Genomic DNA, 72,089 nt, shown 5'->3' on the forward strand with positions numbered 1-72,089 from the left:
AGAGCACAATTACAGTTGGAGTATTTTAAGTCATTAAGTCAAACCTGAGTGTTCTGTTCCATATCAGACCTGACCCATATGCAGTTTCAATTGGCTTTTATCTATTCCTGTGACTAAATTATAATAATTTCCTTAAACACAATTCCACTAATTGTTGGCCCTCATCCAATCCGCACAAGGATGCTGTGACATACACAAACACCTACAAAATCTTGCACATGGTTAAGCATAAACACGAGGAGCAAATCATTTTACATAGGGGCAGCTGAATAGGTGTAATAGATTGGCCGCACAGGCAGTGAAGACGCAGAAGCTTTCGAAAATACAGGAAGGAGCTGAATAAATCATCAGCAGTAAATGTTTGAGTGCAAGGGTTAGGATATGTGTAGTATCTTCCCAGCCATTTAGCTGGGCCAGATGGAATATATTGGCCCTTTCGTATATTGCAACCTTTGGGACTGGCCAGATGGACTGTGATGAACTATTCCGGCCGTATGCTGCTCCGTTGGGCAACCTTTAGATGGCAATCTCATGCATTTTGTCTAAGGAGCAACTTGGTGCACAGTGGGTTAGATTACTGCCCTGGTATTTCTGTGATTGATATTTGTGGGCCTGTCTCTGGTGACTGTATATATTCTGAAGTGAAATGAGCTTATGAAGTCTTAAAATAGCTCTCAGCATGAATTACATTGTACAACAAAGACTTGTATTTATGTACCAGCTTTTATGGATTGAAAACTCTCAAGTGTTTCACAGGAATGTTACAAGCAGTTTATGGTACTAATTCACCAAGACCAAGGAGAAATCAGTGCAGGTGAATGAAAGCATGGTCATAGAGGAAGGATTTAAAGAATGCTAAAAGGGAAGAATAGATGGATGGATGGACGGATGGATGGACAGATGGACGGACAAGGCCATTGCCCACTAATGCTGTTGGGAGAGGGCAGAAGGGTGAGTCACAGTGCTGGAGGGGAAAAATACATGGAGGGATGTGAAAACTAGGATGAGAATGTTAAGGTCGAGGCATTGCTTCAGCAGGAGTCAATGCAGATTAGCGATCACAGGGGAATGTGATTTGGTGTTAATAAGGACAGGGGCAGCAGAGTGTTGGATGAATTCAAATTCATGCATGGAAGTAAAGTCGCCATAGTCCCAGCTGACCAAAGGCTGCTCTCCCCTTTGATGGAGGAGAGCTGATTGGTGGTGATTTAACCTGAGGGTCACTGCACCTAAGGCAAAGGGGCAAGGTTGAGAAGGCAGGGCCTTCATGACTAACCAGAGCCTGTATGGGAATTGAACCCACGCTGCTGGCCTCGCTCTGCATCACAAACCAGCTGTCCAGCCAACTGAGCTAAACCACCCCTCCCCAATAATTTTAAATAACTGCCGTTGTCCAATTTTGCCCAAAGTAATTTCATGAGTGAATGAATGAATACCAATGAAGAGTCATATAGGATTCAAAACATTGACGTTATTTCTCTCTCCACAGATGCTGCCAGACCTGCTGAGTTTTTCCAGCATTTTCTGTTTTTATTTCAGATTTCGAGCGTCCGCAGTATTTTGCTTTTATTCAAGGGTGAATATTCAGGCGATTTTTAAAACAATGTTTTTGGATGGGATGTGGGCGCAGCCGGCACGGTTGGCATTTGTTGTCCATCTTTAATTGCCCCTGAACTGAGTGGCTTGCCAGGCCATTTCGGAGGGCAGTTGAGAGTCAGCCACTTTGCTGTGGGTCTGGAGTCACATGGAGGCCAGACCAGGCAAGGGTGGCAGATTTCCTTCCCTCAAGGACACGAGTGAACCAGGACCAGATGAGTCCTACAATCGACAATCATAACCGTTAACGAGTCAAGCATTATATTCCAGGTTGTATTAATTCAATTTAAATTCCACCAGCTGCTATGATGAGATTTGAACCCACTTGTGGTAATTTTTAAATAAAGGCTGGCAGACCACAAAGGCGCAAAACAATCAATAGATAAAAGCAAATTACTGCGGATGCTGGAATCTGAAACAAGAACACAAGAACTAGGAGCAGGAGTCGGCCATCTGGCCCCTCGAGCCTGCTCCGCCATTCAATGAGATCATGGCTGACCTTTTGTGGACTCAGCTCCACTTTCCGGCCCGAACACCATAACCCTTAATCCCTTTATTCTTCACTGGGGAACCGTCTCCCACAGTTGTTTCAGTTATTGTCAGGTTCTCAGGAAGGTTGAGGTCTTCACTTGGCACAGTTTGTTGTGGACCCACGGCCGCCTGTATCTGTGGCAAACTAGTCCTAGGAGGCGATCAAACGGCCTCGTCGCACCCGACTTGGGTGACGGGACGAGGCCGTTAAATCTCACGAGAGGCCTCTTGCGAGATTTATGATGTAGAGAAAGCGTTGGATCTTGCGAGTCATCGTGATATGGATAGGATGAGGTCCAAAGAACAAAGAACAAAGAACAATTACAGCACAGGAACAGGCCCTTTGGCCCTCCCAGCCTGCGCCAATCCAGATCCTCTGTCTAAAATTGTCCAGATTAACATATCTAAGTGAGCAAGAGTGTCATTTAGAAATGTCACTGTGCAATTCTCCTCAGGCCCCAGAATGAACGCCCGTGCCGGGGAGACCTTGCCACGGAGCTGTTGAACACCGGTCCGCTTAAACGTGGACCAGCGTAACAGCACCTGGGAGGGGGGCCTCCCAGGCCATCGGAGGCCCCCCGGCTCTGAGCAGGGTGGTACTCTGGTACTCCAGCCTCCACCTGGGCACCTTGGCACTGCCAGCCTGACATCTTGGCACCACCACCCGGGAACCCTGGCAATGTCACAGTAGGACGGCCAGGGTGCCCAGGTGGCACAACCAGGCTGACAGGGTAACTGCCAAGGTGTCTGAGTGCTAGTTACCCATTCCAGAGATTGAGCCCGGTGGTGCCCTGCCCTTAAGAGGTGGGTATGATGGGTGCTTGAGGACGCCCTACGAGGTAGGTTGGGGCAGTAGGGCTCCACACCCCCCACACCCCCCCACACCCCCAAATCTGGAGGCCACAGTGTGGTGTCTGAGGGGAGGTTAAAGATCGGGGCGGCATTTAAAAATGCTTATCAATGCAGGAAGTGAGAAAAATGCGGCCTCTCGGCGAGACGTCCCTCGCCAAGGCCAAAACAAAAGAGTCCCGTTTGATTGGGGGGTCATTCTTGCCGCTGCAGACGCTCAGAAAGTCCCGGCTGTAGGCGCCCAAACAGGACCCTGCTAAAGGTTGATCAAAGTGCCTTTTCCAGACCGCACCATCCTGAATTTGAACAGTGCAGAGACCAATCCTCTCTGTGGCCAGGCGATGCCAGGTATCCACTTCTCACAGGTGGTGTAGTTCCTTACCAACACTTGCTGACCTTTTCTGGCACGGTGTTTAGCCCTGTTCTCACATCACAAAACCGGATCTGATTTTGCTGTTTCCTCCCAACACCCTCTCTCGTTTTCGGCAGCTTCGACCAGTGAAATGCTGTGCCTGATTGACATTTCATCATGAGTAATCCGGAGAACTTTGGGTTGTCAAGTGTGTTGTATTCCTGTTTGTCATCCGGAATTGGCTTAGTCATTTTGACAGTGAACCTTGCTCATGAGTCATCTTCAATCAGCGCTTCATTGTCTGAACAAGTCTTCCAGACCAGCCTATTTGTGGTAGGATTAGAAAGAGTGGATCGGATGTGCTGGATGGTGTGCTGCCTCCCTGGTGCGAGGGCCATGGATGTCTCAGAGCGGCTGCAGGACATTCTGGCGGGGGAGGTTGAATAGCCATTGGTCAAGGTACACATCGGTACCAATGACAAAGGTAAAAAAAAGTGTTGCGGTCCTAAAAGCGGATAATAAAGGGTGCGATTCTCCGAAATGCAGACAAAGTCCCGACGCCGGAGTGAAAACCGGAGTGTTTCACTCCGGCGTCGGAGCCCGCTCCCAGCCCCCTATTCTCCCGCCCCCGGGGGGCTAGGAGCGGGGTCGCGCCTTTTACGCACACTGGGCCTTGGTGCCACGTAAAAAGCGGCGCTGTGTAAATGACGCGGCCGGCATTGCGTAAATGACGTCACCCATGCATGCGCGGTTGCCGTCCTCCCTGAGTCTGCCCCCCAAGAAGATGGCGGATGGATCTTGCGGGGCGGCGGAGGAAAGGATGTTCTCCTTTAGAGAGGCCGGCCCGCCAATCGGTACCCCGGTGAAGGAACCCCCCCCCCCACAGGCCACCCCCCACAGAGTTCCCGCACTGTTCCCGTCGGCAGCGACCAGGTGTGGACGGCGCCGACGGGAACCTGTCGTTCGGGCCGGAGAATCGCCGCAAACGGCGCGTGCCGTTTCTCCGAGTGGCCCGGCGCAATTCTCGCGCGCCGGTTTGGGGGGGTGGGAGAATCACGTGTGGGTGTCAGGGCAGCGTGGCGCGACTCACACGGCGCCCCGCCGATTTTCCCACCCGGTGTGGGGGAGGGGGAGCATTCCACCCAGGAAGTTAGGAAGTAAGTTGAAAAATAGGACCTCAAAGGTAATGGTCTCAGAAAAATTCCCAGTGGCACCTGTTAATCAGATCATATTATTACATGACTGGAACGCTGGTGTAAGGGGGAGGGTTTCAGATTCTGGGGGATTGGAACAGTGTCTGGGGCAGGTGGGACCAGTACAAAGTGGATGGGTAACACTTGGGCAGGACTCTGACGGATGGCCAAGGGTGACTGTCTGCTAGTGCGGCTGGGGAGGGTTTAAACCAGAATGTCGGGGGGGGGGGGGGGAGTGGGAACCTAAGCTGGGTGACAAGGGAAAGAGAAATAAGGACAGCAATAAAAGAAAGAACAGTAAAATGCAAAAAAATGTAGACGGGATAATCAAGGACGAGAGGGCCACAGTACAAAGAAAAGTTAGGATGATTAAAAATGGCAGAAAGACAAGCCTAATGGCTTTGTACTTTAATGCGCAAAGCATTCGGAATAAGGTAGATGAGCTGACGGCCAAATCAAGGTAAATGGATATGATCTCATAGTCATTACGGAAACATGGTTACAAGGCACTTAATAGTCAGGGATATTGGACCTTTCAGAAAGACAGGAGGGAAGGAAAAGTTGGGGAAATAGCACTGTTATGAGAGATTAAATTAGGACAGTTGTGAGAGACAGTCTAGACTCAGATGACGTGGAGTCCATTTGGGTGGAGGTAAAAAACAGGAAGGGAAAGAAGACATTGGTCGGAGTGATGTGTAGACTCCCAAACAGTAGCCACACTGTAGGAAAAGGTATAAGTCAACAAATAATAGGAGACTAAAAAGATTTGAGCAATAATTATGGGTGACTTTAAGCTTCATGTTGATTGGGTTAATCAAGGTGGAAAGGCTAGACAACAAATTCATAGAGTGCATTAGGGATAGTTTCCTAGAGCAATATGTCATGGAGCCGATCCGGCAACAGACTACCTTGGATCTGATAATGGGTAATGAGGCAGGTTTAATAAATGACCTCAGAATGAAAGGTGCACTAGGAAGTAGTGATTATAAATGATAGAATTTAATATTCAGTTTGAGAGTGAGAAACTGGGGTCGGATGTGTTTAACTTAAATTAAGGGAATTATAATGGAATGGGGATAGAGTTAGGTAAAGTGGACTGGTCAGATTGATTAGCAGCAAAGGCAGTAAACAATGTACGGTTCCTTTCTGTTTATTCCCTCATTTCCACTTGCTTTTATTTTACCGTTTTATTTTTGAACCATGGATGATTAATGGACATCTGCCTTGAATTCAAGCAGACAAATTCAGAAATTACAGAGAGAACATTTTGCTAGTCTCATGTTATTTGAACAGGAGGCAGCAGACTTGTCAGCACCAGAGAGAGAGAGATGGGCTGGGACTCGGTTTGATTTATTGGCTGGTGGCTAATGAATTGGCCCAAAAGGCCAAACTCTGCCCAGTAATAGGTGGTGATTGGATCTTATCATTCTTGTTTGAAATCTGTTGTTTCTTTCTCCAAAATGTACATTGGATGCGCCCTTGTTTCCCATATTTCTTGCATTTTTAATTTTTACTCCAGCAATCAGTTGCTGTGTGCCCAGGTTTTGCACATTGATGGCAATTTTGAACCTGTGTCTGTGTTCGGATCTCAAGCGATATTTTATGGATTTTAGTGCTCGAGTTTAATCGTTGTCCTTCCTTAGCTGCTAGTTTCATTGCGATTGTGACTTCTAAAGCCTTATTTAGGTTTAAATTGTTGACAGCCTATTTTGGATAACTTTGCTTCTTAGCCCACACACTGGTCTGTCTCTAATGGTGTCGTTCAAGATGCCTCCAAATTCACAGTATTCAACTAATTTCTTCAAAGTAGCCACGAGTTGTGTGATTAGTCCATCATGTTGTTGGCTACAATTAGAGAACCTGAACCTCTCGGCCATGCCCAAAGTTTTAGGTGAGATGTGGCCCTATAATATCTCCAGTATTTTATCATATGTGTTTGAAACTGGTTTTTCTGGCTGCACCAGGTTCCACAGGAGGCTGAAGGTCCCCGCCTCCCCCATATTGTACTCAGGAAACTGGGACCACAATGTCTGCTGCAATTTTGGTCACTTGGACAACTATTCAAATCTTCCCAGTGCTCACCATATGGTCCCGTGGGGCAACAATTGTTGCCATTTTTACTGTGTGAAGGGCTTGCACAAGCACAAACGTGCCTCTAAGTTATGAGCACTACTTTGCTTCTGAAAATGACTTTGTTCCATGTGAATACATAACACCATGTCCCTGGTCCTCTGGATTACTGATCCATTGACATCATGACTACATCACTGTCTCTCCCTGAATTTGGGCAAATTGTTGGTGTACGAAAATATATTCTGAGAGGATTGGAGTGTGACGCACCCATACTCAACAGGAGCATTGGTTGGAGCATTAGACGTAGTGGTCAGTATGCCGAATTCACTGCCCACCTGATATTCCAGACCACAAACTATTTCTACAGAGTGTGTTGCTGTTCGAACAAAGTTCTACACCAAGAGCGAGTTTTCATGTTATCGTACTAGTGCGCAACGGGTTGTATCAATGTAGCCCATTGGTGAAAGTTGAACACAAGGGATTGTAATAGAATCCATGCCAACTCCCATCCATTTTCATTAATGGTTGGAAATGTGGAAAAACTTCCTTGTGAAACCTATCCCGCCCAGTTCCCCTCCACGTGCTAGACCCAAATAATCCATTATATTCAACTGGAAAAGCCATTCTTCCACTCTGGTCAATGTGCAAGTGTTCAAATGAAAAGTCACATTAAACTCAAAACGTTAACTCTGTTTCTCTATCCACAGGTGGTGCCAAATCTGTTGGGCTTTTCCCGCATTTCTTGTTTTTGCCCCCAGCGTTTCATTGGGATCTCCACTGTTCTTTCCCTTTTATGGAAGGTGATCAGCACGACCCCCGCGGCAACGCTACCCCTTAAGGATTACACTGGGACGGTGGAAATGTTCCATAATCCGTATTGAAACCATGCTCTGCCTACAGGAAGTAGCCTAAACAATTACTCAATATGATTGCGTTGGCTATTGCCTAGAGACAGAAAAAATGTAGCACAAAAAAAAAATACAAGTAAAAGGATAAATGCAATCCGTGGCTGTCACAGGCTCAGCCAGGGTTTGTGGTCCTTTTTCCCTTGTGTGTCACTTGGCTTGTCACTTGCCTTTTGCTCTCTGCTCGACCTGGGTCATTAACGGACCTTTTGATTGGCACCTCTTCTGGGCACAGCAGACCATTAGTAACTCTCCTGAGGGGGCACAGCAATTGGATAAAGTAGACCATTAGTGAGCATATTGAATAATGGTATGAACAGTTCTGTCTCATAAAGGCACTGCTGCTCATCTCTTCCTTTCACACACTGCATTGTCCAGATGGAGTATCACTCAAGAGGCTCTCTAATTGCCTGGCTGGGACAGCACATTAATTAACTGTGTTTCTTTGGTTATCCTTCACATTATTTCAGTAACTTTGAGGTAAGGAATACATGAGGTAGTTGGCAAGTATGAAAAATGATAAACATACAGAGAGGCAAATTTACCAGGGCAGGACTATAAAACAAAATGGGCGAGAACTGAGACAGGCTGAAAGAGAAAGAAAAAATAGCTAAAGGCGCAAAGAAGAATACAGAGAAAATGAAGCAATAAAACAGATTAGAAGAGAAAAGCAATGAATATGAATGCAATTTTCTGCTGCTTGAGTTATTTATTGCTGTCTTCTTCCTTTTTAACTGTTTTGATTTTTTGTCTTTTGTTACCATATTGTTTTTTCCCCCCCTCTCTTTCAACCCTCTCTCATTTCTCATGGAGTTTTATTTTGCTTCAATGTCTGTTTATTGCACTCTCAGCAAGAAAAGACGGTTTTACAACTTTGCAACCTGAATTTAAGCAACAAAAATATCACGGACAAAGCAGGAAACAATTAACTGGTTTCAAATCCGGGCGGGGAGCAGGTGAGTGACCAACGCGCCAACTGCTCATTATTATTCGACCCAAGTCCCGAGTCATTTGGGGTTTCCCCTGACAACCGTGCTCAGATAACTATCCCCGATCCCGCTCAGTTGCCAGAAGTGGAGCAGAATCCCAAAGCACTGGCGATCTTTGCTCTGAAACCTCTCAGGTTTATTACCAACCCCTTTGATATAGTGAGATGTTCGAGGTGCATCGCAGACATGTTATGAAACAAAGTCTGATGCCTGGCCGGCCTCATTGGGGCATGTCAGGACAGGCCATAGAGTCCTAGATGTTGATAGCATGGAAACAGGCCCTTCGGCCCAGCTTGTCCATGCCACCCAGTTTCTATCACTGAGCTAGTCCTACTTGCCTGCATTTGGCCAATATCCCTCTCTACCCACTGTAAGTTATGGCAACTCTCCATCCGTGCCAGTTAGGGCAACATTGCTACAGAAATGGCAAGACTTACAGACATGTTAAAATAAGAAAGCTTTCCTGCAAAAAGCCTGCAACAAAATGGTTAGGAGCAGCCAGACAGAGATATACACATCACAGAGAAGAACAAAGGGGACAATGGGCCAGGGCAGGGCCAACAGAAAAATTATGCCAGGTATGTGGATGGCTTAGAGTGAGCTGAGGAAGACAATGACGATGGAAATCTGTTTCTGCCCAAACCAGACAGAAACCTATTCCACTAATGGCAAACCAATTCAAACTGTCCCAGTATCATAGAACATAGAACATAGAACAGTACAGCACAGAACAGGCCCTTCGGCCCTCGATGTTGTGCCGAGCACTGATCACCCTACTCAAACCCACGTATCCACCCTAAACCCGTAACCCAACAACTCCCCCAACCTTACTTTTAAGGACACTACGGGCAATTTAGCATGGCCAATCCACCTAACCCGCACATCTTTGGACTGTGGGAGGAAACCGGAGCACCCGGAGGAAACCCACGCACACACGAGGAGGACGTGCAGACTCCGCACAGACAGTGACCCAGCCGGGAATCGAACCTGGGACCCTGGAGCTGTGAAGCATTTATGCTAACCACCATGCTACCGTGCTGCCAGTGGCGGACTGGCCAGGGTGTCAGCTTGCCCGATGGCAAGTGGGCCCCCTATATCAAATAAAAATGCAATAAAGAAACAAACACAGACATCTGTTTTAGTAATAAAAAGGAATAAGAAAAAAAAGAGAACAGGACACAAATAAACAGTGCATGAAAAGGAACGAAGCAGGGGAGGTAGTGGAAGGATGTGGAATAGGAGGGCCCGGGTCGGGCATAATTAAGGAAATTCCATGTTTTCAGCAAGAGTGTGTGAATTTAAAGATAAAGTTACAATTCGTGATTTGAGATGGTCGGCAACTTCGAAGGATATCAAGCAGTAGTCTTGGTTCAGCCGGTACATCGGTCCAGGGCCCGGAGAGCCAAGAAGGGGCCCTTGAATCTCTGAAGGGCCCTTAAAAATTATAATTAATTAGATAAATAAATCTGCAACCACTTTGCTGAGATTTGTATTCTAACTTAATAAAATATAATTATTTTTAAAAAGTGCAATACCAAATAAAAATGCAATAAAGAAATAAACAAATAATCACTCAGTGTATGAAGGAACGAAGCAGTGTTAAATGGATAAGGAGTGGAGGGGGGGTGCGGGGGGAGGGTGTGTGTGTGTGGGGGGGGGGGGGGGGCTGCTTCACCCGGGTCGGACATAGTTGGAAATCCACGTTTTCAGCAAGAGTGTGTGAATTTAAAGATAAAGTTTCAGTTCGTGATTTGAGATGGTCAGCAACTTGAAAGGATATCAAGCAGTACATAGGGTCGTGAGGTCACCAAAAAGGAGAAGCGGTACCTTTGACCGTGAATCATGAGGTCAAAGATATTGAAGTGCTAAGCCATGATCGGTAAACTTAAAGGGTTGCGACTTGTAACACTACACTGGTATCAAACTGGACATGTTAACTTTGGCCGTGGGACCATTCTTAATGTCTTACTATAGTCGGACCAAACTTCTAAGTTTCAACAGTTGGCTCAGTTGCTTGCTGGTGTGAACACAGGACAGTGGATTGTCTCCTCTTCTGAAGCTGCATCGGCCACAGTAGTATTGACTAATGAACATAGCCTATTGAAGTGTAAGTAAGTTATTTTATATTTTTTATCAAGTAGGGGTTTATCTGGCGTTCCTTCAAGTTATTCTTGCAATCATCAATATTCATTTTTCCCAATGTGGGCTATTTTTAATTAAGTTTTTATTTCAGGAATATTACCCCTACCATCATGGAAAAGAAAAAGCATAAATCTGGGTCCCTAAAATGCAAAGAACAAAAAGAAGCAGAAAGGAAGGAATCAGCTAAGTGATGCAGGCCTATTACAGAGTTTATAATACTACAAGCACAATTCACATCAATATCCAGTTCTGCAACAAATAATCAAGAAGCAAGAAACAATGCTCATTGTGATGATGCAATGACATGCGAGTTACAAGAACAGAGATGAGCTACTTTCAATGTAGAGACAAATACAAGTGCATCCATTACTAATCAACCCAGGCCCAATATTTCTTCTGGCATCTTTGTTCCGGTATCTGTACTGCCTGTAGTTGCAACATCTGAACACATAGCTTCAACTAGTGACAGGGAATCAGATGTTCCCTCAAGCATAAATGACTTGGTTTCTGAAGCACATCCTGTAAATGAACTTACGCAAGAAAATGAAAGATCAATAACTGGAATCTTCCAATATCCATCACGAGCAAAGCTAAAACAGTTTTTTGCTGAACATCCACTTCAGCCACTTGATGATCTGCCATTTGATGCTCGTTTGTATGAGAGGAAAATTATGAATGACTCAGTCCCAAGAAAATGGCTAACATATAACAAAGAAAATAGATGCTTATATTGTTCATACTGCTTAGCCTTTGAGTTTCCCAACACTTGTAATCCATCACCCTTTGTACGTGGCTTTAGTGACTGCAGGCGTATTAGCCAGAACTTGACTTTACATGAATTGACAACAACATTTGTCAGAAATGCTCAGCAATATATCAGTGTGGTTAATGATGGCACCTTAGATAAAAAAATGTGCAGCATCACTAATTAAAAGGAAAGAAGAAGTATTGAAGCAGAGAAGTATTGTCATGAGGATTATAGACATCATAAAGATGTTAGGCAAGCAAGCACTTCCTTTTCGAGGTCACAGAAATGAATTGGCCTACACTCTAGATAATGAGGTTCTGAATCATGGCAATTTTTTAGCTACAGTGCAGTTGATGGCAAAATATGACCCCATTATGGCAGCTCACGTTTCTGCAGTGCAAAACAAGTCTAAACAAAGAATCAAACGATTAGAGCAACAAGGAAAGGCTCAAAGTAAAGGCCGTGGTGGACTTCTTACATACCTGAGTAAAACAACTATAAACATGTTCATCAAAATTATGAAGAATATGATACAAGAAAGAATTAGTCATGAAGTTTCTCAAGCAAAATATTATTCTATTCAGGTTGATTCAACACAAGATAATTCATCCATCGATCAGTTTAGCATTATTATTCGGTATGTGCTTAAAGGTTTTATCTGTGTGCGACTACTTTCAGTTGTGCCAAGTAATGATGGTACAGGACAGGGACTTTTTGATCTATTGATTGAAACATTACAGCATCTTAAAATTGACCCCCAAAAATGTTTATCTGATAGCATAGGTGGTGCTGCAAGCTACCATGGACAGTATAATGGTTTACAAAGTAAAATTGCTGATGTGGCTGATCAACATGTTCATATATGGTGCAATGCCCATGTCTTGAATTTGGTGATAGCTGAAACAACAAAATGTTGTGTGCCTGCAGTTTCTTTTTTCAATTTGCTCCAGAATATAGCAACTTTTGTGAAAGCATCATACAAGAGAATGGCTGTATGGATAGAAGTTGTTGGAAAACCTCTGGGACAAGAAAAAATGAAACGATTAAAGCTAATTGGTGAGACCAGATGGTCAGAAAAATCCAATGCAGCAACAACTATATTTGGACGTTTTGATGATGCCGCTGCCAGTACTTTCGTAAATCTATTGACATGCTTATCAATGATACAAGATTCAGAAAAGTTTGATGCAAAAACAAAACATGAAGCAAATGTTTTACTTCAAAGTCTTCTAAAGTTTGAAACCACATTGACAGCATTTACTTACTTGTATATATTTTGAAACTACAACCCCGTTATCAAGTTATCTACAGACAAGTGGTTTAGATATGTTTACTGCATGGAGTTTGGTAGATTTAGCTACAACAAAGTTGAAGGAACAGACAAGAACATTTGATAACGTTCACAGCAAGGCTTTGGAATTTGTAAATAAATGTAATGACAGGATTTCACAGATGAATATGGATGAAAATCAAACATTGGAAATTGATGTGTTGGAAACAGCATTGCCAGTTAAGAGGCAGAGGAAGAAGAAAATAATGGCAGATGAGCTTATTGATGATGAAAGAAATTCCTCACATTCTCTAGCTGATTTTCGAGTAAATGTGTTTAACCTAATAATGGATCGCATTGTCCAGTCACTAGAATCACGCTTTGTACAACACAAACAGTTGTATAAAGATTTGTCCTGCTTGGACCCAGCAAAGTTTAAAACTATTGCAGAGAAGGGCCTTGAAGATGAAGCATTGGAAGGTATTATTAAGCTGTTTCCACAAATCAGCAAAGATCAAGTAATATTGGAATTGTTTTCTTTTGCTTCAAACTTTGATGTATTAAAGCTATTGCTTAATGATGGTGAGAATATGGATTCCAGTTGCAACAATTGTAAAATTTGCAGCACTTGCCCATCGTGTGTACTAAAAATTCTGGCATCCAACAGACTTCATGACAAGGCATATGATAACCTTTATGAACTTTGTAAAGTCATCTGCACACTATCAGTTACTCAAGTCCAATGTGAGAGGACATTTTCAAAGCTAAAGATCATAAAGACAAGGTTAAGAAATTCGCTGTCTGAGGAGAGTTTGGAATCATACATGTTGCTATCCATTGAAAAGGAATTGTTAGATGAATTGGATGCAGAAGCAATTATTGGCAGATTCGCACAATCATCTAGCGAACACAAACGATTGCTCTTAATATAGTGGACTGCATGCAATGCTCTATTGTGCTTTTGAACTATCTGTTAATGTGTAAATTGTGCAGTAAACTATTTAAAAATATCAACCAATTACTTAAAATTTAAAAAATAAATAAAAAATTCAATTATAACATTCTGTTTTTATATTTGGTATCTACTGCCAGTAATATGTTCAGTACATGTACACTGTAATTACTAAGAAATACACATTTTTTCCACAAAAATTTTAATTGTACCCTTTTTTCCATATGTATTTTTTGAAAATTTTATTTATTCGTTATGAAAATTAAATGATAGCATTGTAGTTGTGGGTGGGCCCCCTTTGTCTCCTGGCAACCAATATTTTTAGACCCAGTCCGCCACTGCTCGGAGCCATTTGTGAGCAATCAGGTATGCTCTGGAGTCATCAGCTTTCGTGAAGAAACTGATCAGATTAACTTCTTCCTGAGAGTGATTAGCGTGCCTTTTGTCTTTGAAATCGATCAGTGGGAGGACCCAGTCGGCTCCATTGAAACATGTCCGCTTAAAGATAAAGATACAAGTGAGAGAGCGATCTTGGGTCGATTTTACTCAGAGGTTCCGATTGAGAAGTTTTGCACAGAAATTTGGGCTGGTGGACATTTGGGAAATAAGAAGAAAAAACTTTTAAAACCTACGAATGGACCACCACGAGGTAGAACTACGGGCCCAATAGGAGAAGCAAGTCTCCATGAACCAGGTGCAGAGGTAGACTGTAACGAACTAGGACCAAAGAAGCCAGAGGGGAGCCTGAAGATTTTGTATGCTTTTAAACAGCGAGGAAGTGGTGAGTATATTTTGTCAGCTTACAGAAACCCCCAATTGGGCTAGGCTTAGTGAGGAGGGGTGGTAAGGGACAGCATATAACAACCTCTTGTAAAACATTGCCAAAACTGTTTAAAGTAAGGATTTTTGTTGTGCCGTTAGTCCTAGTTCTCACAGACATAATTGCAAGTGTGTATGTGTAGATTTAAATTTGGGTTGTGGATTTCAGAAACTGGACTTCCTTTTTCTTGAACAAATAACTTAATTCTAATTTAGCTTGTTTGTGGTCTCACCTGTTCCTTTATCGTTCGCCCTGGCCAAGTCACACTCAAGTGCCAGGACATAATTCCGCGGTCGAGAATCTTTGAGGGGGTCTGGGCGTCTCGAAATGCTCACCCAGGAGGAACCAGCTGGTTAGGGATAAACAGGGATTCCTCCTTCTCTCTCTCTCTTGTGAAGCAGCCCTAGCGAGGCACTTACAGGATGGTAGTTTTCGCCACTGACAAGAGAGAGAGTCACACAGGTGTAAGTGGCGGTCAGGCTAGCTGGTGTGGCATAAGGACAGGGTCATCGGTCAGGTATAAACGGTGAGCCTTGCTCACACTCCCTTGCCAAGCGGTCCCAGTGTGACGCTTCCGGGTCTTTGATTTCAAAGCCTGCAGGGGAGAGACACCCACAGCTATCTGTGACACCCAATTCCAGCCTGTTGTGGGCTAAAAAGAACACCCTTCTACACCACCCTGCCCATGTAACTGTACCTGACTCTACCACTGCCTCTGGCAGCCCGTTCCAGATGCTCACCACCCTCTGTGTGAAGAAATTCCCCCTCTGGTCTCATTTGTATCTCTCTCCTCTCACCTTAAACCTGTGCGCTCTACTTCCAGACTCCTCTACCTTTGAGAAAAGATGTTGCCTATCTACCTTATCTATGCTCCTCATTATTTTATATCTGTAAGATCACCCCTAAGCCTCCTACGCTTCAGGGAAAAAAGTCCCAGCCTATCCAGCCTCTCCTTATAACTCAGACCATCAGGTCCTGGCCAGGGGCTAGTTTAGCACACTGGGATAAATTGCTGGCTTTGAAAGCAGACCAACGCAGGCCAGCAGCACGGTTTGATTCCCGTAACAGCCTCCCCGAACAGGTGCCAGAATGTGGCGACTAGGGGCTTTTCACAGTAACTTCATTGAAGCCTACTCGTGACAATAAGTGATTTTCATTCATCCTCGTAAATCTCTTCTGCACTTTTTCTAGTTTAACAGTATCCTTCCTATAATAGGGTGCCCAGAACTGAACACAGCATTCCATGTGTGGTCTGACCAATGTCTTGTACAACTTCAACAAGATGTCCCAACTCCTGTATTCAATATTCTCAATATTCTGACCAATGAAACCCAGCATGCTGAATGCCTTCTTCACCACCCTGTCCACCTGCGACTCCACTCTCAATGAGCTATGAACCTGTACCCCTAGATCTCTTTGTTCTGTAACTCTCCCCAACTCCCTACCATTAACTGAGTATGTGCTGCCCTGATTTGATCAACCAAAATGCATCATCTCATATTTATCCAAATTAAACTCCATCTGCCATTCATCGGCCCACTGGCCCAATTGGTCAAGATCCTGTTGCAACCTTATCTAACCTTCTTCACTATCCACTATGCCACCAATCTAGGTGTCATCTGCAAACTTACTAACCATGCCTCCTACATTCTCATCCTAATCATTTATATATATAACAAATAACAGTGGACCCAGCACCGACCCCTGATCACAGGCCAGTCTGAAAAACACAACCACCCTTGGCTTTGGTCTCCAAGCCAATTTTGTATTCAATTGGCTACCTCACCCTGGATTCTGAGAGATTTAACCTTTTGCAACAACCTACCATGCGGTACCTTGTCAAAGACCTTGCTAAAGTCCATGTAAACAATGTCGACTGCACTGCCCTCATCTACCTTCTTGGTTACCCCTTCAAAAAACTCAATCAAATTTGTGAGACACGACTTTCCCTTACAAAACCATGCTGACTTTCCCTTGCCTGTCTAAATACCTGTAGATCCTGCCCCTCAGAATACCTTCCAACAATTTACCCACTGCAGAAGTAAGGCTGACCGGTCTTTAGTTCCCAGGCTTATCCCTAAAGCCCTTCTTAAACAAGGGTGCAACATTTGCCATCCTCCAATCTTCAGGCACCTCTCCTGTGGCTGTCGATAATTCAAATATCTCAACTGGGGTGGCAGCCTTGTGGCGCAGTGGTTAGCATTGCTGCCTCATGCCACCGAAGTCCCAGGTTCTATCCCGACTCTGGGTCACTGTCCGTGTGGAGTTTGCACACTCTCCCCGTGTTTGTGTGGAGGCTGGTGGATTGGCCACGCTAAATTGCTCCTTAATTGAAACAAAAATTGAAGTGGGTGCTCTAAATTTATATATTTTTTAAAATCTCAGCTACGGGGCTGGCAATTTCCTCCCCAGCCTCCCACAACGTCTGAGATATCATCAGGTCCCGGGGGTTTATCTATCTTGATGCACTTTAATACCTCCAGCACCATCTTCTCTGTAATATGTACACTCCTCAAGCCATCACTTTTTATTTCCGCAATTTCCCTAACATTCCTGCCTTTCTCAACAGTAAATACTGACGAGAAATATTCATTTAGGATCTCTCCCAACCCTTGTAGATCTGTACATAGATCACCTTGTTTATCCTGAAGCAGCCCTACCCTCTCCCTCGTCACCCTTTTACCCTTTATGTATCTGTAAAAGCTCTTTGGATTTTCCTTTGCCTTATCTGCCAAGGCAATCTCATGTCCCCTTTTTGCCATCCTGGCATCTCTCTCAACTCGACTCCGACAAGCCCGACACTCTTCAAGGGATCCATTTGATCCCAGCTGCCTATGCATGTCATATGCCTCCTTCTTCCTTTTGATAATGGCCTCAATATCCCGAGTCATCCAAGGTTCCCTCCTTCTACCAGCCTTCCCCTTCATTCTAAGAGGAATGTGCTCGCTCTGAACTCGAGTTAACACCTTTTTGAAAGACTCCCACTTACCAGCTTGCCTGCAAATAGGCACCCCCAATCAACTTTTCAAAGTTCCTGTCTAATGCCCTCGAAATTGGCCTTGCCCCAATTTAGAATTTTGGACCGTATTCAAGGAGCAGAGAGTGGGGGAAATGTGAGGGAATTCTAAAGCTTAAGGGCCAGGTATCTGAAGGCGCAGTGGCCAACGATGGAGTCATTATAACCAGGGATGCTCCAGTGGCCAGCATTGGAAGAGCACAGATATTTCAGAGGATTGTGGGGCTGGGGAGAGTTTACAGAGATAAGAAAGGGTGAGACCATGGATGCATTTGAAAGTAAGGATGGGAATAATTACAAAAGAACCAGGAACAAATGTAGGTCAGCCAGCAGTGAAGGGCATTGAGAGAAGGTGACTTGGTGTCAGTTGGGCACAGTAAGAAGTCTTCCAACACCAGGTTAAAGTCCAACAGGTTTATTTGGAATCACTAGCTTTCATAGCCTAGCCCCTTCATTAGGTGAGTCACCTGATGAAGGAGCTACGCTCCGAAAGCTAGTGATTCTAAATATACCTGTTGGACTTTAACCTGGTGTTGGAAGATTTCTTACTGTGCTCACCCCAGTCCAACGCCAGCATCTCCACATCGTGGGGCGAATTGGGATACAAGCACGGGGGTTCTGGGTAAGCTCCTGTATCTGGGATCATGGTGGTGCCAGGCAATTGGAATAATTCTGGATGTTCCTCCGAACCTCACAGAAATACCAGATAAACAACAAAAGAAGCATGCCGAAAGGGAAAATGCTGGAAAATCTCAGCAAGTCTGGCAGCATCTGTAGGGAGAGAAAAGAGCTAACGTTTCGAGTCCGATGACTCTTTGTCAAAGCTAACAGACAGAGAGAGAGTGGGAAATATTTATACTGTGGAGTGAGAATGAAAGATGAGTCATAGCCACAGAAACCCAGGGAAACCGGGTGCTAATGGCTACAGATACCAAGGAGAAAGAGTGCTGATGGTAGTCCCCAGGGAGGACAAAAGATGTGAAAGGTCAAGCAGCAGGGAAACTAACATCAGAGGATGAACTGTAGGTGTGGGGGGGAGGGAAAGGGGGAAGCAAAGAGGAGAAAGGTGCAGGAAAGGTGGATAAGATTTGGGGGGAAAAATTAAATGTATATTAAGAAAGAAATGGTAAAAGACAGTTAAAATGAAATGAAAACAAATGGGTCCAAAAGAAGCAGACCTTTTGGGACTGTTCCCTCCCACTAATCCACCCAACCAACAGCTTTCCAGGTGGCCTCTGACTGCCGAGAAAAATATATTTCAATCCTTTGCACGCCACTCCTTTCACCCGTTTCTCCCTTGCAAGTTGCAATCAGGGGTCCCAAATATACAACTCCTCAGTTAGCAGTTAAAATACCCAAATTGGTGTTCAAGTTTCTCACTGGCTTTTCGATTGTCCATTGCGCATTTATTTTAGGCAAGACGCAGAGAGTGAAAACGCTAGAATGTCTCCCCATGCTTCTCCAGCCAGAGGTTACACTTCTAAATGCAGGGAGCCCAAAATCAAAACAAATAATTCCATAGCCAAATGGAGCAGAAACAGAAGAGACAATGAGTGATGCAGGTCGCAGCAAAGCCAATGACCATCGCAGCCAAAACAATGGCTGTCGGGCTGGGAATATCTACAGCAATGCCAAGGGGCAGTTCCAGTACTTTACTGATTTGCTAAAGGGCTTATTTAATTGACATATCTCTTTGAATCATTGAAGTTGCAATTCTCCCATAAAGTTAAATGTGTTTGAACATGGACTCTTTCCCAACTCTGGCAAGTTCTTCAGCTCCACGCTGAATTCTTAGTAGCAGTAGCTCAGGCATTGACAGTTATTTATCTTCATAATTTTTAACCTTTCTAGAGAGTCATGGAATTACACGTTTAAAGCGAATGCATGGAAATCAATTAAAAAGGAGATTTGGAAGGATTTTCGATCTTAATCCAGCAGCGGCTCTCATGTCAGATGACAGAAAAACTCAACTCAGCTAAAAGGCTTTGAGGGCATATTCAAGAAACCATCTTCCTCGCCACTGCCCCATTGCGATCTTGGGGAGCCATTTGTCATTGTTTTGACACCTCAAGGTGTTTGAGATGGTGGTGGGGCAACATTCAACTTCTGGCCCGGGGCAGAGAGGGCAAGCTTGTGACCATTAAACAGTCGTACTGTCCTATTCAGGGATTGAGTGGGAAAAGAATTCAGATGGCCCGCGTAATGAGAAACAGGACACAAGCTTCCATTTTTCTACCCCTGCTGCAAGTGAAAATAACCCAGGCAGAGTTTCATACCACATATCTTCCAAAATAATCACCAATATTTAATTTCCCATCAAAACCATATTTAAAGTCGGACTTCCGTTGTGGCATCTGGCGGACCTGGCATGGAAATTGATTCCGATAGTCCTTAAAACACTGTGCTACCGTGCTAGGCAGCACGGTAGCACAATGGTCAGCACTGTTGCTTCACAGCGCCAGGGTCCCTGGTCCGATTCCTGGCTTGGATCACTGTCTGTGCGGAGTCTGCACTTCTCCCCATGTCTGTGTGGATTTCCTCCAGGTGCTCAGGTTACCTCCTACAGTCCAAAGATGTGCATATTAAGTGAATTGGCCATGATAAATTGCCCTTTAATGTCCAAAACGTTAGGTGGGGTTACGTAGAGTGGAATTGTGGAGATAGGTGGAGCTGTGGGGATAGGGTGGAGGTATGGGCTTGGGTAGGGTACTCTTTCTAAAAGCCGGTGCAGACTCGATGGCCGAATGGCCTCCTTCTGTACTGTAGATTCTATGATTCTACGATTCTATGATAAATCTGATGTTATAGGTATCCCAGAGCAAAGTGATGCGAAATAGGCAACCAAAAAAGCAAGACACAGCTTCAAAGGCAGAGTCGACCTGCACCCTAAGGGTGGGGGGATAAAATGGCAGCTGAGGTAATCTCAGTGCTGGGGTCACTCCCCTAACCATCGAAGTTCTGGCTGCGGAGTTGCAGAAACTGCGGAGTGAGGTTTCTGAAGATCGCGAGAAAGCAATCGAAGCGGTGATTTCTTCGATCAGAACAGCCCTGGCTAAGGTGGACAAGGTGGTGAAGCAGCATGATGCAGAGCAGCAGGACGTAGGGGTTGCACTTGCTGGGGCAGAGTGGCCAGATTGTTTGTTTAGAAGTGGAAGTGGAGAAGATGGTGACCGATAATAGGGGTTTGAGGGCAAGGATAGACGACGTTGAAAATTGTCGAAAAGACTTGAAGGTTGTTGGATTGCTGGAGGGGTTAGAGCGCCCAAACCCGATGAAATTCATGATGTAGTTGCTCTGGACGATGGTGGGGGAGGAGGTAATGGTGGCCCCTCCTGAGCTGGATCACTGAGGTAGAAGGCTCGTTCTGGGGCGCCGCCTCGGGCGTTTGTGGGGTTCTACAGTTACCAAGAAAAGGAAAACATTTTAAGATGGGCAAAGGAGCATCGGAACAGCAGATGGGAGGGCCACGGGGAGCGAATATATCAAGATGCTGGTCAGAGCTTGCCAGAAGGCGCACGGTTTTTAACAAGGCTAAGACGGTTCTTTATCGTAAGAAAGTTTGGTTTGGCTTGATTTACCTCGCACGTCTTTGGGTCACCTACTTCGAGACTTCCGAAGTGCCTGGCACTGAGATTGCCTCTGCTGCCATTTGGTTAACCCCGCCCCCGGTGAGGTGCGTAAAGCCTCCGCCTTTGAAGCTGTTTCTTGCTCTTTTGGTTGCCTGGATCCTCATATCAGAGAAGCAAATGGGAATGATCAAAGGGAGACAGTAGTCGGCCAATCATGATCTCTGATCACATTATGTGGATGCGATAGTTGGGTCTGGGTCCACTCAGCGCCCCCTCTGGAGGGTTGATACATGGCTTTTGATGGATAAGAATTTTGGTGAAAGTGTCTCCTCCGTCATCGGGGCACATTTGAGATTTAACAGGAGTGAAGGGATTTGCCCTTCCATATTACGGGAGGCGTTGAAGGTAGTTGTTGGAGGGTAGATTACCTCTTTTGATGCGCATAAGGAGAAGAGCCAAAGAGCTGAGTGGCGGAGGTTGGCAGTTGCCATCTTGGACCATCAATACTCGAACAATCAGACACAGGGATTGCTGGGTACTAGAAGGAAGCTACAGTTGGGGTTTGGGACTTTATCCACGGATAGGGAAATGTGCCTGCTACAACGTTCAAGGGGGGGGGGGTTCTTTATGAACATAGGGAGAAGGCTAGTAACATCAGCTGAGGTGCCAGGCCGCCTCTTGGGACACTGAGCAAGTTAGGGATGTGGCGGGATAGAATGTTTTCCACCCCGACCAAGGTTAATAGGGCGTTTGAGGCGTTTTATTGGAACCTTTATGAGTCGTAACCCCCGGAGGACGAGTCATCAATATGAGAGCTCTTGGACGGTTTGGCGTTCCCGGCAGTGGGGCAAGAGAAGAGGGAGGAGCTGGAGCTTCCTCTGACTTTGGAGGGGATTAAGGAGGCTATGGGTTTGATGCAATCGGGGAAGGTACCTGGACCGGATGGGTTCCCAATTGAATTTTACAAAACGTTTGCTGGGTTGATGGCCCCAGTACGGCTCAAGATGTTTTGAGGATTCTCTGAGTCAGGGTGTGTTGCCAGCCTCTTTGCTGCAGGCGACGATCTCCTTGATAATGAAGAAAGATACGGCCCCGGTGGCATGTGGGTCCTACCGCCCTTTTTTTTAATTGAATGCGGATGGAAAGTTGTTGGCGAAGACCTTGGCGAGGCGCATGGAACCCTACCTCACAGGGATCATGTCGGAGGAGCAAACGGTAATTATCAGAGAGAGACAGTTGTCGTCCAATGTCTGAAGGCTGCTGAATGTAGTTCTGTCCCCCTCTCCATGCCCTGAAAGGGTGGTGATTATCTCCCTAAATGCAGAGAAGGTGTTTGATAGGGTGAAGTGGGGCTATTTATTTGAGGTCTTAAGTACGTTTGGCTTTGGGCAGAGATTTATTCCCGGAACCGTCTTCTGTGTAGAGCCCCCACTGCAAGTGTCCGTAAAGTTGCTTTAAATTCAAAATACTTCCAAGTGGGAAGAGGGCCAAGACCGGGGTGTCCACCGTCCCCGCTATGCTTTCCCTGGCTTTTGAACCTCTGGCCAATGCGTTGAGGTCATCCACGGAGTCGAGGGGTGTAAATAGAGGGGGAAATGAGCGTAAGGTATTCTTGTATGCGGACGACCTGTTATTGTATATTACCGACCCTCCAACAGTACACAGGGGTAATGAAACCGTTTGGGAGGATTGACTCCTTTTCGGGGTATAGATTGAACCTGGGCAAAAATGAATGTTTTCAGGTGAAGATCCCAGGAAGGGGAGCTGACCTGTGGAAGTTGCCTTTTTACCTGGCCAGGTCCAGTTTTGATTACCTGGGAGTCCAGGTGACCCACGATTGGGCCTTGTTGCGGAAGCTAAATTTTGGCGTCCTGGTTTAGGGTGTGCGGTGAAGGAAGAACTGAGGAGATGGGGTAGCCTCCCGCTGACTTTGGCGGGAAGCATCCAGTCGATTAAAATGAATATCCTTCCAAGATTTTTATTTTTATTTCGATGACTTCTTTACAGGAGTAAATAAGATGATTTTGTCTTTTATTTTGGTGGGCAGGTTTCCATGGATCAGAGGGTTTATTTTGGAAATGAATAGACAATCAGGGGACCTAACATTGTCCAACCTGTTGATTGATTGATTGATATTTATTGTCACATGTACCGAAGTACAGTGAAATGTATTTTTCTACGGCAAAGGGAATGTACACAGTACGTACCTCGTAGACAAAAAGAATAACCCACAGAGTACATTGACAAATGGTACATTAACAAACAGTGATTGGTGACAGTGCGGAACAAAGGGGCCAAACAAAAGCAGCATAGGGCGTCGTGAATAGCGTTCTTACAGGGAACAGATTAGTCCGAGGTAGAGTTGTTGAGGAGTCTAGTAGCTGTGGGGAAGAAGCTGTTCCTATGTCTGGATGTGCGGGTCGTCAGACTTCTGTATCTTCTGCCTGATGGAAGGGTCTGGAAGAAGGTAAAGCCTGGGTGGGAGGAGTCTCTGATAATACTGTCTGCCTTCCTGAGGCAGAGGGAGGTGTAGACATAATCAATGGGAGGGCAGAAAGCTTGTGTGATGTGTTGGGCTGAGTTCACCACACTCTGCATTTTCTTGCGATCTTGGACCGAGCGGTTGCCATACCAGGCTGTAATGCAGCCGGATAGGATGCTCTCTATGGCGCATCTGTAGACGTTTGTGAGAGTCGATGCAGACATGCCGAATGTCTTTAGCTTCTGTAGGAAGTAGAGACTGTTGGGCTTTCAGGACTGTTGCATCAACGTGAGGGGACCAGGACAGACTATTGGTGATGTCATATTATCATTTCGGCAGCAAATGTAGGGGAGGGAGGAATGTCGGCTGATGTCTACGGTCGGCTGATGTTGCGGAGCAGGTTCTGTTGGACGGGATTAAAAGAAAGTGAAAAGAGGGGTTTGGCCAGGAACTTGAGGATGGAGTGTGGCGCGAGGCTCTGTACAGAGTCAGCGCTATCTCCTTGCGCACTAGGCTCAGCCTGATCCAATTGGAAGTGGTACCCAGAGCCCATTTAACCAGGGCTGGAAGGAATGTTTTTTTCGTGTACCTCGAGGATAGGTGCGAGCGGTGCTCTGGGGGCCCAGCGCATCACACGCACGTGTTCTGGCCCTGCTCAGGGCTTGTGAGCTTCTGCACCAGGTCGACAATTCTTGAGGTTGACTTGGAGTCATGCTCTCTGGTAGCCATTACTGGGATCTCAAACACAGCAGAGTTGTAGACAGGTTGAAGACAGATGCTTCTGCCTTTGCTTTCTTAATGGTGCGAAGGCGAGTCCGGCTTGGTTGGAAGTGTTTGACCCTGCCCAGTGTTGCTGCTTGGCTCGGTGACCTGATGCAATCTTTGCACGTGGGAGAAATCAAATCTGACATGAGAGGGTCAGCTGGGGGGGGGGGGGGGGGTGTTCTACCTGAGGTGTCAGCCGATTCTTTCCTTTTTCCGAGAGTTGGTCACTGCCAGATAAGGGGGAGGGAGGACAATGGGGATTGGTTGTTATTTCTTTTGGGTTTGGGGGCGGTTTGGATGAAAGGATTAAAATGTTGTTAATTGTTGGACATAGATGTTATTCTGAAAAATGATCAATGTCTTTTTAAACACAGAGAGGACTGGGAGGGGTGGGTGGTCTGGAGTATTTTTTTTGTTGTGTGAAACTGGTTGAATATTTTTTGTTTGTAAACTGAAAATATTTACTTTGAATAAAAATATTTTTAGAAAATTATGATTAAAGTCAGCAGTGGATCAGGTGCATGGTCGGCCTGCCACCTCCAAGTTTACATCCAAATCACACACCACCCTGACTTGAAACCACATCACTGTTCCTATCCTGTAACCGGGTTAGCATTCCGGGACGCACTTCCTAACAGCACTGTGCGTATACCTACACCCCATGACTCCAGTCATTCAAGATGGCAGCTCAACATCACAACCACCTTCTAAAGCAGCCATTTTCAAACCCAGGGTCATGATCCACAGGTGGGCCGCAGACGGGTGTCGGGAGGGTCGTGGGGGCCACGCGTCACAGCGTTCCCGATGGCGAGAAGTTGTGCCCAATAGCCGCAGCCGGCTTTCAAAAATGCCAGCCATGACCGTTTTCAGAATTCCGGCCATCCCGCGTATGCATGCCCCCTCAGCATTGCGCAGGCCCGGAGCCCAGTGGGAAAGACCACCTCTTCCTGGCGTCAGCACCTTGACCCAGGAGCAGATTGTTTACAAAAATCAATGCAATCTCCCTGCTTGAAGCAGCGGCAGTGAGCAGGTAACATGCTCCAACTGCTGACGTCACGTGCTCTGGGCGCAAGAGAGAGTCCTCCATTTTGTTAGCAACAAGCAACAGGACTGAAGAATTTTAAATGGATTTTTTCGTAACAAGGAAGAGAGGGCCAGAGACACACACAGGCCAGGATCTCACAACTGAACCTGCTGGAGAGAGCTGCGCAGGAGAGTCCACAGCAGGACAAAGCAGTGCTGGTGTGAGGTCCTCGGCCTCTGGTGAACAGCCTATTAAGAAGAAGCTGAAATCAGGAACAAAGCAGCATAAAGATGATTTTTTAAGGTATGGCTTTATTAACTGTGCCAATGCAAATCAGAATGCAAAGCCCATTTATGTTGAATGCAGGAAAGTAGAGATAAGCAAAGGTTTAAAATTCTCAAAACTTCAAAGACATTTGAAGACGAAGCATGGTGAATTCGAGGACAGACCTCTTGATTTTTTCCAAAGGATGAAATGAAATGAAAATGAAAATGAAATGAAAATCGCTTATTGTCACGAGTAGGCTTCAATGAAGTTATTGTGAAAAGCCCCTAGTCGCCACATTCCAGCGCCTGTCCGGGGAGGCTGGTACGGGAATCGAACCGTGCTGCTGGCCTGCTTTGTCTGCTTTAAAAGCCAGCGATTTAGCCTGGTGAGCTAAACCGGGTTAGGGTTAGGGTTAGGGTTAGGTTAGGGTTAGGTTAGGGATGCAGCGAGAATTTAAGACATCAGCTGAAGTCCTCAGCAGAAATGTTACATTGAACGACAAAGTGCAATGAGCCTCTCATATGTTACAGCTTACTGTGTAACTAAAGAGAAAATGCCCCACACTGTAACGGAGAGATTAATTCTCCCTGCAGCAATAGATATAGTTCGTACGGTCACAGATGAGACGTAAGATGAAAAAGTGAAATGCATCCCACTTAGTGATAACACAGTGGCTCGCTGAATTCGTGATATAGCTGAGAATTTGGAAGCCCAGCTTATTTCTCATTTTAAATCAGCGCAGGAAGTCTCAATACAAATGGATGAAAGTACAGACGTATCAGATTGTGCAACCTTGTTCGTTTACATCAGGTATGTTTGGCACAATGAATTTGTTGAGGATTTGCTGTGCTGCCTGACATTACCAACCCACACGACTGCCACAGAGATTTATGAAGCATTCAATAGTTACATGGCAGGCACCATGGGTTCATTGCAGAGGAATCACATCAATGGAGCAGCCAACATGACTGGAAAAAGCAGCAGAGTTATAATAAGGATTAAGGAGGCAACTGGTCAGGACATTGTTTGGAATCATTGTTTTATTCACCGTGAGGCATTGGCATCAAAAGAAATTCCATACGATCTTGAAGTGTTGTTGCAAAGAATTGTGAAAGTTGTGAATTTCATTAAATGCAGCACATTCAATACCAGACTTTTTGAGACTTTGTATTCTGATGTGGGGGTTGAGCACACACATTTACTGCACCACACAGAAGTACGTTGTCTGTCTAGGGGTTGGCTCCTTGTCAGAGTTTATGAACTGAGATATCAAATTCACACTTTTCTCTTCGAGAAATCATCCCCTCTGGCTGATTTGTTTGATGGTGAAACTGGGATGCTAACTATATCTTACGTTGCAGAATTCTTTTCAATTCTAAATATACTGGGCTGGATGATCCGATCCTGCAGCCATGTCTGCTGGATCCGTCCGGTCTTACGACCAGAGAGGAGAGGAGTTTGAAAAATCCCTTTGAGTTTGAGATCCCAGAGTCAGTTATTAACCTGCAACTGACTCCAAATGAAGAGACTGAACTTCTGTGCCTCACCTGTGACAGTACATTAAAAACACGCCACAAGTCAATGCGGTTGTCAGCATTCTGGAGTAGCGTCTCCGAGTAGTACCCAGTGCTGAGTAAAACAAGCATTTTGTTGCTTTTGCACTTCACAACGAACTATGTCAGCGAGGTTGGATTTTCCGTCCTCACAAAGACAAAAACAACATAAAGGAACAGGCTGAACTCTGCATCCGATGTGTGCATAGCTCTCTCCTCCTGTGAACCTGATTGGAGTGAGATGGTGAGGACCAAGCAGGCTCACCTGCCCCATTAAAGGTGGGTCGTGAAGGTCAGCCGGCGTGGGTCCCAAAGGATAGCCGGTTGGTACAAATGGGTCTCAGGCAAAAAAGTTTGAAAAACACTGTTCTAAAGTGCAATTAGGGATGGGCAATGAATGCGAAACATGCCAACGATGTTCACATGAAAAAAATCAAAAGAATCTGTCCTTGCAAACCGCACTCTGTGGGTTGGACTCTCTGGGCTCCCTGTGGCATGGTTCCCGACAACAGGAAGCAACCTGCCATTGGTTGGCAGCGGGATATTCTGGTCCCATCACTATCAATGGAATTTCCAGAAGATCCCATTGGTGTGAAGAGCCGGAAGATCTCTCCTTCTATTTTGGAGTTGATGGTTCATGACGTTTCCGTGAATTCAGAAATTCCCAGAGCAATGCCCTCTTTCCTACACTGTTCCTTCCTCATAGTGTTGACCTCCACTCATCATCCATCCCTTTTCTGGTGATTCCAAGCTGCATTCATTCACTTCCTTCAGCACATGAGTCCTCACTGCCATCATAAAATGCTGAATTACTGGATTAGAAACTTGATTGTACCCAGCAATGTTAGGAGGCAGGATGCACAGCAGTGGAGAATTCAGATGTGTGTCACATGCAGTACATGTCTGTTCATGCAGGCAAGTGGACAATATGTAATTCATATTTGGACCAAGTTACCAACTGTCAGGCACAGAGCGAAAGTTATCAGAGTTGCGTAGCACCTGTTTTGAGGGGCAGGAAATTGGTTTTCTAACCACATTGAGGCAGAATGCACCTCTCAAAGGGCAGACGCACTGTGGCTGCAAAGAAGGGGAAAACCTTTCCAATGGCTAACAATGATTTAAAAAGAGACATTCGAGTTCTCAGGCACAACCTTGGTTCAGGCAGTGAGATGGACGGAGGGAGGTCTATCGGACATGGCTCTCGTTATTGCCCTGCTTTGGTTCTTTGCCCAGGTTCCTGACAGCAATGAGGAACAATGGAGGAACTGACACTTGTCAACAAGAGGCAGTATGTTTCCAGTGTGGAGCGAAAGATTGCGCACCGCCTACCATATTAGTAACTTAGGTTCCCATTTTATTCCTACAAAATGGTAGTAGCACAGAGCACTTTCTAGATTGGTTTGGTGACTGTTAATTTTTGTCTGTGGATCCTAGCCTGGTCACTATCATTGGCCGGGATTCTCCCCTACCCAGCGAGGCGGGGGGTCCCGACGTACCGGAGTGGCGAGAACCACTCCGGCGTCGGGCCTCCCCAAAGATGCGGGGCTATGCCCGCGCCGGAGTGACTCCCGCTCCACCAACTGGCGCCAACAGCCTTTCGCGCCCCGCTGACCAGCGTCGGGGCTGGCCGAAAGGCATTCGCCGGTCGGCGTGAGTGCGCATGCACGGTAGCGTCAGCGGCCACTGACATAACCACCGGCGCATACGCAGTGGAGGGGGTCTCTTCCGCCTCCGCCATGGTGGAGGCCGTGGCGGCGGCAGAAGAAAAAGAGTGCCCCCACGGCACAGGCCCACCCGCCAACCCTTGGGGTCCTATAGCACCGCGCCCCCCCAGGACCCTGGGGCCCGCACGCGCTGCCTACTCGTGCCGCCATCAGAGGTGGATTAAACCACATCGGCGGGCAAGGCCTGACAGCGGCGGGACTTTGGCCCATCGCGGGCCGGAGAATCGCCGCGGGGGGATTCCCGCCCCGCCAATTCCCGGGTGGGGGAGAAATCCGGTCACGGCGGGGGCGGGATTTACGAAGGCCCCGGGCGATTCCCCGACCCTGCGGGGGGCCGGAGAATTCCGCCCCTTGTGTAGTACAAGGGAAGTGCTGAACTGTCCAAGGTGCTTTCTTTTAAATGAGGACTTTAATCCTAAACCCTGAGTCTAGAGATTTCTACTGGGTCTTTGACACCATTTATTCTTTAACCAATACCAAACAAACAGACAATCTCCTCGTTTATTTCATAGCTTTTTAAAAATAAATTTAGAGTACCTAATTAGTTTTTTTCCAATTAAGGGGCAATTTAGTGTGGCCAATCCACCTACCCTGCATACCTTTGGGTTAGAACAAAGAAAAGTACAGCACAGGAACAGGCCCTTCGGCCCTCCAAGCCTGTGCCGACCATGCTGCCCGTCTAAACTAAAATCTTTGACACTTCCGGGGTCCGTATCCCTCTATTCCCATTATATTCATCTATTTGTCAAGTTGACCTTTAAATGTCACTATCGTCCCTGATTCCATCATCTCCTCCGGCAGCGAGGTCCAGGCACTCACCACCCTCTGTGTAAAAAAACTTGCCTTGTACATCTCCTCTAAACTTTGCCCCTCGCACCTTAAACCTATGCCCCCTAGTAATTGACCCCTCTACCCTGGGAAAAAGCCTCTGGCTATCCACTCTGACTGTGCCCCTTATAATTTTGTAGACCTCTATCAGATCGCCCCTCAACCTCCGTCGTTCCAGTGAGAACAAACCAAGTTTATTCAACTGCTCCTCATAGCTAATGCCCTCCATACCAGGCAACATCCTGGTAAATCTTTTCTGCACCCTCTCTAAAGCCTCCACATCCTTCTGGTAGTGTGGCGGCCAGAATTGAATACAATACTCCAAGTGTGGCCTAAGTAAGGTTCTATACAGCTGCAACATGACTTGCCAATTCTTATACTCAATGCCCCAGCCAATGAATGCAAGCATGCCGTATGTCTTCTTGACTATCTTCTCCACCTGTGTTGCCCCTTTCAGTGACCTGTGGACCTGTACACCTAGATCTCTCTGCCTGTCCATACTCCTGAGGTTTCTATCATTCACTTTATATATTCCCAATCTGCATTAGACCTTCCAAAATGCATTACTTCACATTTGTCCTGATTAAACTCCATCTGCCATCTCTCCACCCAAGTCTCCAAACGATCTAAATCCTGCTGTCTCTTCTGATGTCTTCATCGCTATCCGCAATTCCACCAACCTTTGTGTCGTCTGCAAACTTACTAATCAGACCAGTTAAATTTTCCTCCAAATCATTTATATATACTACGAACAGCAAAGGTCCCAGCACTGATCCCTGCGGAACACCACTAGTCACAGCCCTCCAATCAGAAAAGCACCCTTCCATTGCTACTCTCTGCCTTCTATGACCTAGGCAGTTCTGTATCCATCTTGCAAGCTCACATCTGATCCCGTGTGAATTCACCTTTTGCACCAGATTGTGGGGTGAAACCCACACAGACACGGGGAGAAAGTGCAAACTCCACACATGTTAAACGTATTAGATGCTGTGGTATGAAGAGGCAAAAGTTCTGCTCCTTTTTCACCAACACACTTTTATTTGTTCAAACTGACTCTGCACAGAACTCTACACATCACCAGACCCAGAGGCCACCTGAAGCCCCTTTACATATCAGTGTCAATCATTGAACACTTAACATGTGGACCTGTGGACCTGTACACAAATGAGACAACTAATTGCAATGTCTCTTAACCCATTACTTAACAGTCTCCCCTTCCTTGGAGAAAAAAAACAATTAGGTGAAAATAAAAGATGAAAACAAAATTTCAAGAAACTAAAACACACACGTGATTCTCCCTCTTTTTTTTGAGTAGAAAAAAAAACATTCACAGAAACAGGCGCCCTTCATTCACAATATCCAAAAGTTTCTGTGAACTAGCTCCTCTTTTCGTAGAACAGTCTGACAGTTGATAGCTACTGTCAACCTATTTAATTTTTGTTATTTCCCCTCTGTCCAACATCTGCTTCAAACTTGCGATGTCTATCCGTAACCTCTTTTCATTGACACTTTTTGTAGAGTGCACATTTTCCCACAGTGATTTATTGTCAATGTGACAGTCAATAGGTATATTCCCCAAATCCTCAAATCCCAAAATTTCTGTCAATATCTGACTTACATAAAAGGCCATATCCACCGCTTCCACTCAGCTTAATGTCTCAGCAGCCAAAGTGCTTTTGACCACTCTCCTTATTTTCTTTATTTCCCACACAAGACGGCAACATTTATCATTGTTCCCCAAAAGGAAAATTATAAAACCTCCTGCGCTTGAAACTCCATCACATAAATTTGCAGAGGACGCATCACTATAAACTATGAGTTTCAAATGCCTAGGATCACCTAAAACCGGGAACCTCAAAACACATTCCTGCATTTTTAGTTTGGCCAACACTTTATTTGCTCGTATTATGTCTTCCACTTTAGGATCATTCGTTTTTGTACTCAACTCTAAGACATCAAAACTCACGTCTGGTCTAGTCTGTCTACCTAACCAGTTCAGTTGCCCAATTAAACTTCGCAGTTGCTCTTTTTTTATCTTCAAAACCATTGCGTCTTTTTGTGAAACCCGGCCATGACTAATTGCTATTGGGCTGATGCTTTCCAAATAAGATTGCTGACATAAAGTTACCCCTAACTTAGTCTGTCCGATTTCCAGTCCAATATATTTAAATGCACCGGAAGCCTGACTTCCACCCATGAATTCTCTCCTCAAACCAGAGATTACAATAGCTTCAAAATCACTAGTCCCACCCCACAAAAAATCATCGACATGCATCATAAATATGCCAGCAAGATTTCCTCTATAGTGCCAGTAAAACATTGCAGGATCTGCTTTCAACTGGCAACAGCCTAACTTTAACAAGACTGACCTTACTGAAAAGTACCACACTCTAGATGCATCATTTAATCCATATACACATTTGTTCAACTTCCAGAGTACCCCTTCTGTGTTCGCTGCTTCTTTAGGAGGACGGAGAAAAATGTCTCTCTGGAGCTGATGCCCCTGCAAGAAGGTAGCTTTTATATCTATAGATTTGCATTCCCATGCCTTTGTGGCTAATAGAGCCAAGAAGATCTTTAAAATAACCTTTCCTGCTGTAGGTGAATCTACCCTTAAGTCCTGATCTTCTAAGTTTTCTTCAAATCCCCGTGCCACAAGCCTGGCCATTGTCTTATAAGTTCCATCTGGAAGAACCTTTTCTGTACAAATCCATCTGTGGGATAAAGCTTTTTATCCCCTATCCGTTACTTCTGTGTATAACCCAAATTCACTCCAACTATGCAATTCTTGCTGTTTAGCATCTTTGATAACTTTTTCATCTAATTTATTTGAAGCCACCAAAATCTCACGTGCATGTGGGCATCTACTTCTATTAGTATTCGTAGTCTTACTCCTGTTCCGAGATCTTGATAAACTACGTCCCCTCTCCCGCCTCGTATCTCGTTCTGTACTGCTACTGCTTGATCTTTGTAGCGGGATGTCCTTTCAATAGTTCTCGACCTTTTCCTGTGAACCTGTTCACTATCCGATGTACTATCTGAACTGGCACTGCGTTTCTGTGCCCTCCATTTTTGAACTTTGTTTTCCCAATCCATTGTCTTAACTTCCCCCCCGAATGCTGTACATTCAACCAATGTTTATACTTTCCAGTGGCCTTCCCTGCTCGACTAATAACAGTTGCATCCTTCCATTGACTAGACCCTTCAGGCAAGTATGTCACTTTTGTACCAACCTTTGGCAGTTGCCCTTTCGGAAAAATGGCCTGTTCTAATTTATCAGAAGTGTCATGTTCCTCTACAGAAACCCTGTCTATATCAGTTAACTGGTCCTCATAGTTCTGTAACACATGCGTACCAGATGACTCTGATTCCTCGTCATGTCTGTCTGCTCTGTCTAAATTTGAAAATTTGTAATCGGTATCCATTATCCTTCATGAATGTCCCCTAACAGTTTGATTACCATGTTGCAAAATAATTGTTTTGCCATCTATGCCTATGATCTTCCCTGGGCCTTTCCATTCATTAGAATTGTCTCTCTTATAGTATACCACGTCTCCTTGCTGAAAAACGGCATCTGATGGCCATGCATTATGTCTTAATGCTCTGTGAATTCTTTCAGAGACTTCTGCTTCTAAAAAAGCTGTTCTACTGCTATATAATGCGTTTAAATGTTCAGCAAAACCTGAGCTAATTGTAGTCCCCTCCCAAGCTGGAGGCTGGTCATCCAAAATGGACAGAATTTTAGGATTTCTACCAAACACTAATTGATAAGGACTATAGCCCCCAGCCATCTGTGTGCAGTTTGGTCGATCTCCCAAAATTGTCTGAAGCATGTCATCGATAACAGCATGATTTCTTTCACAGATACCATTACTAAATGGGCTTTCTGCAGTCGTGTTCATAACTCTGATATTCATGTTTTCACACATATCCCTAAACTCATCATTAGCAAATTTTCCCCCATTGTCCGTAAGGAATTTTGCTGGTAGACCCATTCCTGTCCCGATCCATTTTTCCACAATTTGATCCAGAATTACTCTCTTTTCTTTACTTCGTACAATCGTTGATTGACTAAATCTGGTTGCTAAATCTACAAAATGCAAAATAAATATATTATTTGCTTTATCCCAGATCTTAAGGTCCATGGCCACAATATCATTAAAATCCCTGGCCAAAGGTAGGGTTACTATCGGTCGTGCTGGTGTCCTTCTGTACTTCCTGCAAACTTCACAGTGATCACTAACCTGTTCTAACAGTTTAGTATAGTCATCATCCCTTACCCCTGCATCCTTTAATAAATATTTCAGCCTCCGAGGAGACGAATGCGCAAATTGCCTTGGCAGTTTTACTACAACAAGCTTTTTATCAGCTAAAGTCCCATTTTCAACTGCCATTAACACATCCTTAACAACTGTATTTGAAATATTATTTGTCAGTAATGGAATACAATAGTGTCCCGACTGTGTAAAGTGTAAGTCCACCGTCTGTCCAAAAACTGTTGCCTTATCCTGTTCCATATCCAGCTTCATGTGTGTTTTCTTCATCGACGGTCTGCTCAGAAGCAAAGGTATCTCACTTGATACAACATCCGTGCGAATTAAATGATTCACTCCAGCAATATTGCAAGGGATCACCACTCTTTTCAGCGACTTCAGAGTATTATCATCCCCAAACCTGAAACTTGTGGAACTTTTAAATTCCTTAACCTTGTTACGATTTTCAGCTTCCAATGAGTCCAGATAACATTTTAACCAGTCAATCCCACACACAGTAGATGTGCAGCCACTATCCAATACAGCACAGTTGAAGGATTCTGCAAACAACACCCTCATTACTGGCGTAAAACAGCTTGTTAATAGGACAATGCCTTCTTTCTGGTCACTATCTTTTTCCTCTTCTGACTCTTCAATGTCATGTGTCGCTTCAAATACTCTATCATAACGAGTTGGGCAGTTGAAAGCATAATGGTATTGAGTCACATCGAAAACATCGATTTATCATGCCCCGTGCATTTCTGGGGTTCATCCTCCTATTATAGGTTCTAACTGGGTTTCTGTCTTCATAATTTCCTTGTCTCGGTCTCCTTTTATAGTCTTGAGGCCTGTTCGTATCCATACGATTTCACCATCCTGTTCGTAGTGTATCTTCCATATTCTGCCTTATAGCAGGCTGACCTATTTGGCTCATCAGAGCCATTGGAATCGAATGTTTCACCAGAATTTTTTTTTAAAGCTTTTGTCATCTGTTTGAATAAGGTATCTTTATCCGAAAACTGAACTCCTGTCAAAACGAGGAGTCTATCCATGTTGCTCACTCTAGCACAGTCAAGTAATTTAAAGGCCAACACAGACTGTGGAAATTCTAGGTTGTGTTTCTGCAGCCTTTTATATAGTCTGCCAAATTCCATTATATAGTCTTCCATGGATAAATCCTCCATTTTCCAGAACTTATCAAAATCCAACCATGCTTCATACGCACTTAACAAGTCATCTTTCTTATAAATCTTATCCATATAATGTAATAAAGTCGCCAGACCATCTTCTGAGTCTAACTCTTCCAATTTCAGCTCAGAAAGCACTTTGTTTCGGATTTTACTGCCATATGGTAAAGAAAGAGCCAATGTCATACCTTGTTTTCTCTTTCCTAAAGCAGTCACCTTTGTCCACATAACTACTGCACTTCTCCATTGGTCGTATGATTCCCTTTCAGAAAATAAGGGAGGATAGTCATATCCAGCCATCTTTGTCCTGGGTTCAGCCATATATCCCTTTTTTTCACCCCTTGGTTTGATCTGGAAAAATTGTATCTTTCAACCCTTCACATTTACACAGCAACCATCCTCTGCTACCATTGTTAAACGTATTAGATGCTGTGGTATGAGGAGGCAAAAGTTCTGCTCCTTTTTCACCAACACACTTTTATTTGTTCAAACTGACTCTGCACAGAACTCTACACATCACCAGACCCAGAGGCTACCTGAAGCCCCTTTACATATCAGTGTCAATCATTGAACACTTAGCATAAATGAGATAACTAATTGCAATGTCTCTTAACCCATTACTTAACAACACAGACAGTGACCCAGGGCCGTGATCGAACCCAGGCCCTCAGCACCGTTTTTCATAGCTTTTTGTTAAATTTAGCTGTCCTTAAATTGATGGCTACAACTCCTGTGTTACGTTTCATTGGCTACAAACTTTGTGATGTACTGAATTTGTGAAAGTTGCTGTACAAATATACAATATTGTTTTAATTGTACTTATATTCTTATGGGCTTCATTGTAATGCTCTTCTGCTGCCCTCCTGTTCTATGAGTTTGCTCCTTGAGCTTTCAGAAGTTACAAACAACATGTTTACACAATTTGCTGGTTAAAGTTGCATTTTTCTATAAATTTGTTGCCAAGGATTTGCAGATCCCCAGCTGTAAACGTATACGTTATTTAAAATGCGTAACCTTGATAAAAAAGCACAAGGACAGGATTTTGAGCGTTTTGATGAGGGGCTATAACATTCTGGTCTGGCCTTGCTAAACTGGAAAATCTGCCCTTGTATTTATACTTTTCAAGTGTCTGAGATGACAGTTCCTGCCATCAGAGACCCATACCAAAGTCAGTGCAAGATGTTATCACAATCCTCAGAGATTCACAATGCTTGTCTGGTGGGATGTTTCTTTTATCCTTGTTTCGAGAGACATAAAAAAAAAGGTAACCACCCAGAGGACCGAGAAAATGGGGCTGCTATTTTGCTCTGCTTGTGTGTGGAATCAGCTTCCTGAAGGAGGCCAACAAAAACCTGACAGATCTGTTCAGACCAACTGTGAAACAAAAAGATTGCATTTCTACAGCACTTTTTAAAATTCTTTCATGGGTTGTGGGTGTCATTGGCAAGGTCAGTAATTGTTACCATCCCTAATTGCGCGCTCGCCCATTTCAGAGAGGCAGTTCAGAGTCAACCACATTGCTGTGTATCTGGAGTAACGTGAAGTCCAGATCAGGAAGGGACAGATTTCCTTCTATGAAGGACATGACTGAACCCAAGATTTGCTGCCATTAATGATTCATGATACCATTACTGAGACTGGCTTTCAATTTCAGCTTTTTATTTATGAATTGAATTGGTTTAATTTGAATTTGGAATTCCAATCCATATGCCCGGGTACAAAGTTGGCTGAATAATTTCTCTCCACTTGTCATGCCATCTTCAATTATCCATGCACATGTCCCCCCAGCTTCCTCTACTTCTGCATCCCCTTAAGAGTTTACCACTTATTTTATGTTGGCTCTGATGTGGAGATGCCAGCGTTGGACTGGGATGGGCAGGGTAACCTGGTGTTGTAAGACTTATTACCATATTGGCTCTCCATGTTCTTCCTGTCAAAATGCATCACCTCACACTTCCCTGCATGGAACTTCATCTGCCACCTATCTGCCCACTCCATGAACTTGTCTATCTAAATTTGCAGTTCAATACTGTTCTCTTCACAGTTTACAATTCTTCTGCTTCCCATTATCATGGAATCATAGAATCCTGCAAGGCAGAAGGAGGCCACTAGGCCCATCGAGTCTGCACCAACTATTTGAAACACCACGTTACACTGACCCAATCTCCACCGGGCGGCACGGCGACACAGTGGTTAGCACTGCTGCCTCACAGCGCCAGGGACCCAGATTTGAATCCAACCTCGGGTCACTGTCGGTGTGGAGTTTGCTCTTTCTCCCCATGTCTGTATGGGTTTCCTCCGGGTGCTCCGGTTTCCTCCCACAGTCCAAAGATTTGCATGTTAGGTGGATTGGTCATGCAAAATTGCCTCTCAGTGTGCAAAGGTTAGGTGGGGTTACAGGGCGGGGATTGGGTCTGTATGGGGTGCTGTTTTAAATGGTCGGTTCAGACTCAATGGGCTGAATGGCCTCCTTCTGCATTGGAGGGATTCTATGATTCTATGATAATGGGAAGCAGAGAGTCAATGGATATTTTTCGGCCTGGGGGAGGTTCGTAGTGGAATTCATCAGGGGTTAGTATCGGGACACTTATTTCTCCTGATAGATATTAATGATGTAGATCTTGGTGTGCAGGAGACAGATTCAAAGCTTGCGGATACTAAAAAAAATTGGAAGTATTGTAAACTGTGAAGAGGACAGAATAAAACTTGAAATTGAGATCGACAAGTTAGTGGAGTGGGCAGACAGGTGGCAGATGAAGTTCAATACAGAGAAGTGTGAGGTGATGCATTTCGCATGGAGAACTTGGAAGAACATTGGGATCAATGAAAAAAAAAAGTGGTTATTTCTTAAGGGGGTGCAGAAGAGGGAGCTGGGTGTATATGCGCATGGATAATTGAAGGTGGCAGGACAGGTGGAAAGAGCATTCAATAAAACATGTAATATTCTGGGCTTTATTATCAGGGGCCCAGAGTACAAGTGCAAGGAGGTTATGCAGAACCTATACAAGACATGAGTTAGACCATAGCTGGTGTATTTATTGTGCACAGTTCTGGGCACCACAGCATAGGAAGAATGTGAATTGGTTGGAGTGCAGGAGAGGTTTACAAAAGCAGTTCCCGGAATGAGAAACTTCAGTTATGAGGATAGAGGTTGGGACTATTCTCTTTGGAGAGAATAAGGCTAAGAGGAGATTTTATAGAGGTGTTCAAAATCATGAGGGTACTAGACCGAGCAGACAGGGAGAAACTGTTCCTGAATCAAGAATGTGAGGGCATAGATTCACAGTGATTTGCAAAAGAAGCAATAGTGGTGTGAAAAAAAACTTTTTCACGCAATGAATGGTTCAAGTCTGGATTGCATTGGCTGGAAGTGTGGTGGAGGCAGGTTCAAACGAGGCATTCAAGAGGGCATTAGATGATTCTTTGACTGGAAACAATGTGCAGGGGTATGTGGAAAAGGCAGGGTAATGATAATAAGCCAGAATGCTCACTTGGAGAGCTGGTACAGAAGCGATTTAATAAATGGCCTCTCTCAGCGTTGTGATGGTTGTGTGATTCTGCGACTCTTTATTACCCTGGGCCTCTAGGTTACTCATTCCCATCACATCTCCCCACAACCTCAGGATGTTGCAAAGCATTTTACAGCGAGTTAAGTACTCAAGTATTTTGACAAATCATCTCTGTCGGAATCCATCATAAATGGCACGCAAATATAGGGCAAAATACAGCATACCCGGAAACCGAACCGCACAATAATTTTCCCATGTTATAAACAGAAAACTCACAGTGAATGAATTTGTGACAGAAGTGTTTATAAAATGTGCTGAATGAGGTGGTAGCAAAATTAATTGTGCTAACCCGTGGGTGGCCTTATTGCAATGCAAGAAAAAAATGATAGCAGATACATTTCAGTCTGTGCCTCACTATCCATGTGACACTCAGACAGGAATGACAAAGAGCCCCGAGTGTCGCTTTGACATGACCAGCATATGAAAAAGATATTTCAGGCACCGTAGCAACCCGCCTTCATGAGCAAGCAAAGGCTTTATTATCAGTTGATTAACTGCTACACTCGCGCGTGGCCTTTTTATGATGTCCCATCATTCTCTTTTTCTCTCCATCCTACTCCTTTCACCATTCCCCTTGCTGGTACTGCCGTCACCCAGGTTGTCTGACTGAACTGAGGTATTGGGGGGGGGGGGGGGGGGGGGGAAGAATTGGTTGGGCAATGATGTACGCTGATGAACCTCATCAAAATGTTTTATTTTCCATCCTAATATAATTACTCAGCACTTCAGACTCATGAAAAAAACCTCCAGACCATCATGGGCGGAACAGTGGTTAGCATTGCCGCCTCACAGCTCCAGGGTCCCGGGTTCAATTCCAGCCTCCGGTGACTGTCTGTGTGGAGTCTGCACGTTCTCCCCGTGTCTGCGTGTGTTTCCTCTGGGCTCCGGTTTCCTCCCACAATCCAAAGAAGTGCAGGTTGGATGGATTGGCCATGCTGAATTGCCCTTAGTGTCCAAAAGGTTAGGTAGGGTTACGGGGATAGGGTGGAGGCATGGGCTTAAGTAGGGTGCTCTTTCCAAGGGCCAGTGCAGACTTGATGGGCCAAATGGCCTCCTTCTGCACTGGAGGAACTCTACGTCAGCTACACCCCATAACCTTCCAACAATCTTCAGTCTTGTCGCTGTGTGCCATGAATCACATGTTTATCGTGTCTCAGTTACAGATTCTTGGAACAGATTGTGATCACAAATTACTCTCAGATTACTAAATAAATGACTTTCCTTTTCCCGCTGATTTTCTTCATTCTTCCCCCTTCTCACTTGCAAGTAGAGTGTGATATCGTTACTGCAGGCACAATTGCCGATCAAGCCACGTGAAGCCGTGGGTGCTGAGGGTGGGTGTCAGCTGCTATTTTTTGGAGCATAAATCTAATCTAATCCATTCAGAGTAGTTTATTTTCACTTTCAGAGGACTGGGAAATATAACGATGCGGAACACAAGGCGCGGAGGCAGGAGAGCCTCCCGACATACCGCAATTTGAGAATATGCTGCAGGAGTCCATGATCGTTCCTGCCCCCACTGCTACACTCACACTCGACCACTGCTGAATTGTAGATTAGGGGTTCCAAGCGTGAAAATGCAACATAAAATTAAAACAACCGAAGCACTTGAAAAGTGTCAGGGAAGACAAATAGCTCACGATAGATCTTTCCAACACATTTTGACAGGAGTGCTTTAGAATGTCTGTCTTATCACGATATCATCATTACAAGTGCACAACTGCACACTTAATTTTGACAGTTGGGTGCTGAAAAAGATTTGCCTGTTGGGGAACAAACAGCTGAGCTGAAATAACACCGCTATCATTTATATCATCAGGTGAAAAGGCAAAACAAATCTTCAAAGACAGTGGTTTATTTAATCAGAGGTAGAACATGGTTATCGTTCACTTTTAGTAAGCATACACATGTTCCGAAGTCTGTAAGTGGAGCTTGAGGCTCCAAGAGACGTTAAAGATTCGGAGGAAGGCAGCGAATGTACTGTAGCCAAATTTGCAGATGACGCAAAAACTGGTGGAAAGGCAAGTTGCCAGGCGGATACAAAGAGTTTGCAAAGAGATATTGAAAGATGAAGTGGGAGGGCAAAAAGTTGGCAAATGAAGCATAATGTGGGAAAATGTGAAGTTGTTCATTTTGAAAGGGAGAACAAAAGAACAGAGTATTATTTAAATGGCGAAAAACTGCAGAAAGCTGAAACACAAAAGGGCTTGGGGGGGACTTGTGCATGAATCAAAGAAAGCTGGCACACAGGGGCAGCAGGTAATCAGATAGGCTAATGGAATGTTGACCCTCATTCAAAGATGTGGAGATGCTGGCGTTGGACTGGGGTGGGCACAGTACGCATCTTACAATACCAGGTCCAACAGGTTTGTTTCGAATCACTAGCTTTCAGAGAGCAGCTCCTTCCTCAGGTGAATGAAGAGGTGGGTTCCACAACAACATAGACAAATTCAGTGATGCAAGATGATACTTTGAATGCGAGTCTTTGCAGGTAATTAAGTCTTTACAGGTCCAGACAGTGGGACTGGAGAAAGGGATAATCACAGATTAAAGTGGTGTGAATTGTCTCAATCCAGGACAGTTGGTAGGATTTTGCAAACCCAGGCCAGATGGTGGGGGGTGAATGTAATGCGACATGAATCCCAGGTCCCAGTTGAGGCCGTACTCATGTGTGCGGACCTTGGCTATAAGTTTCTGTTCGGCGATTCTGCGTTGTCGCGTGTCCTGAAGGCTGCCTTACCCAAAGGTCAAAGGCTGAATGCCATTGACTGCTGAAGTGGTCCCCCACTGGAAGGGAACATTCCTGACTGACGATTGTCGCGTGATGTCCGTTCATCCGCCCAACACATAGCAGCCGCACTTTGCAGGTCGCTGGGAAGGGATGACTGGATTGGATTGGATTTGTTTAGTGTCACGTGTACCGAGGTACAGTGAAAAGTATTTTTCTGTAAGCAGCTCAAATAGACCATTTCGTACATGGAAAGAAAAGAAAATACATAATAGGGAAACACAAGGTACACAATGTGAATACCTAGTCACCAGTACCGGATGAAGCATTAAGGGGTGTAGTGTTAATGAGGTCAGTCCATAAAAGGGTCATTTAGGAGTCTGGTAACAGTGGAGAAGAAGCTGTTTTTGAGTCTGTTCGTGTGTGTTCTCAGACTTTTGTATCTCCTGCGCGATGGGAAAAATTGGAAGAGTGAGTAAGCCGGGTGGGAGGGGTCTTTGATTATGCTGCCCACTTTCCCCAGGCAGCAGGAGATGTAGATAGAATAAATGGATGGGAGGCAGGTTTGTGTGATGGACTGGGATGTGTTCACGACCCTCTGACGTTTCTTGCGGTCTTGGGCCGAGCAGTTGCCATACCAGGCTGTGATGCAGCCAGATAGGATGCTTCCTCTGGTGCATCTGTTAAAGTTGGTCAGAGTTAGCGTGGACATGCCAAATTTCCTTAGATTCCTGAGGAAGTATAGGTGCTGTTGTGCTTTCTTAGTGGTAGTGTCGACGTGGGTGGACCAGAACAAAGTTTTGTGTTGTGCACACCTAGGAATTTGAAACTCTCAATCATCTCCACCTCGGCCCCATTGATGCTGACAGGGGTGTGTACAGTAATTTGCTTCCTGAAGTCACTGGCCAGCTCTTCAGTTTTGCTGGCATTGAGAGATAGATTGTTGTTGTTACACCACTCCACTAGGTTCTCTATCTCTCTCCTGTTTTCTGACTTGTCGTTATTCGAGATCCAGCCCACTATGGTCGCAACGACAGCAAACCTGAAATGAAAATGAAAACCGCTTATTGTCACAAGTAGGCTCCAAATGAAGTTATTGTGAAAAGCCACTAGTCGCCAAATTCCGGCGCCTGTTCGGGGAGGCTGGTACAGGAAGCTGGAGTTGGAACCAAATTTTGGTGGCGGGGGGGGGAGAGGGGTGTGATGTGGTTTGGAGACGGGAGTTTTGTAGCTGGAGTTGGAACAAAATTTTACCACGCAGTCATGTGCGTATAGTAGGGGACTGCCAGGACATCTGCCCTGAAATTCTCCAGCGCCCACCTAGAGAGACTCCTGAAAGCTGTAGAAGGGTGCCGCAATATCATATACCTGCACTCAGGATAGAAACACAGCAGCAAGGCGACAAACCCGGCATGGAACGGGGTGATAGCAGTGGTCTATGCCAATGCCCTCCAAGCCCCCATAGCCCCAAGTACTGCAAAAAATGTCAGATATAACCAACCACTTCCCTGCACATGCGTAGCCTTTGGCGACACTGGTTCACAACTTCTTCTCTCCTGCCTGTGAGCGGGAAGAATGACAGGGAGTTCACCAGGCTCCATGCTTCGTACGGTCTTCTCATTACAGCAAAGATAGAGACTTGACAGTTGGTATTTGTCTCCTAAGGGCTGCTCTTTGCCCATTCATCATCTGAAGATGCCTCCCAACCCATTGACTCATTGCCTGGCCACCACATTGATGCCCAGTCCTTAATTTGCATTCTGCTTTGGCAAGACCCCCCCCCCCCCCCCCCCCACCATCCTTGCCCCACAACACATGACCAAGTGGCCACAACTTTGGCCTCTCAACTGCATCCTGAGCTGTCATCTCAGATGCAGGCACTCCAAGGCCTTGCGTTCAACCTGGTCTATGGTGACCACTTGTCAATATGCACCTCAGCACACAGCCAGGGACTCGCAGCATTTTTCTTGGGCCTTGTGCCATTGCCAATTCTCTGAGGAAATATAGCTGCGTGCCCAGTCGGACAATGGTAAAGGCACACCATAGCAGCCAGTTATTTTGGAAGTCAGTGTGCCAAGTGTTAAGTTTTGAGCATCAATCACTGACAGTCACATCAGTGGTGCTTGAGTGGGTACAATGGCGTGATTAGTTTGACTCCAAACGTATGAATTGAGTTACAGCTAAACGGTCTCATCTGCAACAGGGCACTGATCACTAACATGCTTTCTCATGAGTCGTGCCCTTGTCAACATCCCACCTCCAAAGCACATCACACCCCACTCTCCTCCCCCCCACCCCACCCCCAGATTCGAGTGGATTATTTAGTCTGAAATGATTCCCTACATTCCCAACCACACTGCCCCAGGCTTCTCTCCCCTCTGTGAGACCTGTCCAAGAAGACCATAGCCCAACAGTAGAGGCATCCTCAGGAATGGTGCTTGACACTTGACAATGACACTTGACAATCTTCCCCTAGTAGCCTGTGAATCAAACCACTCCCCCCCCCCCCCCCCCACACCTCCGGTATCCTGGTGTCTTACCCCCGGGTAAGTACCCAATACCCTACAGTCAACACCCCAGTAGCTACTAGTGTTACCCTGGCATCTCGCTCGGGTGTGATCCTGGCATCCCCTGAGTCAGACCACAGTAACTCCAAGTCAAACCTGGTCTTGCCAGAGTCATGCCTGGTCTCTCTCTGAGTCAGAGCTAACTATCTGAATACACAGAGCCATTCCGGGGGGGTGAGGAGGGGATGATTGCAGCAAGCTTTCATGTCAACTGAAAAGGTGACTTTGAATTTCTCGCAATATTTTCTGCTCTTGTCACCGAACCCACTCAATGTGAGGGGAGTGGAAAATCCGGACCGTTGTAAATTGACAGTAGAGATCAGAGAATCTGAGCTGTCAATCAAACATCTTTTCTTCTGGGGCACAGGTGTTGTTGTACTCTGTTGGTTGTCTGGGCTCTCAGCCAAGCGTGCATAATGAGGCTCCACATTTACAGCTATGCATTCAGACGCCTAAGCTACAACTTTTGAAATTCCCTCCTTAAACCTCTCTACACCTTGGTTAAGATGCTTCTTTCACTTTCCCTTTGACCAAGCTTTTTGTGGCCTGTCCTAAGATGTACCTGACAGGTCTTGGTGTCAGATTTTGTTGACAATACTCCATGAAGTGCCTTAGCGGCATTTTATTATGCTAGAAGCGCTATATCAAGGCAAGTAGTTGCTGTTTCATACAGCTTTCCTTGCAATGCCATTGGCCGGATGGCCTACTTCTGCTCCTGCATCTTATGGGTATAAAAATAGGGAAGTCTTGCGATCATGGTACAAGACCGCACGTCGAGTTAATGTGTCCAATTTGGTCCTTACTGAAGGAAGGGACTACTTGGAGGCACTGACCATAGATTACAGAACATAGAGTGCAGAAGGAGGCCATTTGGCCCATCGAGTCTGCACCGACCCACTTAAGTCCTCACTTCCACCCTATCCCCATAACCCAATAACCCTTCCTAACCTTTTTGGTCACTAAGGGCAATTTATCATGGCCAATCCACTTAACATGCACATCTTTGGACTGTGGGAGGAAACCGGAGCACCCAGAGAAAACCCACGCAGACACGGCGAGAACGTGGAAACTCCGCACAAACAGTGACCCAAGCGGGGAATCGAACCTGGGACCCTGGCGCAGTGAAGCCACAGTGCTAGCCACTTGTACTCCCGTGCTGCCCTTAAAGGGCAAGAAGATGCCGAGAGGATGTTTCCCCTCATGAGGGGATCTAGAACCAGAGCCTACAGTTTGAAAACAAGTAGGGAGCTGCATCACCGGAATACACTCAAAGCTGACTTGAACACATTTTGATTTGCAAGCGAGTAAAAGATAATGTGGGGGGGGGGGGGGGGGGTAGGCAGGAGAGTGGAGTTAACACCGCAATCAGGCCAGCCACAATCTCACTGAATGTAGGTGCAGGCTCAAGGGGCTGAATGGCCTGCTTCTGCTCCTATCTTTTACCAGCTTTTTTTCCAGCAGTTGATGAATTCTTTGAAATGAATGACAGTGTAAGAGGCCTGGAAGGGTTGTGCATGTCTGCCGCATCGAATTGCTGTACAGTCTGGACTGGGAGTTACAATCTGAAGTTAAATCCATACTTCATTCTGAAACTAAAGTATAAATGGGACAACGTATTGATCAATCTGTGGCTGCAAATGGGCTTGTATTCCCAATAGGAAGTTCAGCATTCTAAGGAAGAAAACATTTTTTTTTCCCGCCCCGCTCTCTGGCAGATAAACAGTAGTCGGTGCTGATTGACTGAGTAAGTCATTGCACAGAAGCTGTTGGTGAACAGGTCGAGTGACCTGTTTTGCTAACAGGAGGTTGAATGACTATCATTCACTTTGAGTCAGTAAACATTCCAAAGGTTGTAGGCGTATTCTCACACGAGGATGGCGAGCAAACTCAGCCGTCAGGTAACGCTGTGGTTTTGATTTGCAGATGACAGGCACCGAACGAAGGTTAATTCTGATGTTGTTTGTTTCTTTACTTTGGAAGGCTACCAGGGGAAATGGAGGCAATTTGTTCAGCCTGGAAAGCATCTGTGACTGAATAATCTGCATTTCTTGCACTGTTACAATTCAATGTCATCCTTTATTTCCATATCGATTTCTTAAAACACATCTTGTCGCACAGAGGTCGGTTATATGTAATGGGTTATTCATTTTAAAATTAAAGCGTCAGCGTTGTCTGGCATAATAATCGTGAAATTTCTCATGGATTATTACATGGTTTTCGATGATTTGTTCTTTCCTGCCTTCTTTGTCACCTTTCTCCTCCTTCTGCTGAGTTGACGCAGCGCACGCTCACCGAGCTGGAAGGTTGGAATCTGCTCCTGGATAACTGTGGTGGTGGTGGTGGTGGTGTTGTAGTTCACTCAGGGAATCTGGGTTGCTGTGGCAACATCCACTTTCAGATGCATGCCGTCGTCTGGAGCTTTTGGCAGGGACGGCAAAGGCTCAGCTGTGCCTGGGATCAATCCGTGATGTCCCCTTCTCTGTGCTCCTTGGCTTCCTCGCTGGGAGGATGTTCCCCAGGTTGAATTTTCACCTTGGAGGTGGGAAACTGTTTCCAGACACCACACCCACCCTGGGGGTAATGGGGAGGAGGGGGGGGGGGGGGCTGGCCAGGACAGCCACTGTGTGAATTTTGACCTGGGGCAATATTCAAGTCCCATGAGGACAGTTTTGCAAGGGGAGGGTGGGGCGGAACAACCACGTGGTGGAGTGGGGTAGACACACAGCCAGTGCCTTCCTCTACACAGCGGCTTCAGCTGCACCCCCACCCACCCACGTGGGCAGGGGGCCTATAGGCGTATCATAGAATTCATAGAATTTACAGTGCAGAAGGAGGCCATTCGGCCCATCGAGTCTGCACCGGCTCTTGGAAAGAGCACCCTACCCAATGTCAACACCTCCACCCTATCCCATAACCCAGTAACCCCACCCAACACTAAGGGCAATTTTGGACACAAAGGGCAATTTATCATGGCCAATCCACCTAACCCGCACATCTTTGGACTGTGGGAGGAAACCGGAGCACCCGGAGGAAACCCACGCAGACACAGGGAGGATGTGCAGACTCCGCACAGATAGTGACCCAAGCCGGAATCGAACCTAGGACCCTGGAGCTGTGAAGCAATTGTGCTATCCACAATGCTACCGTGCTGCCGAGGCATCCCCCAGCTCGCAGTTGGCTGCTCACCTCCAGGCAATCAAACTGCCTCCGTCAGGTCGGAAAAATCCCAGTTGGCCTCCGTTAATGACTTGCCACAAGGCTCTTAATTGGCTACCCATCTCGTGGTGGTTGGTAGGCCCCGCTGACCCCAAACCCACCTTGACCAAAGGTGGGTGCCAGTTAGCAACAAGTACGCCGATCCATGCGGGAATCCGCTTCCCTGCATTCCCGAACTCGGTAGGTCCCAAAAATTCCTGCCCCTGCTCTGTGCTCGCTGCTTCCCTCAATGGTGCAGTTGAAGCTGAGATTTGCAGGTTTGCCGGTTTGAGAATATGTCCTGCCCGCTGTCTGGCTGAGCAAGTGGATGGTCTACATCACAGCTCAACTTCAATATACCCACAATGACGTGGCACAGAGTCAGATTGGAGATGGTCATCCCAATAACTCTGCCTGCCTCCAAATAGAAAAATAAAGCTGCCACACTCTGCCAGTTACACCTCCGAACCACTTATTTCAGTAAAAGCTATTCAGCTCTCCGTTGAATTTGTTGGCAATGTGCACTGTCGTATTCCCTCTGGGCAAACCGCACCACGCATTCATCACATTCTGTGTAAAGTAAAATCTCAACTAATATTTCTCCTCCTGTTTATTATCCAAACATCACAAAACCTCAAACATCACGAAACCTCCCACACATGCCCCCCCCCCCCCCCCCCCCCCGGTATAACAATTCCCAACTTAAATGGTCTCTCTTCATGGTGGAGGTACGTCAAGAATGAATGATCCCGAAGGGCAGATTTTAATCCTGTCACTCAGCTGGTGGAAGAGTTGGAGCTGGGCACCAATCTCTGAGATAGGAGGGCCCACTCACCTGACACCTCACATTATTCTTATGGAAGCCAGCGAAATACCCCAGCTCCTCCTAGACCAATGGAGATGATTGATTGTCTCTTTTTTCTGTGCACCAGTCAAGTTTCACCAAGCAAGGGTCATGTGCAGTGCATGTAGGCTGTCCAACATTCATTGTGGGCCCACGTATGTCGAACAACCTCAATTTGCACAGACCAGTGAGGCTGCCACTCAATCCAGGTGCCTTGGAAAGCACTCAGATGAGTGAGGGCCATGTCGGCGCAGGACAGCGAGTCAACCACCTCGATTTCAAGTTCCAGAAACATGGGAGCAGAAATACTCCAGTCGACTCCTTGAGCCGGCACGACCATTCAATCAGATCGTGGCTGACCTTTTTGTGTTCAGTTCCACATCCCCACTTCTCCCCCAATAACCTTCGATCCCCTTGCCCAACAAGAATCTATCTACATCCGACTTAAAGACATTCAGTGATCCCGCTTCCACCATCTTCCGAGGTAGAGTGTTCCAAAATCTAACAACCCTCTGAGAGAAAAGAATTCTCCTCATCTCTAGCTTAAAAGGGGTGTCTTCTAATTTTACACAATTCCCATTCATTCCAAACTCACCCAGAAGAGGAAACATAGTTTCCACATCCACTTTGTGGAAACCGATCCCCTCTCATCCTTCAGTGAGTACCAGCCCAAACTGTTTAATCTCTCTTCATATGTCAACCGCTTTATCCCCGGAATCATTCTGGCGAACCCCCTCCAAACTGTTTCCAATGTCACCACATCCTTCTTCAAATAAGGAGCGCAAAACTGGACACAATACTCAAAATGTGGCCTCACCAACATCCTATACAATTGCAACAACATTTCTCTATGTTTATACATAGTCTTTTTGCAATAGACGCTAAAACTCCATTCGCCCTATTTAATTACGTGCTGTACCTGCCCACCGACTTTCTGCGATTCATGAACAAAGACACCCCGATCCCTCTGCCCAGGCACATTTTGAATCTACTTTCCATTTAGATAATAAGTTGCCGAACTATTTTTTTGGCAATGTGTATAACCTTACAGTTATCCACATTAAACACTATCTGCCAATTTTTGCCCCAATATCCTCGCCTATCTATATCCATCTGTAAAATCTGTATCTCCTCTTCACTGCATCCTTTTCCACCTATTTTAGTATCATCCGCAAATGTTGCCATGTTGCACTCTGTCCCTGCTTCTTGCAGATCATTTATATAGATTTCAAACAGTTGAGGTCCGAGGACTGACCCCTTTGGTACCCGCAAGTTACAGTTCACCAGCCAGAGAAGGACCCATTTAACCGCACACTCTGCTTTCAGTCAGTCAGTCAATCCTCAATCCTGTCTAGTACTCTACCCCAATCCCCTGCGATCTCACCTTCTGGATCAATCATTTATGCAACACCTTATTAAACGCCTTCTGGAAGTCTAGATATACCACACCCACAGGTTCCCCATTATCCACCTTGCTGGTTATGTCCTCAAAGAGCTCAAGCAAGTTTGTCAAGCATGACTTATCCTTCAGAAAACCCACACTGACAATGGTGGATTGAGCTTTGTCTATCCAAATGTTCAGTCATCTCCTCCTTAATGATTGAATCCACACTGTCCGTGTGGCGTTTGCACGTTCTCCCCATGTCTGTGTGGGTTTCACTCCGACAGCCCAAAAATGTGCAGGTTAGGTGGATTAGCCTCGCTAAATTGCCCCTTAATTGGAAAAAAAAATTGGGTATTCTAAATATATATAAAAAAGAAAATGATTGATTCCAGCAACCTCCCCACCACAGATCAAGCTAACCGGTCCACAGTTTCCTATTTATTGCCTCTCTGCCTTTATGAATAGGGAATTTATATTAGCATGCTACCAATCCACCGGGAACTTTCCAGAACCCAGGGAATTTTGAAATACCATAACCAATGCATCCACTATCTCTGCTGCCACCTCCTTTAATACTCTAGGGTTCAGGCCATCAGGTCCCGGAGGCATATCTGCCTTTAGTCCCATTAATTTATTCAATACCTTCTCTCTAGTAATGGCTATTGCACCAAGTCCCTCTGCATTAACTGCAGTTCTTGGAATTTTTTTATTATCCTCGATAGTGAAGGGAGAGGCAAAATATTGGTTCAGTGGCTCCACCATCTCTGTGTTCCCCATTATTACCTCACCAGTATCATCCTCTAACGGGCCAACATTTACTTCAGCTATTCTCTTCCTCTTTATATACTTGTAGAAGCTTTTGATATCAATGTTTTATATTTTCTGCTACTTTCCTTTCGTAGTTCATCTTAACTTTGTTGATTCTATTTTAGTAGCTTTTTGCTGACCCATAAACTCCTCCGCAATCCTCTAGCTTACCATTAGCTTTTGCCGTAGGGTAGGCCTGAGGTTTTGCCTTTGTGCCTTCCTTGATTTCCTTTTTTAGCCATGGAATGTTTTTCTCCCTTTTACAATTCCTCTTCCTCTCAGGAATGTACTTTAACTGAGAGAAGTTTAATATCTCCCTGAACATCCGCCATTGCTCCTCAACTGTCCGACCCTCAATTATTTGTGCCCAGTCTATTTGGGCCAAATCTTTCCTCAGGCCTGTTTGGTTACCTCTTCCCAACACTAAACCTGCAGTATGATACTCTGTCTTCAGTTGCTCAATCTGAATTTGAATTCCAGCATGCTGTGATCACTCCTTCCAAGAGGATCCTCAATAACAAGACTATTTATCAACCCTTCTTTGTTACATTAATACTAAATCTAAAATAACCTGCTCTCTGGTTGGCTCCATAACATATTGCTCTAAGGAACAATCCCTGTGCACTCCATGAAATCTCTCTTGAGGCTACCCTAGCCAATTTGATTAATCCAGTCAATATGCATGTTAAAATCACCCACGCTTACCGTTATGCCCTTCTCACAAGCCCTCATTATTCATTGGTTTATACTATCAGAACACTACCCTGGCAGCATCAGAATGAGATGCAAATCCCTGTCTAATCATTGCATAGGATGGTTCCTGAGCAGCACCATAATCATGGCACATCCTGATTTTTCCAAAGGGAGGTAAACTGGCTGATCAATGACCACTCAGGCATATTCTGTCATGTTCACCAGGATGACCCACCACCACAGGCATTGGGACCTGATAAACCTTACCTGATACTGTTAGGATCCTTCCTGTTTGTTCCCTGTTTATTCCCTTATTTTCCTCTTCTTTTATTTTTGCTGTTACAATTTTGATCCTTGGATGTTTAATGGACCTGTGGCTTTAAGGCAAAGGAATCTGTAAGCAGCCTGTGCCTTTCATTCAAAGAGAAGGATCCATGCTGTTTCAGGCTGGTGACTGCAGATTGACTGACGGCAGTGCTGACTCAATTTAATTGATTTGGCTGGTGGCAAATAAATGGTCCCAAAATGCTGTGTTCTATCCAGCAACAGGTGGTGAATGAATCTGATCCCACTGGAATGTTTCAGAGCTTCAAGGGTTGAGATTTTGGTTTCATGTTTGATTTTGCAGCCTTGATGAAGGGATCTAACTTACTCTCTCCAGACAATATCTAACTGAACTGGGGCAGCACGGTAGCACAAGTGGACAGCACTGTGACTTCACAGCGCCAGGGTCCCAGCTTTGATTCCCAGCTGGGTTACTGTCTGTGCGGAGTCTGCATGTTCTCCCAGTGTCTGCGTGGGTTTCCTCTGGGTGCTCTGGTTTCCTCCAACAGTCAGGTTGATTGTCCATGATAAATTGCCCTTAGTGACCAAAAAGGTTAGAAGGGGTTATTGGGTTACGGGGATAGAGTGGAAGTGAAGGCTGAAGTGGGTCAATGCAGACTCGATGGGCCAAATGGCCTCCTTTTGCACTGTATGTTCTATGTTCTGAACTTTTAGAGAAGGCCAGTGTGAGGGGTGTCATTCTCTTAAGACTGCAAAGGCTTGAGGTCACACCAGGAGCTGAAAGCAAGGTTTGATGTGGAATAATGTGCCTATGCAGAAAGATAGAGGCCTGGAGGTGAACCTCGAACTGAAGGCCCAGTCTCTGTGCTGGCCTTTTAAAAGGGCGAGTTAACTTATTCCCAGATAAGAAATAAAGCATCTCTCCAGAAAGCCTGCGGCCAGTGACTACTAAATTCTCTAACCTGAATGAATGACTCTGCAAAGTAGACCATTACCAGGCGTAAACCAGAGACTTTAATCAGCAAGCGTGTTACATAATAACATAAGAACTAGGAGCAGGAGTAGGCCATCTGGCCCCTCGAGCCATTCAATGAGATCATGGCTGATCTTTTGTGGACTCAGCTCCACTTTCCGGCCCGAACACCATAACCCTTAATCCCTTTATTCTTCAAAAAACTATCTATCTTTATCTTAAAAACATGTAATGAAGGAGCCTCAACTGCTTCACTGGGCAAGGAATTCCATAGATTCGCAACCCTTTGGGTGAAGAAGTTCCTCCTAAACTCAGTCCTAAATCTACTTCCCCTTATTTTGAGGCTATATCCCCTAGTTCTGCTTTCACCCGCCAGTGGAAACAACCTGCCCGCATCTATCCTATCTATTCCCTTCATAATTTTAAATGTTTCTATAAGATCCCCCCTCATCCTTCTAAATTCCAATGAGTACAGTCCCAGTCTACTCAACCTCTCCTCATAATCCAACCCCTTTAGTTCTGGGATTAACCTAGTGAATCTCCTCTGCACACCCTCCAGTGCCAGTATGTCCTTTCTCAAATAAGGAGACCAAAACTGAACACAATACTCCAGGTGTGGCCTCACTAATACCTTATACAATTGCAACATAACCTCCCTAGTCGTAAACTCCATCCCTCTAGCAATTAAGGACAAAATTCCATTTGCCTTCTTAATCACCTGTTGCACCTGTAAACCAACTTTCTGTGACTCATGCACTAGCACACCCAGGTCTCTCTGCACAGCGGCATGCTTTAATATTTTATCGTTTAAATAATAATCCCGTTTGCTGTTATTCCTACCAAAATGGATAACCTCACATTTGTCAACATTGTATTCCATCTGCCAGACCCTAGCCCATTCACTTAACCTATCCAAATCCCTCTGCAGACTTCCAGTATCCTCTGCACTTTTCGCTTTACAACTCATCTTAGTGTCATCTGCAAACTTGGACACATTGCCCTTGGTCCCCAACTCCAAATCATCTATGTAAATTGTGAACAATTGTGGGCCCAACACGGATCCCTGAGGGACACCACTAGCTACTGATTGCCAACCAGAGAATCACCCATTAATCCCCAATCTTTGCTTTCTATTAATTAACCAATCCTCTATCCATGCTACTACTTTACCCTTAATGCCATGCATCTTTATCTTATGCAGCAACCTTTTGTGTGGCATCTTGTCAAAGGCTTTCTGGAAATCCAGATATACCACATCCATTGGCTCCCCGTTATCTACTGCACTGGTAGTGTCCTCAAAAAATTCCACTAAATTAGTTAGGCACGACCTGGCCTTTATGAACCCATGCTGCGTCTTCCCAATGGGACAATTTCTATCCAGATGCCTCGCTTCCTTGATGATAGATTCCAGCATCTTCCCTACTACCGAAGTTAAGCTCACTGGCCTACAATTTCCTGCTCTCTGCCTACCTCCTTTTTTAAACAGTGTTGTGAGGAAAGTGCGCAAAAGAATCACCATTTGAAGCAATGACTCTTCTTTTTGGCTTTCATCCTTATTATTTTTATCCCTTTCCTTCCCTCTGTGTTTGTCTGTCTTGGGTAGAGTGTGGGGCAGCTAAAGGGGGTAATGCGATAGCTTGCTGTTATTCAGTTGCATTTTCTTCATATGTTATTATTATTCTTGCTATAAATAAAAAGTAATTGTGTTTAAACTAACAAACCTGGCGATTGTAATTATTGAGCAGCCGAAGGCCAAGAGAATGTGCAAACTCCACATGGACAGTGACCCAGGGCCAGGATCGAACCCGGGTCCTCGGCGCTCTGGGGCAGCAGTGCTAACCGCTGAGCCACCGTGCCGCCCAACACCACTTCAACGTAACAGCCATCAAAAAGAAAGCCGCATGCAAGGTCACTTGGCTGCAGACTAATATCTGTATCCATTGATCTCTTCCTCTTTATGCTGGAATATCATTCCTCTGTACCATTGGCAAAAAAGTGCTGACTGGTTAAGATGTCTTCCAATGTTCTCCAGGAAACTTTGACCTCTTTATCCTCCGCCTTGTGATGAGAGCTCCCCAACTTTTCCCATCCCTTTAAATTTGTTTCACACACAACCTTCCTCACCTAAATATGCTGGTGCCCTTTGGGCCACCTGAGTTTGCAGAAGGAGTTTTGGATTATTCTGGAAATTAGCTCAGAAGAACACTAATAGCACAGGGTGAGAATCATCACAATTTTCAGGATGGGAAGAAACCAATTAGCCAACAGTGTCTGTGCTGGCTTTTTAAAAGGGCAAGTTAACTTATTCCCAGGCCTCCACATTTTTGACAATCACCCTGAAAGCCCCCTCAGCCTTAAGTACTTGTGCAGCTATTTTTTAAAATTAATGATCTGAAGGCTTTAGAGAAGATGCAGAAAAGGGTCTGGATTCTCCATTCTGGAGCCAAAGTGCTGCTGCCGCTGGTGTAGAATTGCGGGAACAGCGTGCTCCCACTAGGAGTGCCAGCCAGCAGAAAGTCATGTCATGTGAATGGGTCAGCATGCTTCCCGCCTGGGTCCCGGTCTCGCTGGCGTCTGAATCGCTGGGGTCGGGATTCGTGTTCAGAGCTTGACAAGCCAGAGCAGCTTTTAAACTCTCCACTCAGCACAGACTGTCATTCCAGCTGAGAGGATGGCTCCACGAAGACCTGCTCCAATGTTCTGGGAGTCGGAGACTGACAGAATGCTGGATGTCATTGAGGAGAGGAGGGACACCCTCTTCCCAGGGTGGGGCGGAGACTCAAGCCTGCTATACAGAAAGGTGTTTGTGATGAGATGGCAGAGGCTGTGAATGCCGGCAGCCTCATCAAGGGGATTGGGTAGTGCCGCAAGAAGATGAGCACCCTCCTTTGAGCAGCTCAGATGAGTAACTACCTCTGTGCCCCTGACATCACTTCCATTCCTCATCCTTCACGTCAGCCCCCAATCTCCTGGAGGTCAATTACACCCCACCTCCCTTACAACCCACCCTCCACAAAACTCCAACACATGTATCGTCCTCTTTGGCCAGGAGCCTTGCACACACATGTCACCAGCTGCCGAACCTCCCCTATAACTTCAAAAGCAGCTGGGCTGTCCGGGTTCACTGCCCCCCCACTCCAGACCCTCAGAACGCCCCGAATCAGACCTCCGGGGAAGACACCGACTTCACACTATTGCTGTCACCTGCGCCATCCACCATCGCGGAGACTAGCACCTTGGTGGGTCATGTTTGTGATCAGGCTCCTGGGTCATCCTCTGGTGAGCACTGCACACTTGCTGCAGCACATCAGGTGGAGGCAGGGTTCCCCCGAGGGATTGGACAGTCAGAGGGCTGTCCGATCCCAGGGAATAGTTGGCACCAAGACAGATATTGCGATTCTGGAAAAAACGATTCCATCTGGTGCAGCTGTAGCAGCACATCCAGAATCTACAGGAGGGGGTGTCAGCATCTTTCTGTGCCAGCAAGTACAGCTGGAGGAATCCAGCCACCTTCAGGCGCAGGAGATGATGCCAAAAATAGGTGGCACCTGGGCCTAGACTGAAAGGGTGGGTTGTGCAGTGGTAGGCCTGGGGAAATATGTCAGAGTCATGTGTCCAAATGTCAAAAGCTTGGGGCACACTATGCTGTCCATGGCTGAGATGCAGGACAGGGGGGCACAGTCACAGGCAGACATGTCCCGGGTGCACGTGGACATTGCTGCAGCACTCCAGGTCTTGACCCATTTACAATGGCTCATGGATGGAGGCATCAAGAGCATTGGCCCGGGCGTTGTCTAACTTTAGCTAGGCAAAGAGGGATATGGCACAATCCCAGGGAGACATGACTGAGGCAGTGAGGGACATGGCTCACTCACTGAGGAACATGAAGCAGTCTCAGAATGCCATGGCTCAAGGCATCGTGGACAGGGGCGGCCTGTAGGACTGGCAATGGCAGGTGATGGTGGAGCCTCTGGAACTCATGCCAGCTTCACCTCCATCCCACAATGTAGCCCAGGGGTCAGCGAGCACCCCGAGGGAGGCGGAAATGATGGGACACATGCCGGTGCTTCTCACAGGAGAGGAGCTGGAACACCTCAATCCTTCCGAAAACACTCCACCTGATGCTGGCACATCTCATGGGCAGTGGGCAGAACAGGCTGACACGTCATCACCTGCAACACCCAAAAGTCATCCTGGCCCACCCAGGCCCTCCAGAGGACAGGGGCAGGGCGTCCATGACACATGAACGTCCCACATGGTTACACCCTCAATGAGATGTGGCAAGGCATGGGGGCAACAGTGTGAGCCTGTCGAGTATGATAGCATCCCCAGTGAGTGACCGTTCATCATCTCCTACAACCCGATTCCCCCGTGTAGCTCCCCCAAGCCCCCACAACCATCAACCCTGACCGCTCAAAATATTTGGGACAGTGAGAAGCACACTTGCAGGAATCACCTGGGTGGACAGTGGTACGTTCTGATAAAGTCATTGACTTTGTCAGACAATGAGGAGCAGCAGAGGTCATCTCACAGTGAGTCATCACGACGCCCCCCACTGTCCTGTGGACAAGACGCGCTGATCCTGACAACCCAGGGCCAACACCCTGAGGTGATGCTGGTTGGACACTCGGAGGGGGAAGGGGTGCTGTGGTAATGGGAAGGAGTGGAAGGCTAAGCTGGAGAAGGTGGAGTGAAGGACTACGGGACAGGGAAACAGTAAAAGGAGTAAGGAAGAGGTAAAGGGTTGAGAGCCTCAAGCAAAGGTGATTTTTTTGTGCGTGGGAAGTTTGTAGTGGGGAGAGGGGATAAGGAGATGGGACTGGGTGGTGGAGCTGCCATTAGCCTGGCCTCCTAGTTGGTAAATCGGGAGGTGATGAGGTTGTCCCATGTGCGGCGGCCTGGATCACATGTTGGGCGGCCTGGCACACCATCTTCACTGCACGCCCAGATCCTCCTGGACATCCTCCTCGTTAAATGAGGCCTGAACGTCTTCCAACTCCTCCAGCATGTTTCCTCCTGCTGCATGAATGTTATGGACAGCCGGGTTCAGAACAGAGGGACTGAAGATTTTTTAAATGCACGGGGTTGATGAAGGGAAGGACAAGCCAAGTTGGACGAATGTCCGGTGAAGAAGTGGGTAAATGCGGAAGTTTTCACAAAAGTGTTTGATACAATGTCAGAAAAAGATTGTTAGATAAAGGAAGGTTTTTGGTAGTGGAGGAAATGTGCCCACATTAATAACAATGTTGGTTGACAGCATGAAAGCAAAATAGCTAGCATAAATATCGTAGCTTGAACAGAAGAAGACTTAGAAATAAAATGGTGACCCTCTGCTTTTATCCCCATGTAGATGTCCTGTTCTATTCTCATGTATTCTGTTTAATTATTGGTTTTTCCGCCTAGTATCTCCTTTTTTTGGTTCATTATCTGTTTCAAGTCTTCTGTATATACACTTATGTTAAAGAAGCTATTTAATGCAACTTGTTATAGTATTATTTCAGTTTCCTAACAGGCAACAGGTGGCATGACCCTAGACACATCAAACCACAATATTGCTGCAATTTCACTAATAAAATGTAAACGTTAATCTCCTGACTGAGTGATAGAACCAATGAAGTCTGCAAAACTGAAGGAGCCATTCAGTCCATCAAGTCTATATTCTGGCTCTGTGCTCCAAAACAAATCACACAGCCAGACCCTCTCCTCATGGCCTATGTTTGAAACATTTATCCAGCACCCTCTGCTGTGGCAAAATGTTCCATGTTCCCACCATTTCTGAAGAAACATATTTCGCCTCACTGTTCTTCTTGGTGCTCTTCACTGCTATCCGGACTCCCGAACCAACAAAAACAACAGCTTGCTTTTTCTATACAACATTTAACATCTAGAAATGTTGCTTCAGTGAGAAATAACCAAAACAAAAAGAATGGAAACACAGTCAAGGAGACTTGATGGACAGCAAGAAACTGTAACTGGAAGCCTCCTCTACACGAACCCACTCTGATTCCTCTTCGCCCCCACCAACACCTCACCGTCTCTGCATTTGCTGCCCAGTAGTAGGATAATAGGTTTGGAAAGATCTTCTGAATCCTGGGAGTTTTACCTGTCCACACAACTTCTAAAATTAATCTGTCCAGCCCATGAAAGAAAGCTTTTGGGAGGAATAATGGAAGGGTTTGGAAGACTAATAAGAATCTCGGTAGTACGTTCATCTTAACTGTTCCTATCTTTCCCGCCAGGGACAATGGCAAGGTATTCCACCTCTTCAGGTTCCCCTTCACTACCTCAACCAAAGCAGAAGAAATCCATTTGCGCATTGTGTCCCAGTCATATGTTATTTGTACACCCCAGTTATCTCAATCTTGTCCTGGCCAGTTTGAATGGTAAAACTCCCAGATTTCTACTCCTTCCCTGGGCATTAACCAGAAATACCTCATTCTTGGACAAATTTAGCTTATATCTTGCGAACTTCCCAAATTTTCCAAACAGATCCATTATCTTGTCTATTGAAGTCTATGACAACAGCTACACTCCCATTCTCTCCCAGCAGATATACTAGGAATCCTGTGCTTGCATTCTCGCTGCGAATATGGAACCAATTGAGGCGGCACTTTGGGCTAAGAGGCATGTCGACACTGGCCCCATTGTGTAGGAATCATCGATGTATGCCCAAAGATGGATGCGATGTATGCTAGATGGTACAGGGAAGGGGTAGAACGTTTGAGGGACCGATTTATTGAAGGAAGATTTGCAAAGCTGGAGAAATGACATGGGAAGTTTGAATTACTTAAGGGGAGCGAATTTAGATACATTCAGCTCCGAAACTTTGCACACAAAGAATTATTCTCGTTTCCTCTTCCACTGGAATGGACACAACTGGAAAAGTTGTTAATTCGGGATGACCTGTGGGAGGGGAAGATTGAGGACATTTATGGGTGGCTACTGGAAACTGATAAGACGTCAATGGAAGATATACGGAAGACATGGCAGGGGGAGTTGGGAATCGAGCTGGGGGGGGGGGGAGCCGCGGGGCGGATTAGGAGTGAGATCATGCACCGAATTAACTCAAATTTATCCTGTGCTCGGATGAGCCTCATCCAGTTCAACGTAGTGCACAGGACTCACACGACGAGGGCCCAGATCAGCAGGTTTTCCCCGCAAGTAGGAGATGAGTGTGAAACGTGCGGGAGGGGCTCGGCAAACCATTCACACGTGTTCTGGGAGTGTTCAAAGGTGAGGGGTCTTTGAGCTGCAGTGTTTGACTCAATATCCAACATAGTGGAGGGTCAAGCTGGCATCGTACCCTTTGGTGGCAAACTTTGGGGTTTCAGAATTGCCGGAGCTGTCGGAGGGGAGGGGAGCTAATGTGGTAGCCTTCGCCTCACTGATTGCAAGGTGATGAATCCTGTTGTCTTGGAGGTCGGCGGTGCCACCAAGAGCTTTTGGCACGGCTGGGAGATCTGGTCGAATTCGCAAAGTTAGAGAAACTTAAATATGGGTCGGAAGAAGTGTTCTTCGTGAGATGGAAGCTCTTTCTATCCCTGTTTAAAGATATTTTTGTTGCCAAACAATAAGGGGGGGGGGGGGAGTTTAGAGGTAGGAGAGGGAAATAAGGGGTTATTTTGGGGAGGGGTTGAAAAAAGGGGGAAAATAATTTTCAAACTCTTTGTAACCTGTTGCAGTGTTTGTGAATGAGTTTGCAATAAAATATATTAAAATAAACTGCAACTGATTAACTTAACAACAAAGGGCATCTTACTAATGGAATTGTAAGGACAAGTGCCTCGCACAAAGTCTACATTGGTACATATATATCTTTTGTAGAGAAACAATCGCAATTTATATGGCTGCTGAATTTGGGCAAAAATATTTCAGACTCCTGCTTTATCAACACAGTTTATCATGTTCTCGAGTTTCCAGCAGATAACCTTAAGTGTTTACAGAAAGCTTGAACCAGATTCAAAAAATAAATAAAGCATAAAAGCTATGAAGTAGCCCACGTGAATGAATTGGAAGTGGATTGCCAGCCATTATTCACTCTGTACTGTAACCCTACACGCACAATGTTGGCAGTAATGCATTTGCCTTATCAATAATACTTATTAATCAAATAGATTTGAAAGCGAGTAGGGGTATGCTTCACTGCAACTGAACCTTTTTAAAATAACAAAACTGTTGAGAGCATTTTATGACATTAACACAATGTGAACAAGGAGCGGAGATTAAAGTAAGTTCAACCTAGTCCATATTACAATAAATTTACCCTGATAGAAACATCAGCCAAACTTTATCAATTTTGAGACAATTTATTAGAACTTGCGTAAATGTCAGAATGTCTGGTCGAACTGTGGAAGTTCACTTGTCTATTTCCCTCTCCTTACTGAAATAATATTGTTGTAACATGAAAAATAAGAAACCCTAATATATCCTTACAATAATCAGGCATGTAATTCATATTTTTCCACATTCTTATAAATTCAACTGAGGTAAAAAATATCATGGGTTGGATTGTCCATTTCAACGGCTAAGAGCCGGCTCAAAAGGAGAATTTGCGGACATTTTATGATACCAAAATGGGCGCTGAACCCTCACCGATTCCGAGACCGGTGAGGGCAAGCAACGGCACCGGGAGAAACTCCCAGCTCTCGCGCTGAAAACGGCTGGAGAATGGCCGGGTCCCTGGCTGCGCATGCGCACGGTGATGACCTGCAGCGTCATGCCATACAACATGGCGCCTACCCTGCACGGACCCGATCCTACCAGACCCCCAGCCCTCGCAGAAGCCCCCCCCCCCCACCTCCCCCTGGCCAGCGGCATGGATCCCGGCCGAGTGTGGTTCCTGACCACCGAGACCACATGTCAACCACACGGTCGGGAACTCGGCCCATCGGGGGCGGAGCATCGCGGGAGGGCCTTCCGATGATGCACCAACGCCGTTGCAGCGGTGTGCTGAATGCGCCTTGATTACGCCGCTTCTGTGGGGGGGGCGGAGCATGGCTGACCAGCGTCAAACCGGCGCCGGCCCTGATTTGGGCATCAGAGCCCATTCTCTGCCCGATCGGCGATTACAATATCGCTGTCGGGCAATGGCGAATCTCGCGCCATGGTGTTTTAAATGTAGAGGGTGATTAATTTTAAAAACAATTTTGATTTCCCAACGCATTATACAAAATTCAATGCATGCAGCTGAAATCCACCACAATCTTCTGATGCCTGTTATTTACCGTCAGGAAATGTGTCCAGTACCATGCATTGATAAGGTTCGAAGATGGAAAACCGTCACTCTCCTGACCGAGGGGTTTGCAAATTGTACCGTGAAAGCACGAGTTTGTTTGTTTTACTGTATTTCTGTTCCGACTTAACAACGTGACTAAAGGGGATGTAATAGATTTACATAGAATTTACAGTGCAGAAGGAGGCCATTCGGCCCATCAAGTCTGCACCGGCTCTTGGAAAGAGCACCCTACCCAAGGTCAACATCTCCACCCTATCCCCATAACCCAGTAACCCCACCCAACACTAAGGGCAATTTTGGACACTACGGGCAATTTATCATGGCCAGTCCACCTAACCTGCACATCTTTGGACTGTGGGAGGAAACCGGAGCACCCGGAGGAAATCCACGCAGACACGGGGAGGATGTGCAGACTCCGCACAGACAGTGACCCAAGCCGGAATCGAACCTGGGACCCTGGAGCTGTGAAGCGATTGTGCTATCCACAATGCTACCATGCTGGCCCATTCCTATCGCTCCCCCGTTCCTATTTCTCCCTCGATCGGTCTCTGCTTCACTTCATTTTGCAAAGCCTGTCCCCGCAGACTGTTATTTTGGTTTCCTGACAGGGAGCAGAGTGCAAAGCGGCACACCCGGGGCATTCGACTGGGAAAATCCTTGACATCAACTGGCTGGCTCAATCAAATTGATGAATAGAAAGAGGTCAGAGGATTGAAGAAACCAGTGCTTGGGCCTGGTCACGTGAACGTGCGGCACAATACTGCCCTGTAGACACCTACCTGAAAAGCACTGAAGTGGTCACTTTTATTTCTGTTTTGCTGCTGTTTCAGAAGGAAGCTAATTGCTTTCCTGTGCTGAGCAGGTAGATGCTGAAAGGACCACACACTGATTTTGTGGACCCGTTGTCAGTCAGGTCCTGGAATCAGCAGAGTGGGGGAAGGTTGAAGAGAGGGGTGTGTGAGAGAGGGGGAGAGAGAGAGAGTGAGAGAGAGGGAGAGAGGAGGAGCAGGTTGGTCTCTGTGTAATTATTTTCACTCAAAGTCATCTTTTCGGTGTGACGGACGCTCCCTGTGACCGTTGCTCAAAATGCGTGAATTTGCATCAAACCCCACCATCCCTCCCCCACACCAGCTTCATGTGACACCTTCAACACTGGCAGTGTGGTCATCACAGCAAGAGGGTGATGTATTAGCACCTCAGTAGGAAGCTCCTTCCTGTACAAGCACATTTTGTCTAAGGTGGAAACTGCCACATCATATTTATGTCATAAAATAACTGCTAAATATCACAGATTATCCTCATTTCAGCAACCTTTATGGCTTGGCACAATCAGCTAAAGTGAAAACAGAAGGGGCTAGTCAATGAATTCACAATACAAATTTCACTTACTTATTTATAACACAGACGGAAGTCACTCTTCTACTGTCTTGAATTATGATATATATTGTCCATTTGTAGAAAGAGATTTGTTCTAATGTTACATTTTTGTGTTGCAAGTACATAGCCAGCAATTATCCCAGATGCACATCTATTATTGCAAACTACTTGAGCATTTTTATCAGATTTCCTCGTGAGATTCGCTGCATGTTTAAAAGCAATTATTAGCCTGATAAACAGGATTCGGTTTCCGTGTAATCTAATTACTGGTTGAGGGGGGGATGTTGCTTCAGCCTCTCCAATTCCGCTCGTACAGCTGGTCAGAACGTTACAATCTGTTTCCTTGCTTTGCAGCTTCTGTCTCCTGACACAAAGAGGGGTAAAGATTCACTATTTGATTTAGCAGCTGAGGAAATGTGCGAAATGTAATGAGGTATGCTGAGAAGGTGATGCCCTCAGTGCAGGAGCCTCAATTCATTCTCACTGAGCTAGCAGTGTCAACAATATCCGATAGCTTACGGGCAGCACGGCGGCACGGTGGTTAGCACTGCTGCCTCACAGCGGCAGGGATCCGGGTTCAGTTCCGGCCTCGGGTGACTGGCTGTGTGGAGTTTGCACCTTCTCCCCGTGTCTGCATGGGTTTCCTCCGGGTGCTCCGGTTTCCTCCCACTGTCCAAAGATGCGTAGGTTAGGTGGATTAGCCATGATCACTGGGCAGGGTTCTTGGGATAGGGCGGGGGGAGTGGACTTAGGAAGGGTGTTCTTTAAGAAGGTCGGTGCAGACTTGATGGGCCGAATGGCCCCCTCCGCCATTGTAGGGGTTGTATGGTGTCTAACTCCATTCAGGACTTTGAACTGATTCAACAATCCAAAGGGTGCCATTTCCCTGATTTAGCAGGTTTCCGTCGATAGGAAATTCGCTGCAGGTGTCTTCTTATGTGGAAATCTACTGTTTATACAACAACAGACTGAGCAAAGCTAATTTCGTGCACTTAAATTAATGCCTTGGCCCAATTTTAAAGTTCATCTGCATTAAATTGTTCTTTGTGGTCTAAAATAGGTCAGACAAGTTTCATTGTGAAGAAGCTCCTGAACAATGCAATGTCTGCAGAATGGGGAATCTAATGCTTAACAATTCCCTTTCTCTCCTGAGAGATGTCGGAACATTGCTTTCAACGGATGGTACTATTTGAAAGGGGCAATAGTTACATTTTTATTGAGACAACAAAATGCCTACTTACTTTTCTTGAATGTTGTGCATCCATGGGGGGATAACTAGATGGCACCTTGTAGGTGCTATTTTATATTAATCTTGGCTTTAGCTACAGGAGATTAGCAGAGAGGCAGCCTTTCACACCAGGTTGATAATTCCACCTCAGGCAATTGTAAGGAACCCCTAACCAGAATGATAGCTGCATAATGCTGCATTAGGTAGACAATTCTATCTTTAGATACAGATTCAGTTTCCTCGCTTAGGTTTCCTGAGGAAGTAACTGTGGTGTTCTTTGTGTTGTAGTATGGACCAGGGTTTAGAAAACTCCAAAGTATATCATGTAGTTAACCTGACCCACGATTTTTAATAGATTTTGGTTGTGGGGAACACGGGTGCCTACTTTCCAAGTGTGATGCAACAGAGACTTTAGGAACCTTTAAACAAAACAATGTTTATTTTTATGAATTCAGTTAATACTTTATAAACATCCGCATTAACATCTTATCAAATACTAACACTGATACTTCCCCCAAAGATAATATTCTAGGGCAGCACGGTGGCTAGCATTGCTGCCTACGGTGTTGAGGACCCGGGTACGAATCCCGGCCCAGGGTCACTGTCCGTGTGGAGTTTGCACATTGTCTGCGTGGGTTTCACCCCCACAATCCAAAAGATGTGCAGATTAGGTGAATTGGCCACGCTAAATTGCCCCTTAATTGGAACAAAAATAATTGGGTACTCTAAATTAAAAAAAAAGATAATATTCTATCGGTAACCCTCAACAACTTTCCCAACAGTATCCATGAAGTCATAAACACTTTTTAATACAGACAGCAAGTTTGCATTCCTTACAGAAACAGGTACTATGTTGAAATAATCAAATAAGCTAAAAACATTCTTTAGATTACAGAGAGAGATTGATACACACGGGCTTGCATTCACTGCAGCCCCCCAACTCCCAGCCAAAACTAAAACACACAGAGCTACAAAATGGCGTCCAGTTCAAACCATCTCAAACTGAAAATAAAAGACAGAGCAGAGCTCAGCTCCACTCACACACTGGCATCACTGCAGCTATTTGATAAACACCCATTTCTTAAAGGTACACACACACATGACAGTTGCTAAATTCAGGATGGTTGCCGTAGTGTTCACAAAGACCACAAAATAGCTTTAACTTGAGTAAAGCAATACATTTATTAACACTACTAATTAGGATTCAACACGTACTCCTAAATAATACATAGTTGATTATTAACATATAAACTACACTCATCTACAACTAATCTTTACACTGTTGTAAACTATGATCTGTCTCACTCACACTATCTTTACTTCTGACTGTCTCTAGCTAACTCCTGCACTACTCTCCCCCACAAGGCTTAGCATCAATGCCTCATATATTTGTAACTGTAGCTTCCTCAAGTGGCTATTCCAGACTATCCCCACACCTGATTTGCACCCTGGGTATAAGTACTCCAATTTGGCAACATCCATGACCCTCACCATGAAATAGACATTGCGCATGTTACTCAGAGCCCAAATGAAGGTAAATGGGATTTCCCTCACCATTTCCACAAAGTTCCAATAGAAGAGAGAGGATGGAGCTGCAGCGAGGAGGTGTTGGGTTATTATTCTGGGAGGTGCGCCAGCAAAATCAGTCAAGAAAATCAAGGTTATTTTGGTGAGAAAATGAAAACAAGCATTCATTTTATTCTGCTTTAAGTAATAAAGCAATTAATCGTTGATTAGCAAAGCTTGAACATGCCTGGAGATGCTTAGGCCAGAGGTACCTGCAGGTTTATCAATCACAAGTGCTGATTAGGGGCAATTTTTGCAGAGGAGCAAATGTAAGCCCCATGGGCATAGTTGCTCTGAAGGTGTGGGATGATCTGGTTAACGCACAACAAAATGTTTCAGGATGGCTCAGGAATCCCTGTCCTTAGATACAGCTTCTGTACTCTCATTTATCCAGCAGACCAGGCACTGCTTTCTCCTGGTGACTCCTATAAAGTATCCAAAGAAGGTAGAGTAACATGGCAGTTACTCTGTTTATGTGAATTTTCAGAATAAAATGTTCCATAAAATCTTCCAATTTGTTTCAAAAATCCTATTCAAATCACCAGCAGGAAGTGAACTAGAAAAGATGATATACCTGTAAGTAGCATTCTCAATCTCCCCTCCAATTTACTTCCAATCAGCGTATCTCTGTTAAGAGAGGACATTAGGTCCAGCGTTAGTCACTAAAATGCTGTGCAAGTAGCACAGTGGTTAGCACTGTTGCTTCAGAGCGCCAGGGTCTCAGGTTCGATTCCCGTTTGGCCCACCGTCTGTGCAGAGTCTGCATGTTCTCCCCATGTCTGCGTGGGTTTCCTCCGGGTTTCCTCCGGGTGCTCTGGTTTCCCCCCCACAAGTCCCGAAAGACGGGCTTGTCGAGTGAATTGGACATTCTGAATGCTCCCTCTGTGTACCCGAACAGGCACCGGAATGTGGCGACTAGGGGCTTTTCACAGTAACTTAATTGCAGTGTTAATGTAAGCCTACTTGTGACACTAATAAAGATTATTACTTTATTATTATTGAGTACCAGTCGGCAGGTTAAGTGGCAATCAGCAGTCTAATGATCCACCAGATCCCAATGCAGGTTTAATGTTTTTCTCCAATGTGGTGACTTATGCTAAATATTGATTAAATGCATATTTCAGCATAAGACCCCACCTCTATCACCTGAATGGCTCATTAACAGTGGAAAGTTTCCAAAGTATTTTGCTTTTATCCTCCATGAAATGTGCTTGGGTAATTTCAATCAATTGTGCTAATAATTATATTTGCTGAAATTATTCATGAGCATTGTTGCAATGTTGCATGTTGTCTCTTGAAGAGGTGTAGAGGTTTGTATAGTTGAACAATAACTTTATTAATCACACACAACCGTATACATACATACCACACACAAGTGCAATAATATTCAGGTTCTCTACATGCATGTTGCACTCTTGGATTCAATACTGTCAAACATTACAGACATTGCAAATGGTCATTACAATTGGTGCAAAGATATTTAAGTTGTCTGCATTGAGCAAGTTGTACTACATAGAACATAGAAAAATACAGCACAGAACAGGCCCTTTGGCCCACGATGTTGTGCCGAACTTTTGTCCTAGATTAAGAACAAATTAATCTACACCCCATCATTCTACCGTAATCCATGTACCTATCCAATAGCCGCTTGAAGGTCCCTAATGTTTCCGACTCAACTACTTCCACAGGCAGTGCATTCCATGCTCCCACTACCCTCTGGGTAAAGAACCTACCTCTGACATCCCCCCGTATCTTCCACCATTCACCTTAAATTTATGTCCCCTTCTAATGGTTTGTTCCACCCGGGGAATAAGTCTCTGACTGTCTACTCTATCTATTCCCCTGATCATCTTATAAACCTCTATCAAGTTGCCGCTCATCCTTCTCCGTTCTAATGAGAAAAGGCCGAGCACCCTCAACCTTTCCTCGTAAGACCTACTCTCCATTCCAGGCAACATCCTGGTCAATCTCCTTTGTACCTTTTCCAAAGCTTCCACATCGCTCCTAAAATGAGGCGACCAGAACTGCACACAGTACTCCAAATGTGGTCTGACCAAGGTTTTGTACAGCTGCATCATCACTTCACGGCTCTTAAATTCAATCCCTCTGCCAATGAACTCCAGCACATCATAGGCCTTCTTCACAGCTCTATCCACTTGAGTGGCAACTTTCAAAGATCTATGAACATAGACCCCAAGATCCCTTTGCTCCTCCACATTGCCAAGAACCCTACCATTAACCCTGTATTCCGCATTCATATTTGTCCTACCAAAATGGACAACCTCACCCTTTTCAGGGTTGAACTCCATCTGCCACTTCTCAGCCCAGCTCTGCATCCTATCTATGTCTCTTTGCAGCCAACAACAGCCCTCCTCACTATCCACAACTCCACCAATCTTTGTATCGTCTGCAAATTTACTGACCCACCCTTCAACTCCCTCATCCAAGTCATTAATGAAAATCACAAACAGCAGAGGACCCAAACCTGATCCCTGCGGTACGCTACTGGTAACTGGGCTCCCAGGCTGAATATTTGCCATCCACCACCACTCTCTGACTTCTATCGGTTAGCCAGTTTGTTATCCAACTGGCCAAATTTCCCACTATCCCCTGCATCCTTACTTTCTGCATAAGCCTACCATGGGGAACCTTATCAAATGCCTTACTAAAATCCATGTACACCACATCCACTGCTTTACCTTCATCCACGTGCTTGGTCACCTCCTCAAAGAATTCAATAAAGCTTGTGAGGCAAGACCTACCCCTCACACATCCGCGCTGACTATCCCTAATCAAGCAGTGTCTTTCCAGATGCTCAGAAATCCTATCCCTCAGTACCCTTTCCATTACTTTGCCTACCACCGAAGTAAGACTAACTGGCCTGTAATTCCCAGGGTCATCCCTATTCCCTTTTTTGAACAGAGGCACGACATTCGCCACTCTCCAATCCCCTGGTATCACCCCTGTTGACAGTGAAGACGAAAAGATCATTGCCAACGGCTCTGCAATTTTATCTCTTGCTTCCCATAGAATCCTTGGATATATCCCATCAGGCCCGGGGGACTTGTCTATCCTCAAGTTTTTCAAAATGCCCAACACATCTTCCTTCCCAACAAGTATCTCCTCGAGCTTACCAGTCTGTTTCACACTGTCCTCTCCAACAATATGGCCCCTCTCATTCGTAAATACTGAAGAAAAGTACTCGTTCAAGACGTCTCCTATCTCTTCAGACTCAGTACCCAATCTCCGGATACTGTCCTTGATCAGACCTACCCACGCTCTATTCATTCTCATATTTCTCACATATGTGTAAAAGGCTTTGGGGTTTTCCTTGATTCTACCCGGCAAAGATTTTTCTTGCCCTCTCTTAGCTCTCCTAGTCCCTTTCTTCAGTTCCCTCCTCACTATCTTGTGTCCCTCTAGTGCCCTGTCTGAACCTTGTTTCCTCAGCCTTACATAAGTATCCTTCTTCCTCTTAACAAGACATTCAACCTCTCTTGTCAACCATGGTTCCCTTGCTCGACCATCTCTCCCCGCCTGACAGGGACATACATATCAAGGACACATAGTATCTGTTCCTTGAACAAGTTCCACATTTCAATTGTGTCCTTCCCTGACAGCCTATGTTCCCAACTTACGCACTTCAGTTATTGTCTGACAGCATTATATTTACCCTTCCCCCAATTGTAAACCGTAACCTGTTGCACGCACCTATCCCTCTCCATTACTAAAGTGAAAGTCACAGAATTGTGGTCACTATCTCCAAAATGCTCCCCCACTAACAAATCTATCACTTGCCCTGGTTCATTACCAAGTACCAAATCCAATATAGCCTCCCCTCTGGTCGGACAATCTACATACTGTGTTCGAAAAGTTTCCTGGACACACTGCACAAGCACCACCCCATCCAAACTATTTGATCTAAAGAGTTTCCACTCAATATTTGGGAAGTTGAAGTCACCCATGACTACTACCCTGTGACTTCTGCACCTTTCCAAAATCTGTTTCCCAATCTGTTCCTCCACATCTCTGCTGCTATTGGGGGGCCTGTAGAAAACTCCCAACAAGGTGACTGCTCCTTTCCTATTTCTGACTTCAACCCATACTACCTCAGTAGGCACATCCCCCTCGAAATGCCTTTCTGCAGCCGTTATACTATCTCTAATTAACAATGCAACCCCTCCACCTCTTTTACCACCCTCCCTAATTTTATTGAAACATATATAACCAGGAACCTCCAGCAACCATTTCTGCCCCTCTTCTATCCAAGGTTCCGCAATGGCCACCACATCGTAGTCCCAAGTGTTGATCCATGCCTTAAGTTCACCCACCTTATTCTTGATGCTTCTTGCGTTGAAGTACACACACTTCAACCCATCTCCATGCCTGCAAGTACTCTCCTTTGTCAGTGTTACCTTCCCCACTGCCTCACTACATGCTTTGATATCCTGAACATCGGCTACCTTAGTTGCTGGACTACAAGACTTGTTCCCATTCCCCTGCCAAATTAGTTTAAACCCTCCCGAAGAGTACTAGAAGACATCCCTCCCAGGATATTGGTGCCCCTCAGGTTTGGATGCAACCCGTCCTGCTTGTGCAGGTCCCACCTTCCCCAGAATGTACTCCAATTATCCAAATACCTGAAGCCTTCCCTCCTACACCATTCCTGCAGCCACGTGTTCAACTGCACTCTCTCCCTATTCCTAGCCTCGCTATCACGTGGCACCGGCAACAAATCAGAGATGACAACTCTGTCTGTCCTGGCTTTTAACTTCCAGCCTAACTCCCTAAACTCGTTTATTACATCCACACCCCTTTTCCTATCTACGTCGTTGGTACCAATGTGCACCACGACTTCTGGCTGCTCACCCTCCCCCTTAAGGATCCTGAAGACACGATCCGAGACATCCCTGGCCCTGACACCCTGGAGGCAACATACTTTCTGGGAGTCTCGCTCGCGACCACAGAATCTCCTATCTATTCCCCTAACCATTGAGTCTCCTATTACTATTGCTTTTCTATGCTCTCCCCTTCCCTTCTGAGCCCCAGAGCTAGAGAGTGCCAGAGGCCTGGCCGCTAGGGCCTTCCCCCGGTAGGTCACCCCCCCAACAGCATCCAGAACGGTATAGTTGTTTTGAAGGGGAATGGCCATGAGGGATCCCTGCACTGTCTGCCCATTCATTTTCTTTCCCTTGACTGTAACCCAGCTACTCTTGTCCTGTACCTTGGGTGTGGCTACCTCCCTGTAACTCTTTTCTATTACCCTCTCTGCCTCCCGGATGATCCGAAATTCATCCAGCTCCAGCTCCAGTTCCCTAACATGGTCTCTGAGGAGCTGGAGTTGGGTGCACTTCCCGCAGGTATAGTCAGCGGGGACACCAGTAGTGTCCCTCACCACTCACATCCTGCAGGAGGAGCATGCAACTGCCCTAGCCTCCATCTCTTACCTTACAGAATGCAGCTGCACTGTGGACTAACTGGAACTCCGCCCTCCGACTCTGCTCCCAGTCAGCTGTACTCTCTGTAAACTCTGGGCTCCCTTCGCGCTCTTTGAGGAAATGTAGGAGCACCTTACTCCCTCCTCACCTAACTCCCTCAGTCACCAAACTCTCACTATAGCACTCAAATGCACCCAAATTCAGCACTGGAGTACTTCAATAAAATAGTGATAAATATAATATTCACCGTATATATTCAATGTGCGTCATACAGCCCAAGGGGGTTCTATACTATTCCCCTCCCTCCAGTTCACTATCGCTGAAAGTTCTTAGACAGTGACCTTCCCCATTGTAACACTGCAGTGGCTACTCCAAGCTTTAGTGCGTCCTTCAGCATGTCATCCATGCCTTTGGAATGTGCCAGTCTGCAACACTCAAAAGCATTGGGATGTTGGGATTTGAATTGAATGAGCTTGGCTTGTCTCCCAGATACATAAACACTAAAAACAATACACTTTGTCACTGCTTCCAAACATACTGGGCCATTTGTCATGAATAATCTGAGTTTTAATCCAATACATTGACAAGATAAAAGATAAATCGTTTCATTTTTCAACAGGTTGACCTTGTTGTGAGACATGGAATAGCAAAAAATGATAGCGAAAAGGGAGATCTGGAACTGTTAGACAAGGAAATACTACCACTTGCAACTATGCGCCGTCTAAAACATAGAAAATGCAGAGGTGCATGAAAGAATGGCAAGGTAGGGGCAAGCAGAGACTTTGGGAAGTTGAGGTGAGCTAGTCTTAAGGAGGGGTTTAAAGGTGGAGAATTGTGGGCGACACGGTGGAGCAGTGGTTAGCACTGCTGCCTCACGGCGCCGAGGACACGAGTTCGATCCCGGCCCCGGGTCACTGTCCGCGTGGAGTTTGCACATTCTCCCCGTGTCGACGTGAGTCTCACCCCTGCAACCCAAAAAACGTGCAGGGTAGGTGGATTGACCACGCTAAATTGCACCTTAATTGTGAAAATTTAAAAGAAGATGGGGAATTATTTGAGAAACAGAGAGGCTTGCAGAGGAATGAGGGTGTGGTGGGTGTTAATTGTTGGGG

Source organism: Scyliorhinus canicula, chromosome 5 (genome assembly GCF_902713615.1).
Source record: "Scyliorhinus canicula chromosome 5, sScyCan1.1, whole genome shotgun sequence".
In the NCBI taxonomy this organism is placed as follows: Eukaryota; Metazoa; Chordata; class Chondrichthyes; order Carcharhiniformes; family Scyliorhinidae; genus Scyliorhinus; species Scyliorhinus canicula.